This window comes from Adiantum capillus-veneris, chromosome 17, assembly GCF_014529385.1.
Source record: "Adiantum capillus-veneris isolate H3 chromosome 17, ASM1452938v2, whole genome shotgun sequence".
Classification (NCBI taxonomy): Eukaryota; Viridiplantae; Streptophyta; class Polypodiopsida; order Polypodiales; family Pteridaceae; genus Adiantum; species Adiantum capillus-veneris.
In genome coordinates, this window is record NC_140947.1 from 90,766,667 (window position 1) to 90,838,755 (window position 72,089).

General features: G+C 42.5%; 2 protein-coding genes across 2 annotated transcripts; one reads left to right on the forward strand and one right to left on the reverse strand.

Moving 5' to 3' along the window:
* Window positions 1-24,514: 24,514 nt before the first annotated feature.
* Window positions 24,515-45,406, reverse strand: LOC147437690 (uncharacterized). The gene is made up of 3 exons (XM_086485983.1): window positions 45,165-45,406; window positions 44,344-44,466; window positions 24,515-24,943 (listed from the first exon to the last, which is right to left on the reverse strand). The coding sequence occupies exons 1-3, from the start codon at window positions 45,316-45,318 to the stop codon at window positions 24,714-24,716; spliced, it is 507 nt and encodes a 168-aa protein (XP_086342109.1). The 5' UTR covers window positions 45,319-45,406; the 3' UTR covers window positions 24,515-24,713.
* A 966-nt stretch (window positions 45,407-46,372) lies between these two features.
* LOC147437691 (uncharacterized) lies at window positions 46,373-53,741 on the forward strand. Its single transcript, XM_086485984.1, has 3 exons — window positions 46,373-46,463; window positions 53,522-53,555; window positions 53,627-53,741. The coding sequence occupies exons 1-3, from the start codon at window positions 46,373-46,375 to the stop codon at window positions 53,739-53,741; spliced, it is 240 nt and encodes a 79-aa protein (XP_086342110.1).
* Window positions 53,742-72,089: the final 18,348 nt, after the last annotated feature.

The following is a 72,089-nucleotide window of genomic DNA, read 5'->3' on the forward strand; positions in this document are numbered from 1 at the left end:
AACATTTGAACTGGTTGACACTTATATACCACTAGTACGTACCAAGGGCATGTGTTCATCTTTTTAACACTTATTTATCACTGGTATACATCATGGTTAAGTGCTCACTTGTACTGGTTAGGTAAATAACATACCGGTTATAAATGAAAAGACTGGTTTACATCAGCAGTAAGAACATTTGCACTGGTTGACACTTATATACCACTGGTACGTACCAAGGACATGTGTTCATATACACTGGTTTACCTAACCAATTAAGTGAAAAAACATAGTAGTTTGAAATAAAAATACTGGTTTATAGCAATGTAACAGTTTTCCTCATAACCTGCAGTTTTCTTCAATGTTCTTTAACCATATATGTCTTTCATTGTAGGTGGAGCTCTTTCTCAACTTCAAAGAACAATACCCTGAAATTGTAATAAGGCAGCGGGCATTTGAGTACATGAAGCCATATTTTGTGTGGAAATTGAGAGACCAATATACTTGCTGCTGCATTTCACATGTTCAAATGTCCTTCCTAAAGGATGCCATAAATCACATGCGAAGTTCTGTATTCGGTCTGCATGGAAAAGCTTGCCATTGTCAATGCAACATATGCAAAGACAATGGTGGATGCAAGGCACCAAAAAACCCTATCAAGAGTGTAACAGCCTTATTGGACTCTATACTGTGTCCTAAATCAGATACGTCCACCTTCCATGCCCTTGCCTGCTTGAGTGGTCAATGTAAAAGGTGTGGCCCGGATAAGTTAGACTTTTGTGCTACAGAGGCTGCATTTATTGCTAAAAAGATTGTGGTGAAGATTTTTGAGGACCTAGAAGTAGGAACTACGCGTGACGGTGTGAAGAAGAAAAGGAAAGTCTTGTCGCATAAGGAAATATCATGCCAGGATCTCTCAGTCATGTTCAAAGACCATCTTAAGAAATACATAATGCATAATTTTGTGTATAGATGGCAAGCAGAACGATATAAGAAATGTATACAAAGCTTTCCAGAAGATGTTGTTGTGTCAGTTGTTGACTTTGCTGAAAATTATAGTTTCAAAGAACAAAATGAGATTCAGTCCATGCATTGGTATTCAAATCAAGTAACTATTTTTGTGCACATAACATATTTCCGAATTGCACGTAACGACATCACCCTAGATCAGTATTATTTCTTTTGTATTAAGCCTTCAATAATTTTTGATTTTTATATTATGCAGGGGACATCCACAAGACAATTCACTTCTTCATTTCAGATGACAAGCAACATGACACCATTTTGTTCAACACTGTTTTCTGAAACATGCGGAATGGCTAAAGCAATTTGGTCTAAATATAAAACGTCATTGGGTATGGTCTGATGGAGCAGCTTCACAATTCAAAGCAAGAAGACCATTCTATTTCCTTGCCAGGTATACCATGTTCTAACAAACATTATCTGAAGGTGGTTTTAATATAGAGACCTATCATAGTGGCATTAAAGTTGTAATAAAATGCGTGTCTAACATCAGTAATATTATAATATGTGTTTTTTTTGGTAATTTTATCGTGCCAAGAGTATATTAATCTTCTTCTATCCATTGAATAAATTGCAGATACAGTGTTTTTATGGGATGGAAAATGTCTTGGAACTTTTTTGGATCCGGACATGGTAAGGGAGAACACGACGGTGCGGGAGCAGTGATAAAAAGGTCTTTAACTCAATACCAATTGCAGCCAAACTGCGCAAAGATAGACTGTGCTACAGATGTTGTGGCATTATTGAGACGGACCTTGTCAGATGGTGCTACAGCCACCTATGCATCCCAGGCTTGTTATGTAAGCAGGATTTTTTGGGTGATTGAATTGGGAGATGTCGAAAGGGGAAAAGATTGGGATGTGAAGGCTGTAAAAAATACCCGCTCAATGCACTCTGTTTCTGCATATTCAGAGCATGATACAACTGCTTTGAGAACACGTTCACTGTCTTGTTTCTGTAGTGTATGTAAACAGGAAAAGTGGAGGAGATGTGTGAGCAAGTCACACGTTCCTTTTTGGACATACCTTATTTTGGAGCCTACAGAAGAAGGGGAAGACGATGACGACGAAATAAATGAGGATGCAGCATATGAAGGACACTGACACCCTCAGCCAAGCTCTTATTGTTGGTGATAATTTTGATGATCCCGCACCAAATGACAATGAAGAAAAAGTGGATTTCTATATAGTGAAATGCACTGCAGCTATTCAAGAGTTTCATTCAGACGCTGAAGATGACTGGGGCAATATCATTGGGCGAGGATCCTATGCTATCAAAGGGTTTTACTATCGTATGATAAATGAGCAGACCTACGAGCTTTTGGACAAAAAGCCAGAGGTGTTCATATATTCACATCTTGTTCGGGCAATCAAAATCCCCATGATACCCCATCCCAGCAACTCAAAACTATATACAATATCACTTGATGTCAGTGAGTCTATCTACAATAGTATGCCTTTTGAGCTGTAACCATCTTAAGAAATGCATAATGCATAATTTTGTGTATATCTGCTTATTACTGTAAGCTGAACTTTCTCCCTCTCCCTCTCTCCCTCCCTCCCTCTCTCTCTCTCTCTCTCTCTCTCTCTCTCTCTCTCTCTCTCTCTCTCTCTCTCTCTCTCTCTCTCTCTCTCTCTCTCTCTCTCTCTCTCTTTGTCACTTCTCAGTATCATTTCTGTATCATACCAATCATTTCTCAGTATCATATCGGTATCATACCAATCAATTCCCAGTATCATACCGGTATGATACAGTATCATACCAGTCATTTCCCAGTATCATACCCATATCATACATTCCCTCTCTCTCTCTCTCTCTCTCTCTCTCTCTCTCTCTCTCTCTCTCTCTCTCTCTCTCTCTCTCTCTCTCTCTCTCATTTCTAAACATCATACCAGTCATTTCTCAGTATCATACCGGTATGATACTGAGGAGTGACTGGTATGATACCGGTATTATACAAGTTCCTCTCTCTCTCTCTCTCTCTCTCTCTCTCTCTCTCTCTCTCTCTCTCTGTGTGTGTGTGTGTGTGTGTGTGTGTGTGTAACGTCTCAGTATCATACCGGTCACTCCACAGTATCATACCGGTATCATACCAGTCCCTCTCCCTCTCTATGTCACTGCTAAGTATCATATTGGTCACTCCTCAGTATCATACCTGTATCATAGTAGTCACTTCACAGTATCATACCAGTCACTTCTCAGTATAAGGCTCTCTCTCCCTCTCTCTCTCTCTCTCTCTCTCTCTCTCTCTCTCTCTCTCTCTCTCTCTCTCTCTCTCTCTCTCTCTCTCTCTCTCTCTCTCGTGTCACTTCTCAATATCATACCGGTCACTTCTCAGTATCATACCTGTATCATACCAGTCACTTGAAAGAATCATACCGGTATCATACATGTCACTTCTTTGTATCCGAGTCTCTCTCTCTCTCTCTCTCTCTCTCTCTCTCTCTCTCTCTCTCTCTCTCTCTGAGTATCATACCAGTCATGCCCAATATAATACCATTATCAAACACACTCTCTCACTGTCTCCTTTTATTTTCAATATACTTCAAATATAGAATAAAACGTATTTCCGTGCAACTTGTTTGTAAATGTATTATACATGAATTCTGTTACATTGATTGAGCCTTTTGGCTGAGTAATTCTCCATTTACATCCATTGACAAAAAAATACATCGACAAAAGTCGCCCACTTCACAGACTTTATGAAGCTTTCTTTTTATATAAAAAATCTGTTCCTTTCTTCTTGAAAAAGTCAATCCGCCATTTCCAATAAAAACGACGCACATAGGTGTCTTCAAGTTGTCCGTCTGCACAAATTACAGTCCTCTTTGTATACTCAATTCTGTCCTTAGAGTACAACCAGTGTGCCAGCCAGTTTATGACAGTGGTTGATAGAAAACAGGCGCGCACTTCTTTAGACTGCTTTTCTAGCTTGGGAAAAACAAGAAATGACCCCAATGGATTAAACATTAGCTTATATCCAGAATCATCAAAGATAAGTGTGTCAGGTGGTAGGTCAGGAAAATTTTCGAGATTCTTGTGGAACACCGGTTTATTTGTCGCGCCCAATTTAAAAGGGGCCCTTGTGCACTGCGCCTGACTTACCACTCTATTGAATCTTTTGTGGTGGTCAGGGAACACCGTCGCTAGCATGCGTTTGAGCTTCTCAAACTCGCAGCAGCTCCATATCCACACTTCGAACCATCTGAAACAAAAATTCAGAAACACTTCTGCATCGGGCCTTACCCAAAACTGTGTATCCCCTTCAACAACATACCGCATTTCTGGCCAGTGGGGCAATTCTTCACCATATTTTTCATCAAATTTCTTGAGCAGTAATCCATTAAGGTCCAAAATGAGAACCCTACGCTAGATGCTCAACAGAGGTGGTGGCCTTGGCCATATCAGTGGGATTCTTTTAATTAGTCTATACCATAGAGGAAACACGAGCACCGCACGAGACAACACGCAATTCCATATTGCACGAATGTCAGCCCTGCCATTCTGCTTGTCAACCCTGAACCTATCTGCAAGGCGCCATTCTTCAACTGAAAACATATCTGCAGATGCAAAATTACACAAGACTCAAATTTAAATATGCAATTAGGACATATCTATAGATTGAAATCATACAATAAAAACATACAATGTTCAAAAATTAGGCACGAGATGAAAGAGACGTCGAATGGGAAAGAAAGTTATATTAATTTCAGAAGTGGTTACATAAAAAGAAACATGGGGGGGCAAACTATAATCTTTTGCAGGCTCTGGGTTTAGGGTCAGAACTTGTGCCGGTATTCTGCATCTCCTTAGTGTCTTCTATGTCCATCTCCTCTTCTGGCTACCCCTAGGTCTCTTCCTCTTCCTTGCTTTTTTGCTCCATTTCAGGATTCTCATCTCCAGTCTTCTCGATTTTTTTTCTTTTTGACTTTCTTATATGCTGAGCAAGGGTCTCCTCGAGACTTCCCTCCAGCCTGACATCTACACGACCATCAGCTTTAGAAAGCTGTGCAGCAAGAGATCACTTATTAGAGCCATAATCAATGAAAAAACTTACTCTTGCCACGTTGGCCTCGTTTTCTCGGGGTCTTTGATCTTATCACCCGCACACTGTCTAGCAACACATCATCTTCCTCATTCAGGGTTTTCTCTTGAGCACCAGTCGTACTCTGCTCCTTTACCTCAAAGTTTTGTTCTTCTTCTGTTGTTTCCGAAACAGGTTTCTTAGCATTACCAGGGACATTTTCATCAAGCAATACCTCCACAGGTGTCTTGTATGCAGGCGTCACTGCATCGTTCCCTATGTCTTTACCGGCAGTAGTTCTAAAGCAGCTTGACTCTGAAAAAACATCAGAGAAGACAAAAATCAACCACCTGAAAAAACATCAAAGAAGACAAAAATCAACCACCTGATTACCCATTGAAACAATTTTCTCACCTGTTTTTGGGCATGGTTCAACTGGCTTCTTCTTTAGAAGGGATTGGTCTTCTGCAGAAATAACTCCGAGGCAATCCTTAAGCATGCACTTTCCTTTCTCAGCCAAGTGAGCATAGCAGAATGTATGGTATGCATGTGAACAAGGCAATAGAACAACATGGCTTGAGCGATTGTGATCATGAATTCTTACACCACAAGCATTGCACACATCAATGAGAACAACACTATGTCCAGGAGCTGTTACTCGTGCAGGCAAGACTATGGTTTCAGGTAGCATTGGTTGACTAATCATGCCTGTCACAAACGTGACATAGAGACCAAAGGTTTCCTCATGGTCCAAGCATTTGGATAACTCTTCCTGTAGGCAAGAGACCTCTGTTATCAGACAATGTCAAACAGGTATAAAATCGGTATGAATGCTTGAAAATCGGTATAATGATGTTATCATACCGGTATGATTACATCCTGCCGGTATGATGTTATCCCACCGGTATAATGTTATTATACTGGATAGTATAACATCATACTGGTAGGATAACATCCGGTAACATCATACCGGTAGGATAACAGTATACTGGAAGCATAACATCAAACCGGTGTGCCCTGTGTGTATGTATTCATCATGAAACACCTACATATATACTCACAATGAAATGACTTTGTGATGGTTTTCTTAACAAATATTTGTTGAAACCTTCTTGCAGGTATGGATTTTAATCAAGGTGATAGAGTATGCATGTTTCTAGCCACACAAAAGGTTGCCCTTGGGAGTGTATGTGAGACAAACCCAAACGCATATTGCTCAGGCATGCTTATTGGGGAAGGAAATGTATCGGTGTCAATTGATTTGTGTTTTCAAAAGAAAGCACTTATTCCATTTCCAACAATGGACGCATTGACAGTGGGAGTGCTTTTCACAGTATTGTGAAATGGAGTATTGGGTTGCTACAACATATGAATGAGATATAGTACGAAGGGGTTTCTATGTCTGAGACTCACAAAGGAATGGGAGCATTCGAGGCACAATCTAATGGAATGAGCTATAGGGAGGTTTGGAAGGATAAGAGAGTTCAACTTTGGGATGAAAGAAAAACACATGTAGTAGCCGAAGGGGTTGTCATGTATGTGTGTCCATTTGATTCCGTGAACTTTGGTGAGCTAGGTGAAGATAACATCGGTATTGGTATTGAAACATCCTATGCTTGTGAGGCTACTATTTCTGCACAATTTGATGTATACAACATCAATGTGGTTTGTTGGCCTATCAAGAGAGTGACAACTATGGATGGAAAAGCGTTGTTACAATATGAGGATTTACATGCTAGCGACACATTACAAGATACATGCATTGAATCAGCTCGTTTGGTAAAGCCTATTTCAAAAAAAAACAAAAATATTGCTTTATAAATAGGAAGCCAAAAATGTTCGTGAAACCTTCTAAGAGATCCAATCAAGCATCCCTATCATCTGTCCAGCTTGTTTCAGCCATAGATTGTTGTTCTAAGAGGTGTTGTCAATATGCCAATAGAGATAAGGTCATGGCTATGCGCAATGAAATTTGGGGACAAAGTTTGCAAAATAGAACCAACTATGTGTATGATACAATGTTGACTGCTTGGCGTGAGAATAAAACAACTGCAAAGACTTCCTATGTATTTTCTTTTAATGGCAATGAGGTCTGTAGTAGAGCTTGGTACGAAATTCATGGCATTCCAAAAACTTCATTTTATCATTACTGTGAACAATTTGAAAATGGGGTTTGACGCTCAGTGCATGGTAATGATGGTGTCATAAGAAAAGAAAGAGACCATACAGAAATGGGAAGGGCATTGATGTGCTCTTTTGTAGATGAAAACTCAGAGAAAATGCCACATAAGAGTAGAACTATGGAAGATGGTACCAGAGAAACCTTGCTTGCAATACCAAACACGTACAAGCAAATAGACATCTTATATGATGTCAATAAAAAGTATGAGTCTCAAGCCAATGTCTAGCACTACATTCAATAGGGTTTGGAATACAGAGTTTGCTAATGTGACCTTGTAAAAAACAAGCGAGTTCTCCAAATGTGTTGTGTGTAGTTGGATAAAGTCTCAACTAGAGTCAACAAAGGATGATGAGTTGATTTCACGTTTGAAGGATGAACGTAAGATTCACATGATGCAACAACAAAGCTGTACAAATGTGTACTACACCTGGCGTAAGTTCTCGCAAATGCAAAAGGATAAGTACTTATGCATTATACATGATAAAATGGACCACAAAAAGACAACAATACCTAGATTGCGAGTGAACTCAAAAGACTATGCGAATGCATATCAGTTGCAAGTATCATTAACAGGCATGATAACACATGGGCATGGGCATGGGATGTATGGTCATTTCTCGTTGAATGGTCTATGGCCTTCAGATCCAAATGCTACAATTGGTTCCCTTGCATTATGCTTACAAAATTTGGAAAGAGCAGAAAACCATGGGCTAGGAGATTTATGCCATGATGGTATGCCACGCAGCAATGTAACATTGTTCAATGCATTGAATTCAAGGACAGCTCTAGACCACCAAAACAGAATGATGAAAGAGCGTGAGAGAATTGTATCAGTAGTAGTAACACTACTGTTGGCTATTGAAGGATGTAATGAAGAGATTTCGAACTTGAAATCAGCCTCCTCTCAATGTGTTGTGGATACCATGTCCACTCCCATGTTTCAAAAATTACCTGAGAATCTTCTGCTACAGCTAGATAATTGTGCAGGAGAGAATAAGAATCGATTTTTATTTGCATACTTATCCTTGCTAGTAGCAAAAGGTGTTTTCAAAACCGTGCATTTGGGATTCTTAATGGTGGGTCATACACATGAGGACATAGATGCAATGTTTAGCAGGTTCTCAGAGAGATTACGAACAGGAATGACCTACACTTTTCCACATTTGATGGAAAATTTTCAAAAATGTGAAAGTTCAGCTCCAGCACCCTTTCTGATGATGCAAGTTCCTGACTTCAAATCCTTTGTTAAAGGGTATATATGTGATGGACAAGATGCTCTTGTTGGACACTCTAAGCCACTTCAATTTCGTTTCTTTATGCAAGGTGAAATCCCAGTAATGCAGTACAAAATTCATCCCAAATCACCTGATTGGATGCCAAGGGAGTCAGGAATTGAGTTGTGGAAAAAAGATGATTAAGGGAAACCAAAATTTCCAGTAGGCTGTCCACATGTGGTTCCTATAGCAGACTATGTAAGGGATAGTCCGCTTGTTATTCAAGGGATTAAGACAAATCTTGAATTCTGGAAAAGATGGACTCTACTAAAGGGAAAGGAGCATGATTCTACATAATACATGGAGCCAGTTATTATTTATTGGCAAAAAATAATTAGTGAGCTTGAAAAACAAACCAATAAACAAATTGGTGAATATACATCAATTTGGCCAAAGACTACAGGGAGTCATCGAATGCAACATATAGAGGAAGACACAGATGAGTTTCAAGGATATGAAGAATTGAATGATCACTATGTTGGTCCTCAGAGTGCAAGGCCACAGGAAGCTTTTAGACCTCAAATTGATGTAAGGAAAGGGGATTTTGGTCTTGTGAGACCCACAGATCTAGAATATCTGATATGGCTAGGAGTTGCAGAGTCAAATGTTGATGTAGACAACTCATCTCCTAACTACAAGAAAGTTTTCATTCAATATTGGGCACCAATACGTTGGAAAAAAAATTCACAATCCAAGAATTATATGAGGATTGTTGGAAAAAGAAAATTGGTGCTGCAATCTTGCTGACCCAAAGCGTTGGGAGTGTGTTGATGCAGTTGTGTGGTCATGGACTCCAAGGGGTGGAAGACTTGCAGAAGCAATTAAAATCCCATCCAATGTTGTAGAGAAAGCAAAAGCTAGCTTAATAGGAGAAACTGAATAGAATTTCATTTTCATATATTGTTTTTCTTGCTATGTGTGTCTATGTATGTTTTATAAAGTATCAATTAACAGGGAAAAAAAGGTGTTTCTCAACACCACCATTTTGGAGGAGACAAAAAAAGGTGTTTCTCAACACCACCATTTTCTTGAGAATCTATCTCTTTATCTAATGTAACATAAGTCCTCAAGACAAGTCCCAAAATAAATGAAATTTTCCCAAATCAAATGGGAAATAGGAATCCATAGGCATTGAAATCAATCCCAAAGTTGTGGAATTTTTCCATTTCATCTAAAAGAGTGTTCAAGTGTAAATGTGGTGTCTATAACAACGCACAATGATCTATCTTTTATGATAGATGAGTATGCTACTAACCAAAACTTTAAGTATGTAATTACAGCCTTTGCATTAGGGAAGAAAAAAGAACCATTCACCTTGAAGGATGGTTATCTTCCAAACGGCAATAGGCTATGTGTTACTCACCCATACAATAAGAAAGTCATGTATAAATCCCATACTTCTCCTTATGCGGGCCAAAGAGGGAATCCATAGTCTACTCTTCAAGGAGTAGAAATGTATTTCTATTGGTCTATAGTGAAAAGTAAACATACAAGAGTATGTTTTAAAATGCGTGGTATATTAAAAGTTGAAATTTGATCGAGGGAAGCAACTTGGATTGTTTCAATCAACAGGCTTAACAAGAAAACACACTCTATGCCTGTCACAAAGACTATTAAGGCACATCAAATGGCAACCCTCTTCAGATCTCAAACTTTCAAGCATCATGGCTTCCAACATCCATAGTGTCGGACAAAGATCCTAGAATGACCAATAATTTCTAGAAGGGTCTCTTTGAGAATCTAGGAAGTAGTTTAAATTTCTCTTCCAGCCTATCATCCACAAATGGATGACCAAAATGAAATAACTAATCTAATGATTCTTGATCTACTAAAAGCCTATGTCATGGAAGTAGATCAACGTTCTCAATGAGAGAAAAACCTACCTCTTATAGAGTATGCGTACAATGACATTGTACATACTTCTATGGGAAAAGCACCTTTTGAAGTTAAAGAGGGAAGATACAAAAGTCCCTTATGACTTAAATACATGGGAAGATCTTCGCTACTAATGAATATAGCGAGACTCACAAGAATCTTTTCCAAAGATTTAAGAAGTTATACCCATCTCAAAGCAAAGGCAAAAAAGGATGTTGCTAATAAGCACATAAGAGCTTTAACCTTTAAATAGAATGACTGAGTCTTGCTAAAGTTTCTCAAGGCTCATATAGGGCATACTACGGGGAAGAATCCTATGAGCCACTAAGAGTATTATGCTAAACTAGCAAAAAGATACTATGGTCCTTTTTAAATTCTTAAGCCAATCAATGAGATGGCTTATCAATTAAAGTTGCCTAACCATTGGCTCATGCACCATGGTTTCCATGAGAGCCTACGTAAGCCTTACAAAGGAGCACCATCGAAAGAAGCAATAGTTGCAAACCCTCCAAAAATCAAAGATCAAGAAGAAGTACTTCAATCTGAGTCCATCCTATGGCATGAAGACAAGGTATTAAGAAATGGTAAGATTATCTGACGATATCTTATTAAGTTAAAGAATTATCCTTTTAAAGATGCTAAATGGATGAAAGGAACCTAGCTTAAGGATAATATGAACCTTGTCAATGCTTACAATGCTGCACTAGAGTAAGCATATGAAAATGCATTTTAAATTATTAATGTTTTTGTCTTATAAGACTAATTCTCTCTTTATTGTGCACAAATTTAAGTAGTATGCATACTAAGAATCATGTTTGTGATGATGACGTCTCTCAAATACCATGTAGAATTTGTCACTCTACTTGGGAGGATGAAATGGACTAAAGAGCACACATGCTTGCGGCAGCTATGTTTTCCAAGCTCCAAATGGATTATTCATCCATCTTAAAATGATGTCGTAGGGTAAAAATGGATCCTCTACCTGCTAAGACAAACTAACTAATGACTATGGCTTTATCTCTTTTACCTCATAGTCGAGGACGACTATGATTTCAAGAGAGAAGTAATGTCATAAAATCTAATATCTAACCAACCCAAATTATTTTCTCATATTAAAATGATCATTTAATGTGGAATAATAAACGGGAACAAGGGTTAGAATATAGACATGTGCTTATGGATCTATCTCAACACGGGGCCAATGGTAAAGGGGTCCAAATGAGAGATGGTCTGTCAAAGAGCAAGGTTAACTAATGGAGCTCAAAAGACCTTAGGGTTAGCTTCATGAAAGAACTCCAATGGTTAGTGTTAAAATTCCTTTGACCCTAGGGAACCCGACCTAAGATTGAGGTGCTTGTCGTGCTTGATGACTAAGGTGCTTAAGGTGCTTGACATGCTTGATGACTAAGGTACTTGAGGTGCTTGTCATACTTAACGAGGAAGGTGCTTGAGACGCTTCCCATGCATAGGGGGTAAGGTGCTCGAGTAAAAAAGAGACCCTACAAACTTAATGAGGAAGGTGCTTGAGAAGCTTCCCATGCATGGGATGTAAGGTGATTGAGTCAAAAAGAGACCCTACAAAGGAGGGGGAAAGTCCCAAAGCTAGGGGAATCTTTGACTTAACCTCCCACTCACCCAAAGGGCACCCCTTTTCTCAAGGGGCACATGGGACACATGTCAGACTCTCCCTATGCTTAGCCACATGGTGTGCTTGAATGCTAAAGAGGTGTCCAATGAGCTTCTAGTTCCATCCAGCAAATATCTAGATATTTTCAAGATCTCTCTCTCTCTCTAAGGGGTAAGGAGGACACTTGTCCAGAGACTACCCATGTACTTGAATGCATGTTGCATGTGATTGGCTAGGGGGAGAGGGGTCCAATGAGCTTGAAGCATGTGGAAAGGCTAGAACTCGACCAAAGCGAGCAAGGGGGGTGCTGGGGGGGTATACACCAAACACACGCACACACTCATTTTGTGGATCATTCTCACTTGGTGAAAGTTGAGGAACTCCACCTCCTTCTCCAAGCTTGTGAGAAGTGGAGCCTACACCAACACTCTTGGCTATGAAATGCAAATCCAACCAAGAGCCATGCTTCAATGCTTAAGCTTGGCATCTTCTCCATCTTCATTACTATGATATAATGTATGCTAGCAAGAAGAGTGATGATAAGTGAAGAATAATTTCTTTCTCCTATGTAATGTTTCTTTTTCCTCTTCCCTACCCTCATTCCCCACTAGCTCTCTCCACCTTCGAAGGTGTTTGAGGCCTTGGGACTGAGGCTTGGGATAGTTAATGCTTTCTACAAAGTTTGTGTTATTCTTCTGATGCATGAAGCTTTCCATATTCATTTCATCACCTAGGTCACAAGGAACACAAAGATTGTATTGTACCAAGTCTCTCTTGATGGGAGAAACTATAATACAAATGCCTATTGGAGGGGGGACCGGCTCCGTATGAATCCGGTCCTCAACTGTTGTCATGTTCTCTAAACTCCCTCTCTTGCAAAAGTATTGTTCATGCCAAGTTAACTAAGTACCATGTTTATGTTGTGACCATCAATTAAGTTCACATGCTATGTGCTCACAAAGTAATCTCACAAAAGTGCTTTATCTAATTTTCTAATTCCGCTACTCTCAAAGTTCATAGGCCATTTCCATTACAATATAGAGTTCATCATTGTGTAGAAGAGAGTCATCAACTATGCAAAGGGGTAGTTGAAGCACACACATAGTCAAAGGTTGAAATGAGCGCATTAGAAACCAAGAGAAGACTCTGTGCAAAGAGGAGCGCATACTCCCTTTGGAGGTAGTGATTGTGGTGCCAATTTCAAGAGGATCATATGGAGGTAGGAGGATCACACATATTCAAGTTCCCACCTATGTTTAGCACCTCACACAAGAGGCAAGAAGGTAGTAGGAGGAGAAATACCCAATAGGAAAGCAATTTTATGAGGCTTTTTTTAAAGGAGAGGAACTCTATAGGGAATAACTCAAACACAAGGATAGGTTTTTTTCATATTTAGTAATTTAGGTTTATTTTGTTTTTAAAGAGGCCATTTAAAGGTTAGAATAAATAAGAAGCTTCAAAGTGGGTTAAAGTTCCATGGAGAGAGACCTCCTCCATGGATGACACTAATAGTAACACGTGTGTGTGTGTGTGTGTGTGTGTGTGTGTGTGTGTGTGTGTGTGTGTGTGTGTGTGTGTGTGTGTGTGTGTGTGTGTGTGTGTGTGTGTGTGTGTGTGTGTGTGTGTGTGTGTGTGTGTGTGTATTAAGATGCATAATCTATTAGATAAGCCTTATTTGCTTGGAACTTAACAAAGCCCCAAAAAAACCATTTTCATCTTTCGCTATTTACCAGCAGTAATAAGTAGCTTTCCATTCCCAGTATAGCAAAATTACTACAGATATCAAACCCACACATTCTAGACAGACACATGTTTACTCGCCATCACCACACCTTGTGAGTTTTTCAAGTTTATATACTTGTTGAGACATTGCAAAAGCATGTTCTATCACAGCCAGCTTGTCTTTGCCTTTTTCCATAGCCGCAAATCAATACGCATAGCACACACAAAGTGATAGGAAAACCAGTAACAAGCTAAGCGAGTCTTCTTCAAGAGGACTCACATGTTAAAAAAGGTTTCAGAGGCCATCTATATTTGGCATTACCTCTTGATGCTGGTGTACCCATCTCCAAGCCAGATTTGGTGACTCCCTCTGCTTAGTATCGGCAGGGAATTAAGATCCATCCACCTCTTTGAACCTTGCAATAGAAGAAGTTATCACACCGCAGCTGGGATGCAGTAACGCACTGCCATGATTATGGATCTTTGACCCCCCCTCTCTTAAATGCTCGCATGTGTTGTCTTCAACGCAGTCAATTGCGCAGGTTTGATGCAGACCCAAGATATTTATAGGTATCTTGGACTATACCAGTTGTTATCCATGTCCATCTTACAAACTTCTTTTTAAACCTTTTCAAGCTTAGTCCATAGATTTTAGGAAAAACTATTATCATTTTCCTTTCTTATAAAACACTAGAGTTTAAAGAAAAAAGAATATCATTTTGATTAGGGGCCATCACCCCTTCTAATCCAAGTGTCTGAATCCACCCCTCTTCTGAAATCATTTTTACCAGTTCCTAAAACACAATCAAATGAAGTATAAATGAGAAGTTTTCCTCAAAAAAATTCCTTTTTAAAGTTCTCAAACTTTAGTCAAAATTCCAAGTCAAAAGTACATTATGGTAGAATGGACTCTTGAAATATCCACTATCCATATTTCTCTTTCAAGGAACCCAAAAAAACTTGGTTTATGAGCCGAACCATGAAGCTTTTTTTGAAAAAAAAAATTCATGCTTTACCGTGTTAGATTCACCTCAGTACTCAAAGTTTATGAAAGGAGTACCATCCGTCCAAGTAAATACATCCTAAATGAATAGAGTATAGTCCAAGTGCAACCATGGTATGCAATAGGGTCCAACATCATTTAAAATTATAGCGCGGCTGGACAGAGAACAACACAGCCAGCCAACTGTATATGTGTTACTAGGCAATGCAATGTATAGCTTATCCTAGTCCATAAGGTAGTAGGTACAGCAAGATGGTGCAACAAGGCTCAAACCATTCCAAGAACCAGAGCATAGTAGGATAGAAAACACCATCCCCTCAAGTAAATACATATACCCAGCAGGGTTACAAAGTCTATGTACTAAAAGGTCATCAGTAGGCCCTGCAATGTGTCAGATTACCATCGAAAATATTTGCCAAGCAAGGTAACGCAACAGCAATCCCCAAAGAAACAAACCATTGATAATGTAGAGTAGTCACCCAATCAAACCAGTGTTTACAGAAATTTATCAAGTGGTTAGCAGTTGGTAAACCATACTTGGATCATCGAAAAACTGCTTAAGACCAGTAACTTAGGCTACCAAGGTAGGCTTGGTTACTCTCCACAAAGTAAAGTCAGGTTCAGTAGAGTGGCAGAAAAGAACCCGCTTTCAAAAAGCCAGTGTAAACCTCATGCTGTTAGAAAACAGTGAATAGGAATGACACCTTTATCTCTTATAGTAACCACAAATTACCGTAGTCACCATGTCATAGCACGATTTATCATAAATACTCCCAACCATGGAGGATCATAACTAGGTCCAGAGCAAAACACCATGCTCAATATCAAACACAATCTACAGCAGTTTCATCAAAGTAAAAAATGCTCCCCCGTTTTCAAAAAAACGTGCAAATAAATATGCATGGGTAGAGTGGCCGACCTGCGTGACAGTTGTAGCGAGCTCCATGCTTCAGTGTAAAACACAACGCAAATCTTTCTAAGTAGAACAACAAACAAAGCTAAGTGAGGGGCAGAGAAGTGCCTTCACCTCTTTATATAGAGAAGGGAGGTGGGCCGCCAAATTGCAGGAATGAGCAAAATCGGCATGAGTGGAACGACTCCCTTCTGAGACAGCGAGGCCACCTATGCTTGCAGAGAGAAAACCCTAGTGCCTTTCACGGAAGGTTTTGGCTATAGGGTAGTAAACTACTTAGAAAAGAATCCGTATTTGCCAGTATTAGAGATGGGCTGAGTCCCATGGTGTGGACTTTTATGAAATAAATAAACTAGGAGCTCTTAAGTACCACTGTGTGTGTGTGTGTGTGTGTGTGTGTGTGTGTGTGTGTGTGTGTGTGTGTGTGTGTGTGTGTGTGTGTGTGTGTGTGTTGGTGTTGGTGTATTATGATATTACTTATACACAAAAGAACATTTTGTTCATAAAACAACTAGTTTTAGACATTAAGAAGGTGGTTTGCACAAAAACAATTCTGCATTCGATCCATTTTTGTACAATATGATCAAAATGAAATAACATTCTAGTTACCCTATACACCAAGACTAGACCAATATATGAGGATGAAATATGCCTTCATCTCTAAGGTCGGACTACAAAAACACTAAATCTTTTTAATCAAAGATAGAATATTCACGTGCATCCATATAGACAAGACAACATATTTTTCTAGACTTGACTACATATGGTAGCTATCAAATAAACTATCAGTTGTTATACATGTCCTACTTAAAAATTATTAGCCTAGATACTGTCCTAAAAGTGGATAAGTAATTTTTAATGCAAGTGAATTAAGGGCTTTTACCAGCTTTCCCTCTTTTAAAATACCCAAATAATTATTCGAAGAATTTCTTTTTACTTTGAAAGTACTATTTTTTATTTTGAATCCTTCTCCACTAGCCCACTTCAATGAAGATCCAATGGGTTCCATCTCTGACAAGACAAAAGTTTTTTTAGCTAAGAACAAGTAGGGACTAGCCATCTCAAGAATTTTGCACTTCACCATAGAATCCAAGAGTTTATATATAACATACACCCTTTCCTATTGTTTTAAATCCAAATCAACAACCAGCTAACTCCTTTATGCAAATCATTAGTAGTCCAAGTGCTATCAAAGATTCCCCATTAGTGATGTAGCTCCAAATCGTCACAACTCAAGATCAAGTTTAAAGAGTCCAAAAAAGTGTAGATAAGAGAACTTCTCTTATGCTATCAAAAGTCGCAAGATAAACCCCAGGTAGTGTAATCCATTCAGCAAATTAGTTACTAACCTTGTAAAACAATTAAGGGACTACCCATAAGAATCCATAAGACTCCAAAGGTGACCAAATTAGTTAGGGCATAACAACCCTGGTTAATTGTACAAAGGCTATGCCCACACAAAGCCAACCATTTCCAAGTACATGCTTGAGCAAACATGAAAAATAAAGTGAAAAATACATGTGAAGGGAAAACGACCTCAATCATTTTAAATTGTCAAAGGGAAAGTACAGTCCACAAGCTCTAGAGACAATAGCTAGGGAGTTCTAGGGAATGATAGGGAGTGCTCTCGAAGTAAAATCTAAGTATCAATCATATTATTTAGATCCCAATCAAATGCAACTCTAGACAAGTTTAGAGATTAGACCTAATTGGTGAGGTTAGGGTCAAGCAACCTAGCAAATGTAGAAAGCTTGAAATGCCCAGCAAGAGCAAATGAGTAGATCAATAGAAAAATACAGTACAGGAGTCAGACTTCATGAGTCTATGGAATAAGAAGAGGGTTCAAATGATTAATAGAAGTAAGCCAGATTACGCACCCGTTTCAAGCAGGTACAAACCATCCTCAACATCATACTCTCAATCATATTAGAGAGCCACGACTATTCTTTTTAAGTGAGGCATTCCATTTTTAGTGAATAAAGCCATATAATAGAGGCAATACCCGCCATAATCTTCAAGTGGAAAAGGGAGAAAAATCCACAGTATCCAAAGAAGGTAGACCAAGAGGGCCAAGAACTAGGGAATCAAAGTAATGAAGTAAAACTAGAGCACTAAAATAGAATAGCCATGAAGCCTATCAGCTACTACCATTAACTAGATACCTATTCCAATATAACATGAAAGCTAGGCAAGCTCAATAACAAAAAAAACATTCCACATTGTGTGTTTTTTTAAAAGAAAATCCATACATCAAAGTAGAGATCACTGCAAAAAATTTAGTATATACCATAACCACCTGAGAGGATGATCCATGTTAGTAGGTCACACAACCAAACATATCAAAGCCAAACTCAAACCCAGATCAGTAGCTCCATAGACCAAATGTGTGCTTCAAGTCAATGTCCAAGCAATATACAATCAGAGATTCCAGTAGCATGCTTAACCATATTTAGTAGGATCTTCAAAAATCAGAAGAAGCAACCATGCCAAAGTTAGGAACCAAAACATAACTATATCACACGCCTGCATTAGGTTTTAGCCAACAACTTGTGAAGAATAGGCATCCTCGACAAAATCCATGTTGAATATAGAGTGGAAGAGTTTAATGTCTTCAAACCTCACAATATAGAATTACCATATTTGAAAAAACCTCAAACTCTTTCTTTCTCTCTTTAAAGCAAGACAATCAAACAAAGTAACCCAAAATTGTATATCATTACATCACGAAGGACAGTGCAAAAGCATGCAAAGAGGAGGTAATTTCAACTAGTTTTATAGTAGACAAATGCCCATAGCCACCGACTTTAGTAAGAGGTAGAAGTATGTAGATCAATGTACCCTTACACACTCTCTTTCTCTCTTGACATACAAAACATACCCAAGTATGAGGAAAGAAGGTTCCCTCACCTGTTTATATATAGGTGGAATGTAGGAGGGTACATGAGGCACACCCACCCAGCAATTGTATGCCAATACCATTGTATTGTTAAAGTTTAGGCATCTCAAGTGAACTGCCCAATGTGATCCATTATTTAGTTTGGCTTTTAGGTATTTATTTTACTTATTTTTCAAAGTCTTGGGTAGGGCAATTTATTGGGATTGCTATATAAGCAACCACTTGCCTCCATTGTATACACATTCAGCTATTCATTGCCAAGGTTGATTGATTCAAGAGACTCTCTCTCTCTCTCTCTCTCTCTCTCTCTCTCTCTCTCTCTCTCTCTCTCTCTCTCTCTCTCTCTCTCTCTCGTGCTCACTCCCCTTGGTCTCTACACTTCCGCATCGTCGAATTTGACATGGTATCAGAGCTTGTTGTAGCTCGTGCTCGAAGGCCTTGGCATGAAGGAGTTGTCCCGTGAAGAGAGGAGAAGAACTTCGTCGCTGGTGTCCAATCCCTCCCACATGCTATCGTGAGCATTTTAAAACTCTAGGCAACCCCCTATTCTCTCTTCTGTTGCTGGTTGTGAAGCGTTGGAGGGAGCGTTCTAAAACGCTATCCGTTTGTAAGTGCCCCCGCCACAGTGTGAAAGTTCGCCCTACTCTCGCGGAAGCATTTTAAAACGTTGTCCCCAGCGTGACTTATCGGAAGAAGACCCGCCCCCTTGAGCTTGCATTTTGAGATGCACCCTGTCAACTACGCCCCTGCCCCTCCCATCTGCGTTGTGAAACGTTGTATTGACATCAGCTAGGCAACGGAGCCCTGCCTCCCTCCCATTTGCGTTTTGAAACGCTGATTGGCGGCCCAACCTCCCCTCCCTCCACTCATTGACCACCCCCCTTCTCCTTGATGTGGCAACGTTTCAAAACGCTCTCCCCTAGGAGTCTCTCAGGGCTTTTGAATAGTAGAGACAGTTGAGATGATTTCTCTCATGGACGACTGAAGCGAGGAGATTCGAGCCTAGAGAGGGGTCGTGCCGAGCCTTAGGAGCAGCTTGGAAGAGGCTTGGAGATCGAATTGGACGGGGAGTGCTAAGCTTTGAGTGGCCAATTGGTGGGAGTTTCGAGCGGTTTCGAGTTCCAGAGAGGGATAGAAGAGGGTGTGGAGCAGTTTGGCATAAGCCATGGAGCAAATTGACATCGGCCTGGATGGAACTCTTAGCCCTTGCTATGCATAGTTATTGTGGAGCTTTGGATTTGTCCAAGGCCTACCACAGGGCAAACGTGCGAAGCGACTATTGATGACAGCGTTTCGGATTTCAAAGATGGATAGCAGATTGCACGGAGCCCATTGCGTGTGGAGTTCCCTTTGCGGTGGAGTTGAAGTGGCTTGGATCTTTTTCGGCTTGGTTGGTACGACTATTTTCTGGAGTGCGAGAAGGTACCCAATTACTAGATCTTGCAACTTCAAGATGACCTCCCCTTGCTCGAGCACCTGCGACGACATCAACCAAGAGCAACAAGTGGCTATGGATAATGGATCGCCAAACATCCATTTAGCGGCCTATACACCAATACAATTCTCAAGGAACCCGACAAATTGTTTGGCTGGCGTTTGTGAAGTCAAAAGCAAATGGAGGAGTTCACTAGAGGATAGTGACAAAGGTCAGTTGGACAATGATGGCAATACCAGTACTCAGTTAACTGCCTTGGTAGAGGTACGACCACAGTCATGATTATGATTTGATGCTTTTTTTGGCTCAAGAGTTTGAAGCCAAAGGCAAAAGCAGGAATTCACTTGAAGACAAAGACAAAGGCAAGCTGGACAGAGATTACGGTAATAAAGATTTGATAGAGGAGATCAGCATGGCACTTGTGGCGGTGGCCATAGTGGCCTCGACATCATATTTTTAGTCAAATGCCAGGTGTCACCACTAGCTTCAGCTAGAGAGAGGCTTGTGAGTGGCAGAGAGGGGCAACCACATGCTCCCTATAATTAATATGGACCCTTGTGTTGGAGTTCAAGTTATTGGTGTTTGGACCCGTAGGTCGGAGTTCAATGTGCATGCATTTGGCAGCGAACCAATCAGACGTCTAAAACAATATGAATGAGTGCACCAATCCATTGTTGTTGGTCAGATTTTGGACAAGATGTGTTTCAATAGTTCATTATCTTGGAGTTTTATATCTTGGACGTGATGTGTTCACAGTTCACAAATGGGGATTATTGGACGTGGTATGGTCTACATTTCAAAGTTTCTACAAAGGAAACCAATGCTCAAGATGGCATTACTTTCAGGTACAAAGTTGAGGAGAGAAACACCGAGATGTATCCAATATCCCGGCCGGTGCAGGGGTGTCCATGGTAGCTTCTTCATCGACTTGGTCTCCTATTGATGTCCACTATGAGCTACAAAGAGGGTGTTAAAGTTTAGGCATCTCAAGTGAACTGGCCAATGTGATCCCAGTATTTAGTTTGGCTTTTAGGTATTTATTTTACTTATTTGTCAAAATCTTGGGTAGGGCAATTTATTGGGGTTTCTATATAAGCAACCCCTTGCCTCCATTGTATACACATTCAGTTATTCATTGCCAAGGTTGATTGGTTCAAGAGACTCTCTCTCTCTCTCTCTCTCTCTCTCTCTCTCTCTCTCTCTCTCTCTCTCCTTGGTCTCTACGCTTCCACATCGTCGACTTTGACATGTATACCAGTGTCAATGCCAAGCCTTCACTATGTGTTGGGAAGAGTCATCAAACCACGAGGACAGATGCAGAGGGGAGGCCAGTAGGTGCATCAGAAGGGGCTATCCAATTGGCACAACGGGGGGAAAGGGCGATCGTCAGTTAGAAATAAAGACTTTCAGTAGGCCTTACAATAGAGGGTTGAGCCAGTCAACAGATCAAGAGAGAAGGGAGACGTCACGAAGTCGAATTAGAAACTGAAGGGGACGAGAGAGAGAGAGAGAGAGAGAGAGAGAGAGAGAGAGAGAGAGAGAGAGAGAGAGAGAGAACGATCGTGGCACATCTCAGGGCTAGAAAGGGAAGGAACCGCTATTGGCAGAGAGATAAAAACACCCAAGGCTTATCCAAGCCACCACTCACCCCCATCCAAGGGGGAGGGTCCCATAGGGGTTAATCACCCACTAAACAATATAACCATCAGCTCCATCACACCCATAGCGGGGAGAAGAGGAAAGGCCCGTACTCACTCATTGAGGACAACGCATGGAAAAGACTCATGGTAAGCATAGGCCAGATTCATCATTGAGGGAAGTGCAAGGTAAAGACTCGTGTTAATCACCCATAAGACAATGTACCCATTAGCTCATAATGCATAAGCTAGATCCTTGAGGGAAGTGCAAGGTAATTATTCATGGTAGGGAGAAGAGGAGAAGTCCAAATTCACCCATATCAAGGAAAAGAGGAAAAGCTCAGATTCACCCATTGAGGAAGGTGCAAGTTAAAGAATCATGGTAGTCACCCACAAGACAATATATATAACCATCAACTCCATTATGCATAGCATAAGACAGATTCACCCATTGAGGGAAGAGCAAGGTAAAGCTCATGGTAATCACCCACAAGACAATATAACCATCAACTCAATCAAGCCCACAAGTCAAAACCCACTCAAAACTCATTATTGTTCTACTTACTCTCCTCGTGATGCAGCTCAAAATAGATACAATCTACTTTGGGTAAAATATGAACTAACCATAGACTTTATGTACAACAAAAATAGAACTCTATAATAATAATTGGTCCATGCTATCTGCATCGATACTTCAAGCAGTTACTAAACATCCATCACCTAGCTACTAACTAATGTGCTAAACCAACCCTACCACAGCATGTGATCATATCAATCCCATTGCATCATCAATACAATATACCAAAAAACAATAGACAATATCCATTTCCATTACTAATAGTAGGTAGATTCTCAAAAATGGTATGTGGTTGCTGATTTTTTGCAAGGTTTTACTTGAGCTTGTGCACATCTTCATGTTCTCTCTTTGCTCTTGCATTTCTGTACTCGTTTGCATCTCTAAGATACTTGTGCACCTAAACGTGCGGATAAGTCCAGTGCGAAATGTAGGACCAAGATGTGAGGTTCAGTGTGAAATGTTGAATCAGTATTAATGCATGCTCAATGGTGTGTGCGTCATTTGTCTTACAGGGTATAGATGGTATAAAGCATGTGTAGTCCATACATGGAGCTTTCATAACAAAAAGAGCAAAGAAATGCAAGCTAAGCTTCTCTAAAGCCTACTTGATTAATGGTCAGTGATGAGGGCTTGTTAACAGGCCAAGTTTAATTATTAATATATGCCAGATGTAGCTTAAAAGGGCCAACAGATGCCTTAATGATACCAAAAATGATTATGCTTGATGTGAGAACAAATAGAAGATTATGATCTAAAACTACATTGTTTGAAGTGCTCTACCGGCCTGTCTTTACGACTCGTCAATTGAAACTACGGTGAAGAAGTTATGGCAGTTTGAAGTTTGAGTTAATGCAGATCCGTACCAGATTGGGCAACTACAACTAAGCTGATAGAATTGAAATGAATGAGCGGGCCTGAAGATTAAAATCTTTATTGGGGCAGTTATTCTCGATACAACATTTGAGTTGCTTATAGCAATTAGAGTGGCCTATGCACAATTCGCAACTCAAATTCTGAGAGCCCGAGCTGAGAGCAATTGTACTATTTTGCAAAAACATCAATTTAGCAAGAAAGGGGCACCATAGTGGCCATCATATCCTAGTGAAAAACCGTGCCTCTTGTAAACGAGCCCTTGAAGTCAATGTAAGAGTGTTTTTAGAGTCCTTTTCAAAGCTCTCTACCATCTGTGTTTGAAGTGCAAGCCAGTTTCAGTACAATTTCGATAATTGATGGAAGCTCTCCCAATAAAAAGGAACTATTACTAGCAATAAATTAAATTGGAGTTCCTTACAGAGTGGTAATTGTTGACAAGAAAACATCAACATCTTTATACCATGAAAATAACACCATACAGCAAACCCTTGCAAGTACAGAATAGGTTTGCTTTAAGATGGCCCATTTCTAGTTGAATTGGTGCACCGCATAATGAACCCTGTTATGCTTCTAAGGACTATTTGTTTAAATTTATAAGTAAAATAAAAAACCAGATAACAACACCTGTTCTGCGTCCATTAATTAAGCTACTTGTTTAAATTTTTAACAAGTAAAATAGAAAACCAGAAAATAGTAATGGGGACAAAGCTAGCCGATAGGCCCTAGTGCCAGATATCCTAAGAAGGCCAGGAGGAACCTGAAGTGAGGATTGTAAAGGCACGATCGCCTGCCAGTTCCAAGGTTTCTGCATTCAGTCAAAATCTAGAGTGAATCAGTCCCAAAGAGCAACTCAGTTTGAAGGGCAATATCTGCATTAATCATTCTAATATCAGTTAAATAGCACCTTCATTAATGTGCAATGAAAATCAATCACCAAACCGGGTCACGCCCAGACAAGTGTTCCTAAAAACATGCCATGGGAAAATCTCTACAAGGAGACCCAAATCAATCACGATGCTTCTTTCTTGTGACACATCGAGGCCATTTGTCTCATTCCAGCCCTAGACCTGATAGGAAAAGTCCAAGGAGCCTTAAATTTCCAAACAGACTTGACTTCCATCGCACTGTCACCGAAAGAGCAATGTGTAATCTCTAGGTGCACCAAAATATCCAGATAAATCAAGCAAATGAGTTTGCTGCAAATTACATGACATCTGAAGAGCATCAAACATGCTAATAACAAATTCTCCTTCAGTATCACTGCGAGAATTGAATGTTCCGACACTTCGAAAATCAAACCACAAAACAAATGCCATAGTAAGCACCACAATGCCTACAATAATTAAATTTTCTGATACACCATTCAGAAATCAAAGCATCAAACAAAGGCTACACAGGCACCCACCCAAATGCCTTCTTATACAAAATTGTCACAGAGAGGGGGACTGACAGAGAAAATGCCAAAGTAACCCCATTCACGGAAGTTTTTTCAAGTTCGCATAATTACTATTCTGTCAACTGGCGTTAGTTCATCTCAATCGACAAAGCCACAGTCAGCATACAAAAAATGCTTACATCCAACAACTGTTAGCGGTGTTAAACGTCCCGTATTTCTATAAAGAATACTACTCTTCACCGATTTGAAAGAATGTGTGATGAGACCTTACATGATTTCAGGCAACACCTCTTCCCTTGCTGCTAGAAGGTAAATTCTTTACAAGTAAATAACAATCTGGGGGCTCAATATCAGTGTAGTAATTTTCTATTTTTTCTCTCACTTCAAATCCAAATTTCTGATAAAAAGCAAGGGCTTCCTGATTATTAGTTTGAACATGCAAATAAATCTCTGAAACAGTCACATCCTGCCTGCAAAGATCCAGTATGTGTTTCATCAGTTTTGACCCTGCAACAATCAATAACCTCGTAAGTGGGTGCTAGTATAGACTTATATTACAATAACATCTCCATCCCTAAACCAGCTAGCAAATCTAATCTGCTCCAAATCAGCAGAGAGCCTGAGAAAACATTTAACAATAAACTCAACTCTTCTTCTTGAGCCCATTTAAAAATCCACTGAGGAATAAACAATGACAACATCAAGCCATGAACAAGATTCAGTGCCAATCCAAAAAGGCAGGGTAACTTTATACCGTGAAGGTACTGTTACCACACTTCAAATCAATTATGGAGCATTCGAAACACTGACATTCATTACTTCCATATAAGGAATGCACAACTTCTAAGGCCAACGGTCTTGCTGCTATTCCTTCTTAAGGGACCCACCGTGGTGGGTATTCATAAAGCGCAGCGTAGTCTGGGGTTGGCAACGTCCTTGTAGAAGGGGCGGTTCCTAGGGATTGCTCAGCTGGCCGCTCCTTACCCTTTTGATGATCCCGTTTTCTCCTAAACTGCCCTTTAATTATATAGATCACGCGCATGAAGCAGAGACGGCCACCCCCGGTACGCCTCGCACAGGGCTGTCGTACCATAGGTATACCAGAAAAAAAGGACAAGGAGGACGAGCAATAAGAAGGCCCCTATCTGCAACAGAGCCTGCTGATATCGCCTGCGCAGACGAGTGCCCAAGTGCTTTGAGTTCTAGGGCGCGCCGGCTGGGGCGCACTTCTGTTCCACCATCGTTCAAACGATCCGGGGGCCTGCGCGAGAGCCGACAATGGCCATATTTGGCGCAATGCAATAATAAAACGCTTCAGAGGGACAGGGTTAGAGTCACCCCCAGCCTGTCTATAAACGAAGGAGTCGTCGTCAAGGCCAATAACAGTGACAGAAATAGGGTCTACATCAAGAGGATCCTTTTGCACACTCCATGCCCGACGGGATGGGGATAAAGGCCTCGTTAGAGGCTCCCGGTGGTGAACCTCAGCACTTCGAAAATCGGCGAAGGAAGACGGCGGCTGGTGCGACACCCTTGGAGCGTGAGTGGCCGTGCTACCACCTGGTGTCATAAACCGCAAAAAGGCCCGAGCCACATGAGCTATTAGTTTCAGAGCTCTGCAAACCCAAACCAAAGCCAATATTTAAAGGGATCTGAGAGGAATTATCCTCCCTGGAACTTTGAGCCATGCGCTTGTGAAGATCCTTTGCGAGGTTTTCACGCATTTTTTCGTCGTTCATTCAACCTTCTCCTGGCTAGTTGACCAGCATATCGTATTCAAGAGAGAGCAACCACCCGCTTGTAAGATATGGGTAGCTCAGTTTAGATGGGCATAGCCGCCGCCCGGTGGTGGGATACAGGCAGCTATCGTGAGTTAGACGACACCCGCTGGCCACCCTCCTCCGGGGAGGGAGTTGCATCTGCCCAACTACGCAGGGTGAGGTTTAGATAGCTGTCCGCTTCCTAGAAACGATGGGCCATTCTGTGGTGGGTTGGCATGTTAGAGCCCTATTGAAGGCCTGGATAGGAACCTTGGGCGGAGGCCATTTCAACAAAATGGTTACGCACCGAGGAGTGCATGGCTATATACCTCAAGGATTGTCTCCTCAGAGCATCCTCGTTGGGCACTTTAGGTACCCATTTGAGAGTTATTCTTTCATTCATAATTGACCTTTTGTCTTTTACCCCTCCTTTATATGGTTACAATTCTAAAGGGGGGGAGGGACACAAGAGACCCTAAGGAGGAAGGCGCCGAGGCCTTCACCAGGACGACACTTGGAAAAGGGGCTGGTAGAGGCCCACACTCCCCTTTTCCCTAAACTGTACCCTCCCCAACTGGAGTAGGGTTATATGTATGGTAATAGATCATATGTATGGTAATAGATCATAAGTGTACACAGCTAGTATATATTAAATAGTAGCATGAGTCAAGAGGAGGCTATTAATCACGGTGCGGGCCCCACTGATTTATCGAAGGGTTTATAAGACAAAAGAAGGATGAGAAAGCTGACCGACTGGAAGACCGAAACACCTACGAGAAACTGAGCAACAATTAATATCAAGGGGTTATAAGGTATGGAAAAGCTCAGTTTACCCCCACCAAACATAATTCGTTTCACGATAAGCCTCAAGTGGTCAGGCGCGTCGGAATAATAGTCGTCGTCACTAGCAATCTGAACAAACTCGACCTCCCGGACGAAGAGATGCGCGGATATGATAGCAAGGCATGCGGGAAGAAGGGAACTCCCCATATCTTGAACGGCGAGTCGGCAGGTCCTTTCCCGAGCGACAAACTCTTGGGCCTTCCCTTTACCCAAGACCTTATTATAGGTCGACACAAACGGAATGGAAAGAAATTTACCGAGGGTAATAAGGCTCGTCAATTGCATAAGCTGAAAGGTTGCAGCTTTGAGCTCAATTGAGACAGAGCATTCTCATACTTAAAGGTTGGTGACCTAACACCTTGCCCATTGGTCATTTACTTGCCCTCTTCATTTACCTTCTCTCTCATTCATACCAAGAGAAGAAATAGGCTACTCCCATTTCATACAGAGAAGCTTGTGTACATGCACATGAACTTGAGGCTCATATCCAAAATCAAAGAGCGAGGCTATGAGAGAATGGAGGTCACATTGGAAATGCTCAAGAAGGAAATGAGGATGGCTTGCTTGCCTTGCAAGAGATTTAGGAATCCATTGCAGAGAGTACTACAAGTGCGATAGAGCCTATTTCCAGTGTTGGTATCAATCGTATTGGGACATCATGCTCAGTTTGGTGATGAGAATGAGGATGAGGACGAGGACAAGGATGATGGTGATGGTGATGACGGTGCCGCTTATGACGATGAGGATGTGAGCTATGGTGAGAGTTAAAGCTCACTGCGCCTGGCCACCTGCTTATGGTGTTGAACCTCTACTTATGGTGTTGACTCTACAGTTTAGATTCTAGCCTCTAGTCTCTACTTATGTTTTGGATTTACGAGACTACTATACGACTCCTTTTTGTTTGGAGGTTACTACATTACTTTGAGGCTTCATCTCTCCACTTTTTGTTCTTCGTCTACATGCCTGATTGACTGATGGTCATTGATTGATTGGTGTAAGAAGTGCACATTGAGCAACAAGCTAGTCTCTAAATTCAAATTTCTAAAGTTTCTTATGGTTTTGTGTTTGTGTATAAAGTTTTAAACATGGTGGTGTAGTATGTAGGCTTTTAAGCATCCTATGTGGTAGACTATCTGACGTGTGGAATTTCCGAGTAGTTTGATCCGTACTTCAACACCCGTGTGCGTCCGACATGTGGTTGACGTATGGAAAAACTATGTACCTCTCTAGCGATAGAGAGGGGGGCCCTTGGAGGTGTCAAAGTTGACGATGCGGAAGCGTATAGACCACGGAGAGAGAGAGAGAGAGAGAGAGAGAGAGAGAGAGACTCCTGAACCAACCAACCTTGGCAATGAGATAACAAATGAATACAATGGGGGCTAAGGGTTTCTTATATAGAGACCTCAATAAATTGCCCTACCAAGATTTTGACAAATAAGTGAAATAAATCCCCAAAAGCCAATATAAATATTGGGATCACTTTGGGCAGTTCACTTGAGATGCCTACACCCTCTCTGCAGCTCGTAGTGGACATCAATAGTGAGACCAAGTCGATGTAGAAGCTACCATGGACACCCGAGCATCGGACGGGATACTGAATACACCTTGGTTTTGCTACCCTCGACTTTGTACCTTAGAAAATGCCATCTTGTGCATCGGTTGCCTTGTAGAAAATTGAACTGTAGACCACACTATGTCCAAAAATCCCCATTCGTGAACTTCACGTCCAAAAATAATACTCCAAGATAATGAACTAATGGAACACATCTTGTCCATGATCCAACCAACAACAATGGATTGGTGCACGCAGACATAGTGTTTTAGACGTTTGATTGGTTCCTTGCCAGATGCAAGTGCCTTGAACTTCGACCTACGGGTTCAAACACCGATAACTTGAACTCCAACACAAGGGTCCAAATTATTTATACGGAGAACTTCTAGCCCCCCCTACCACTCACAAGCCTCTCTGGCTGAAGCAGAGGCGGCAACTGTCCTTTGACTAGAAATCTAGTGTCGTGGCCACTGCGGTCACCACCACGTGTGCCATGCCGATCTTTGTCAAATCTTTATTGCCGTAATCTCTGTCCAACTTGCCTTGAACTTTGTCATCATGTGAGTTCCTGCTTTTGCCTTTCGTTTCAAACTCCGGAGCCAAACAAAGCGTCATGTCACATTCATAACAATTGTTGTCGAACCTCGTGGGTACCGAGGTAGCTAACTAAGTACTGATACTTGCCATCCTTGTCAAGCTTGCCTTTGCCTCTGTCCCCTAGCGAACTTGTCCATTTGCTTTTGACTTCACAATCTCGAGCCAAACAATTTGCCAGTTTCCTTGAGAGTTGTGGTTGAGCATTGGCCGCTAACTAGATGGTGGTCAATTTGCTATCCATGGCTCTTTGTTGATTTTGGTCAATGTTGTTGGCGTCTGAGCAAGGGTGGGCTTTGTTGAAGTTGCAAAATCTGGATTTTTATACTACTACTCGCACTCCAAGGGCCGCATACAACTCCACAAAGCTGCACCAAAATCTGCATGCGAGAGAGCTAAAAGCGCGAAGCAGAAGGGACCGGTAGGTGCACGTCGCGATGTAGTGCAGGATTGGGGCAAGAAGCAAGAGGCGGAGTGCAGCAGAGAGGAAGCGCTAGGGATCGAAACAGAGAGAGAGAGAGAGAGAGAGAGAGCTCACGTTTTTTGGGAAAACTTAAAAAGTGAGTTTTGGGTTTTCCCACTTTTATTCTAAGTGACTTTAAAAAATGTGTCCAGGTTCACATTGAACCTAGAAAAAGTATAAAAATGTACAAAACGGGGTTATTTAGGCCTTTGACCCAACAACCTCCCACTTAAAGGCATAAATGACGCCTTTAAGTTAACCGACTCCCACCAACTGTATGCAATGCTCATGTTGAGCCTTAGCAAAACTCTTGGTGAGAACATCTGTAGGGTTATCCTGTGTATGGATCTTAGTCAAGGTGACTAGACAATCCTCCAATACCTGACGTATGAAGTGGTACCACATATCTATGTGTTTGGTACGTGCATGAAACATGGCATTTTTTGCTAAATAGACAGCACTCTGGCTATCACAACCCAACACGGGTGTACGAGCAGGCATGCCAAGTTCTTTTGCAAGTCTGCCCAACCAAATGGCCTCCTTTGAAGCCTCTGTGGCTGAAATATATTCAACCTCAGTAGTACTCAATGCCACAATTTTTTGCAACCTAGAACACCAAGAGACTGCACCACCAACAATGGCAAATACATATCAACTGGTAGATTTCCTGGTATCCATGTCACCTGCCATATCTGCATCACAATATCCCTGCAACTTTAAGTCACTTTTCCCATAACAAATACGCTTTGATTGTGTACCTTTCAAATATCTTAAAATCCATTTGACAGCTTCCCAATGCGCTTTGCCAGGATTCGACATGTATCGACTAACAACTCTCATTGCATAAGCAATGTCGGGACGAGTGGCAACCATAGCATACATAAGAGAACCACAAGTTGATGCATAAGGGATTCCCTTCATTGCTTTCAATGCCACCTCATCCTTTGGGCAATCTGCTTTGCTAAGCTTAGTGTATGGAGGTAAAGGTACCCCAAGAGACTTAGCATCAGCCATATTAAATCTATCAAGTACTTTTGCAATGTACCTTTCTTGAGATAAAAACAGCAATTTCAGCTTTCTATCTCTTCTAATATGCTTGCCCAAAATATGCTCTGCATCACCCAAATCCTTCATAGCAAATGCTGAATTTAGCTTACGTCTCAGAGCATCGAGACTAATCTTATGTTTCCCGGCAAGCAACATGTCATCAACATAGAGAACAAGTATGATGGGACTACCATCTTCATCCCTTTTCGTATACAAACAATGATCTGCATGGCTGCGTTTAAAGCCTTGAGACAGCATAAAAGTGTCAAACTTCTTATACCACTGTCGTGATGATTGTCTCAAACCATACAGAGCCCTCTTCAGTTTGCATACAAGTTCCTCGCGTATAGGAACTACAAAACCTTCACGTTGTTTCATGTATATGTCCTCTTCAATGTCACCATGCAAAAAGCTGTCCTTACATCCATTTGATTCAATTCCAAATCAAGCACCGCAACGAGAGCATAAGGATACGTAAAGTTGTAAGCTTTACAACAGGAGAAAAGATTTCTTGAAAATCAATTCCTTCTTTCTGTGCATATCCTTTTGCAACCAATCTTGCCTTGTACTAGGGTTTTTCATCCACAATCTTAACCTTGTATACCCATTTGGTAGGAAGAGCCTTTCTCCCTTTAGGCAATGGTACAAGATCCCAAGTATCATTTGCATGCAAGGATTTCATTTCCTCTTGCATCGCAAGCTCCCACTTACTGCTTGACTCACATGATTTGGCCTCTTTATATGTAAGAGGTCCACCCTCATCAGTCAACATTACATGATCCAAAGAGGGGTTAAATCTTTGTGGTTGCCTTCTCAAACGAGCTGACCTGCGTACCCAATGACCTACATTCTCAGGCAACGGTTCTACATCATAAGGCAACTCATTTTCAACTCTATCATGCTGCTGAGAATCATTTTCAGCCAATTCAGGTGGCTGTCCATCCTCATTAGGAGCATCAAAATCATGTCCTACCTCTTCTGGCTCAAGGTTAACCGGCTGATTATCAATTTCAGCTTGCGGTAATGCATCATGAGGCTCTTTTTCAACATCAATGGGTGGCACGGAAGACTGAAATCTGACTATTTTCTTGTCAGCATCAGATTTTGTAGCATTCTTAAGCAATTTTGCCTCATTGAACATTACATCTCGACTGCGTATTACCTTTCTAAATTGTGGAAACCACACTCTATAGCCCATTTCACTTTCTTCCCCATAACCTAAGAAGACTCCTTTAATGAACTTCATATCAAGCTTTGTTCTCAAGTCATTGCGTACATGAACAAAAGCTTCGCAACCAAATACTCTCAAATGATCATAAGAGGCAGGTTTGCCAAACCAAACCTCCTCTGGAATGTCATTTTTCAGCGTACTATTAGGAGAGCGATTGCAAATATGAACTGCAGTTTTCAACGCCTCCCCCAAAAACTCTTGGAAAAGATTAGCGGTGGAAAACATGCAGCGCACTCTCTCGCATAAAGTACGATTATCTCTCAGCCACACCATTAGAAGACGGATTATAAGGGGCTGTCAACTCCCTTTTAATTCCATTTTCATCACAAAAACGCTGAAATTCGACAGATACATACTCTCCTCCATTATCAGATCTGAGACATTGAAGCTTAGTACTCTTTTGCGTAATGACAAAAGCATGAAACTTCTTAAAAGCATTAAAAGTCTCACTCTTACTTTTCAACAAACACACCCATCCTTTCCTAGTACAGTCATCAATGAATGTAACAAAATACAACGCACCACCAAAAGACTTAACATGCATAATGCATACATCGGAGTGAATAAGATCAAGAGGATTAGCTTTGCAAGAGACACCAGAGTAATAAGAAGATTTCTTTGCTTTCCATAAAGACAATAGTTATAAAAATCCAAGTTTTTGCCTTTTACATCACCTCTTTAGAGAGGGTTTTTGCCTTTTACATCAACCCTCTTTAGAGAGGAAAGCACATCAATACCCTTTTGGCTCATATGGCCAAGTCTCTTATGCCACAATTCCGTGTGTGAAGCAACGTCAACAATAGCAAGAAACTTGCCAGGCAAAGCTTTGCATCGAAGACAAGGTTGCATCCGTACGGTACGGTACGGTTCTGTACGTACGGATAGATAGTGTACGTTTTTTTTTTCCCCCCCTTTCACAAATTTTTTTTTTGTTATTTTGTTTTTTTAGGGACATCTTGCCATTGAGCAATGGACTAATGTATCCAAATTTGTATGAGGATTGATAATCAGTCCTCAATCTTGACTCTTGATGTTTTATGTATTTTGATTCCGGTATCATGGTATGTTGAAGTTTTAAGTTTTAACTTTTCGCAATCGTGACTCATGTTTAGTGCTATTGAAATTTGACTAAGTGATGTAATCTAAGAGTTAAGTACGGATAACATTTGAAGCAAAATATCTAATGGACATTGAAGCAGTATCTAATGGATGTTTGAAGTAGTATCTATGTCTAGACTCTATGTAGTTCCTAGTATGTATAGACTGAAAAAGGCTAAAGTCACTATTCTTTTTATTGTTATAAATGTTACGTACTGGTCTCGTACCTTAAGGCCGATCCGTACAGAAGTACGTACCTTACGTACTGATTCATAGTTACCAGGAACGGGAATGCGGAACGGGAACGCGAAACAAAATTCCATTCCCTGTTATGAGTACTCACGTTTGAAACACGGAACGGGGATTCGTAACAGGAACTTGGAATGGGAACGGGGAACGGAGACCTGAAAATGGCCATTCCCTGTTACTATGTACTGATTACGTACCGTACACTCCGTACCTTTCCACCTTGATCGAAGATAGTACAAAGTACCTCTTTTAGACCCTTGTGCAACAAGCATAGAGCCCTTAAGCAACTTCCATGAACCCCCAGCAAAGATGGTAGTATAACCATGTGCATCTAACTGGCCAACAGATAGCAAACTTTTCTTAATGCCTGGTACAAACCTGACATCATTCAACACAAGCTCTTGACCATTGTTGAGAGCCAAACGCATAGTATCCATTCCCTCAATATTGCAAGCAAAATTATCACCAAAGTACACTTGCCATAATTGCATGCAGTATATGTAGCAAAACGCTCCAAAGATGGAGTCACATGGAATGAAGCACCAGAATCCACTATCCATGACTGGGATAGGCCATCATTAGCACTGAGCAATGCATCAATGACATCTTTCTTCGAGATAATCATGTCTTTTGCATTAGCTATCACCAAATCTGAGGGACGTGAAGCCGCAACCAAGATTTCCTAAATGTCTGACAACTCCACAATGACCACACTAGAGTATACATTTGCATTCTCAGCATCCCAGGAGGAATCACCTGCTAATTTTTCCCCTTTCTTCTCATCTTTCTTCTTCTTATGTTGCGTTTCCTTCTTCCTTTCCTACTCTTTCTTGAAATACCTGCAATCGGGTTTCTTGTGACCCTTTCTGCCACATTGATAACAAGTGACATACTTATCATTTGTCTTGCTCTTACTTCTATTTTGAGTCCTGTTGCCCACATCACACTTTTGATTTCTACCTCTTGCATTGTAGGCAGAACTGAAACCGGCCCATGGTGGGGCAGTAGGCGTTGGCTTTCACCCGAAATTCTTTACTTTAGACACGCACACAGAGCACTTTGCAAAGAGAACCTGCGACGGGAATTAACACTTGAATACACACGGCTCGGAAGCTAGAATGCCCCGAGCAGACGCCGACAACCTGTAGGCCCCAAAATTGGCGTCCCTTTCGGTATTTCTTTATACTTTGAGAGGGTAAATTCACAAAGTAGAGTCTTGGGAATCCTTTGTCTATATCCAACTAGATACCACTTGATTTGGCCAAATTAACAGCCCCAAAACTTGCGTGAAACCAATTCCCTTGCTGGAACTCGCTTCCACTGGCATAAACCCTCTGATTCTTGCCCAAAAACAGTAAATTCAGCACGCTGTATTTACTGGTTTTTGCTCTGTTTTCAGCCCCAAACAGTCCCCTAACTGTCCTCTACCAATGGGGCACTATTCCCAATGGTTTTGGCGTCCGTATGGCTGAAAAACAATCAATTTACAGCGCGACACAGCACTGAGAACGCACCTGTACGGTGAGGTTATGACCCTCACCGGTGCCTGCTTTGGAGCTACCCTGTTCCTGCTCAAGGAGGCTCTTGCCTCAGCACAAAAGCATGAACCCACACAATTGTACATCAATCAAATGAAGAGCCCTCTTGTGGGGCATCACATAACTGCACGTAGGGGAGAGAGAGAGAGCAGTGTGTAGCGTGCAGGGCATCACTCCTAGCACCACACTGTACATGGGAGGGAAAGAAAGCACTCCATAGATCTTAACCTGTGACAGATTCTCAATGAAGCATCCCCCCAGCATAAATCGAGCGCCCCTCTGCTGCCCTTGACCTGTAATGCATTTGTGAACAAATAGATGTAAAAAGAGGAAGATTTCCATGGCTGCCAAAACTTGCGTATCGCTGAAAACACAGCAAAACAGCCCTGTAAACACGTATATGTGCCTTCTAATGCTGAAAATGAGCTCCTTGGACCTAGGTCAAGTCATGGGAAGCTCAAAAAAGGAGAGAAATGGCTGAAAATCACAGTTATCAGCCTCCAAAACTGCCCCAAAAAGTCAGTTACGAGTTCTCTTCTCCCAGACTTGGTAAATTGACCAAAAAGTGCCACTTGGCACTCATACATACAATTTTCCCGCATTGGGCTTCTTGCTTAAAATCTCTCAACTGGTGCATCAGTTGACTTTGCAGCAGAGTAATAAAATGTTCCCCTGGTCATACCGAAGGTAATGACACGAACACATTTCACGGCCCAAAATAGCAGTTCCCTGATTTTTAGGAGATGCTTCCGTTGGGCTCCCACTGATCATTTGACCATCTATCCTCATTGGGACCGCATCCAAAAGTGAAATGTGGCCCAACTGTCGGATACTTTCTGTTGGTGATCCCACCTTGACTTTATGTCTTTATTGAGTTCACTTCCTAGTATCCACCAACTTGCTAAGTGCGACGAGGGGACCTACCTGATCTTGAACTGAGCCTAAACATCCTTTTACTTTACGAGTTCCAGTGCCGATCAACTTTCTGTCTGCGGGTGAAACTATCATTCACATTGGCCATACAATGTCCGACCATTTGCAACTTCAAAAAGAGGGTCTCAAAAATTAAACAAAAATCATTGGAAAGAAACCAACAACTAAAGTTAGCAGTTGCCACGTCCTCGTGACATACCCCCCTCTTGAAATCGCAAACGTCCTCGATTGCATACCATAAATACATGCCACTGATGATCTTGTGTTGTTAGCACTCTTTTATCATCGCATATATCTGCAAGAAAGACTGTCAAAACATGTGTACAAATTACTTAATGAGACCTTCATACTTTTGTCAAATTGTACACTGCTATTGCACTGAATCCATGAGTACATTTGATGCGCTAGCTCTATCATTACCCCTCCTTTGCAAACACTGGGTTGGGACATACATAGGTTGCAACCCAAAGACCTCAAGGTAAAGCTACAATACATTTGGTGACTCTGACACTTCATGCTCTTCCATCCACTTTCCATCCATAGATGGATAGTTCTTGAACTTCACCACATAGCATCTTGCAACCTGTCCCTTAACTTTTTACCTGTGCAAGAGGCTCTTGCCTTTGCAAACGAGCATAATTTCACAACATTGTAGCGTCACTACCCACGACCAAGTAAGCTCAAATTTCAAGATGATTTACCGATGCGCAAAGAATCCAAGCAATCGCCTCAGAGAATCGGTAAGCAGCGTGTCGCCTAGCAAACCCACATCACTCCCGCAGGAGATCTAATGGCCAATCTAGCATTGTGAGACCTCTCCCTATCTCATCTTGGTTCATATTTGCAAACCCTAAAACGCAGTAAAAAATCAACCCTAATTTGACCACTTTTTGGCAGGGCGAACATGCAGAACTTCCTGTCTGTCCTGTGAAGAGGAACCCTCTTCCATAATGCCCTTCCCTTTGTCGGCCATAGTGTAATCCCGCGTTCTTGTACTCTGTGTCTTTACCCAAAACAACCGAGGCTCACTCTTTGAGGAAAAAGTGATTGATGTCCCGGCAACGGAACCTTGAAACCGGCCCGTGGTGGGGCGGTAGGCGTTGGCTTTCACCCGAAATTCTTTACTTTAGACACACACACAAAGCACTTTACAAAGAGAACCTGCGACGGGAATTAACACTTGAATACACACACGGCTCGGAAGCTAGAATGCCCCGAGCAGACGCTGACAACCTGTAGGCCCCAAAATTGGCGCCCCTTTCGGTATTTCTTTATACTTTGAGAGGGTAAATTTACAAAGTAGAGTCCTGGGAATCCTTTGTCTATATCCAACTAGATACCACTTGATTTGGCCAAATTAACAACCCCAAAACTTGCGCGAAACCAATTCCCCTGCTAGAACTCGCTTCCACTGGCATAAACCCTCTGATTCTTGCCCAAAAACAATAAATTCAGCACGCTGTATTTACTGGTTTTTGCCCTGTTTTCACCCCCAAACAGTCCCCTAACTATCCTCTGCCAGTGGGGCACTATTCCCAATGGTTCTAGTGTCCGTATGGCTGAAAAACAATCAATTTACAGCGCATACACAGCGCTGAAAACGCACCTGTACGGTGAGGTTATGACCCTCACCGGTGTCTGCTTTGGAGTAGCAGTTAGCTACCCTGTTCCTGCTCAAGGAGGCTCTTGCCTCAGCACAAAAGCATGAACCCGAGGACGTGGCAAGAACTGCCACCTTCCCCACTGGACTAGCTACCCTGTTCCTGCTCAAGGAGGCTCTTGCCTCAGCACAAAAGCATGAACCCGAGGACGTGGCAAGAACTGCCACCTTCCCCACTGGACTTGCGTCTAATCTCTTCATTAAAAATAGACCCTCTCACACCGTCATACATGAGGGTGGGACTGTTGCTCAAAGAGACAACCAAGGTTTCCCAAGTATCTAGCAATGTCATAAGCAAGAAAATAGCTTTCAGCTTATCATCGAATTGCTGAAGCCCACTGTCCTGCAACTGACTCAGCACACTTGTAAAAGCACTCAAATGCTCAGAAGCTGACTTCGAGTCATCAAGCTGCATATTCACGAACTTTCGCATCAAATGCAACTGGTTCACAGGCATGGTGTTTTCATAATTCGACTTTAGCTTTTGCCATATTGCATAAGCAGAGTCCAAACGCTTGATGTCCGTCAAAATGTCATCGTTGATAGTCATTTTGATATAGGCCATAGCCTTCTTATTCAACCTGGCCCACTCTTCGTCAGACAAACCTGGCGGCTTATTCTCTTCCAATGCATCTTCACAATCCTTTAAGAAAAGGATACCTTGCATGCGTTCTTGCCAAAGGTCGAAACCTTGACCATCGAAACGTTTGACTTCCATCAAACTTTTAGTATCAGACACGGATGGAAGAAGCCATTTTAATTCAACCACAAGTGTGTATACAAGAGAGATGCAATAGGCTGAAAATTCAGCAAATAGGAGCAACCACAAGACTTTGCATACAATAGACCACAATGAAACTGTCCAAATCTGAAGTTTCAACTGAAAAGTGCAAATTCAAGCACCTGTACTCAGCTTTTCACTCAATTTGTCGCCACAAACATCAATACATGTGACCCCACAACTTTCATACACCTGCGTATTGCTGTTTTGACCTGTTATAACCTGTAAATCACCTGTTTTGACCTAAAAACAGCCTGTTTTGGGCTGTTTTGGCAGTTTTGGTGACCTTTGCGACCCCGGAAGCAAGGGGCTTCGCGATGGAAGCGAAATTGATCGCGGGAGAGCAATTTAACTCGCTGTCCAGCAGACTGCGTACGGCTGTTTTGAAACCCTAGGGCTCTAATACCAGTTGAAAGCGCGAAGCAGAAGGTACCGGTAGGTGCGCGTCGCGATGTAGTGTAAGATTGGGGCAAGAAGCAGGAGGCGGAGTGCAGCAGAGAGGAAGCGCTAGGGATCGAAGCACAGAGAGAGAGAGAGAGAGAGAGAGAGAGAGAGAGAGAGAGAGAGAGAGCTCACGTTTTTGAGTTTTTGGTTTTCCCACTTTTATTATAAGTGACTTTAAAAAATGTGTCCAGGTTCACAAAGTATAAAAATATACAAAAACGGGGTTATTTAGGCCTTTACAGCTATGTTGAAGGTACGAGGTCTAGACTCGCATAGTTACAAGGAATGGCCATTTTCAAGTCTCCCTTCTCCACTCCCCCTCCAACTTCCTGTTTCGAATCCCTGTTCCATGTTTAAAACGTGAGTATCCATAACAGGGAATGGCGTTTCATGCTCATTGTCGTTCCCCATTCCGAAAATCCGTTCCGGGTAACTGTGGTCTGGAGAATAATATATGCCTTCTCGTACTCCAAAGGGTTGGCCACACACAACTCCCAAGCCGCTTTGCCCTAAGCTGATTCACTTTCACACCTCTCCTTCCAAACCGGTTACAACACATCTTCGGGGCATTCTCGTGCAAGTGATCTTAATGGCTTATGCCCTGTAAGACATGAGCGGTGAAGACGGGAGCGCGCCCAATGCGCGATGAAGTAAGGGTAGGAGTGGCTAATAAGTCCGGGTCGAAGGACGAAGGTACCTCGAATAAATTCCAGAAGTCTCTCGTTTGCTCTGTCTACTCTTTTGTGGGACCGGTATGCTTTCAGAAAAGCACACGCCTGATGCTCTGATACTACCGTCACAAGACAGGCACCACGTGCCAATAGAAAAGAACAGACTAAACAGACTTTTAGCACTTCATTAACAATTGAACTGAGAGAGAGAGAGAGAGAGAGAGACGACACACGACACGGAGTGGTAGAATTCCACCCCAGAGAGTATTGGCCCCAAACCTTGGCGCCCCTTTTGGTATTTCTTTATATTGCATCAACTCAGTACAAGCCAATACTCCAGACTCTGCACCCTCTTCGGGAAGCATGCCAGAGAATGAGCCCTAACCTCATATTTAATCAAAACTCAAAAGCATCTGGTCCAAAAGCAATGCTCAAAAGCTGCCAACGTAAAATCCGAAATTCCGTACAACTGCCACGTTACCAATAAGCACAAAAGACAGAAATCCGTATAGCATGCCACGTCATCTGTCAGTGTGATTTTTGAAATTTTGCCACGTCAACTGCCAGCTTTGCAATTTCTTGTGTGTGTGTGTGTGTGTGTGTCCTACTTTATTTTAATTCTTTATGTCACTTGGGGCCCCATCGGACGGGGTCTCCATAAGTTGGTAGGAATTCTTCTTCTGTTACTTGTTCTTCTTAGTGTTTAGGCCCCTCGGCCGGCATCTGTAAGTTGACTCCATTCTTCAGGGTTTTGACACGTTAGCACTGTGTTACACAAAGCTTTCTTACAATTGCGCACTTTCCTTTCTTGACAAAACTGCGAGGCTACGATACATAAACTTCTTCAAATATATCACCATTCAAGAAAGCAGTAACAATGTCTGATTGATGTACATCCCATTTGTAACAGGCTTGGACACTCCAAGCAAGAAATCAATAGCAACACACGAACAGAAACTTCAAAAGCACTGAACTTTGATATATATATATATATATATATATATATATATATAGAGAGAGAGAGAGAGAGAGAGAGAGAGTCGACACGGCACGGCGGACCTTTCAATGTTTCTTTATCATTAATCATTGCAAAATACAACTCTCGAGGGACCTCTGCTCTCAGACTCTACATCAAAAATTCTCTGCAAAGTGAGGCCCCAAGGGCTCTTATAAACAATACATGGGATGCCCAAAAGCAAAGCCCCAAAAGCAATTAATTCAGAAGCACTTTCACCCAAAAGCTCTAGTCGCCAAAAGCTAACACTGAACATTCCCAAAACCAGCCAGCGTAATTTGCGAAAATCCGTACAGCCTCTCACGTGGCACCTGCAGCACAAATCACGGAAATTCCGTACGTCCCTGCCACGTCAACATCGTACATTCTGTCACATCAACATGTCAACGCATTTTATGGAAATCCCTTTCAAGGTTCAAGCGTCTGTCATTTAGGGTTTCGGGCCCCACGGCCGGTGCTTCATACGTTCTTCAAGTTAGTCTGTTCAGTTTCCCTTGTCCACTTGTCCATTTCTCTAACAGATGGTCATGACACGTCATCACTTTGTGACATACCCCCCTCTTGAAAGAATTGTAATCGCCCTCAATTACGCCTGTAAGAGAGAGAGAAAAGTCAACACAAAGCGGTAGAATTCCGCTTCCAAATGCATTAGCCCCAATCCTTGATTGATGATCATAAAGTACAACAGCTAGGAGGAGTGCTCTACAATCGCTTCTAAGCTCCTCTGTCAGCACCACCTCCACAGAAGACTTATAAATGTTACAAGGGGGCCCTAACTTTGCTTTTCAGTTGCTAAACACAAGGCCTCCAAAAGTTCACGCCAAAACCTCAAGCAAAAGCTGCCAAGCGATTGCACGCACAGCGCATTTTATAAAAATGGTTGCCACGTCATCTTTTTGCCAATTTTGGGTTATGCTTCAAATTTGTCCAGCCGTAATGTCTAGTTCACTTCATTAGTGCCAATATGGTACATCATTTGTGACATTCCAAGTGGTTCAAGATCTCTCGAGCATTAGTCATACTCCAAAAATGTCCGAGTGTCTGTCGAGTACGATTGACGAAGATGAAAGACCAAATCCTTGCATTGAGCCGATCCCAAGCATGCTAAAGCTTAGCAAGCTTCTCCAACTCCTTGGAAAAAAGAGACTTGTCCATAGGAGCCTTTGGCCGCTCAATCTTGTCTTGCATCATCAAGATAAGGTTATAGGCCTCCAATACCACCTCCATAGCACCTCTTGGTAGTTGATGGCATCCAACTTTTGATGCTGTGGAAACATTGGAACCTTCCTCTCATGGAACTCGTGCAACTCCTCACTGTGAATAGACTTTCGCAAACACTACAAAGCTACATAGACTTCTTCTTTTGTGTCCCCATCATGAGAACTCTCCGCAACAATCTTCTTCTTCATTGTACACTCCAAGGTTGCAAAGAAATCCTTCATAGCCAAACACAAGTCGGGCTTCAATAATGCAAGCAACCTCTCGTCAAAAGAAATCTCCAAACTCCTCAGCAAGGGCGACTACAACCTGCCCAAATCAATCCAAAATCAACCCCCTCTGCCACACAAAAGTCTCCAACCGGCTTGTCACGTGCGCATTGCACTTGGGCCACGAGCATCAGTCTTAGTTAGCTTAGGATCTAGCCTGGCACCTTGTGAGCCTCTGGAAGGACATCCATGATCAAGCAAGTCATAGTTGCATACCCTCACTTGCACACTACAATCACTTAAACATATAGGCATATGAACAATCACTTAGGTCATTTATTAATGAGCGACTTTGACATGACATTTATAAAAAGTAGGTAGGACAAATGGCTAAAAAACCTATAAGAGAGTCACTTGGCCTTCAGTTTTAGGACATAAAGCATCAACACTCAGTATTCAGCATTTAGTGTCATAAATTGCTGATGTGTCAAGCCACTGAAGAACGGAGTAAGCCTGCACAGCCCTGCCAAGGGGCCTAAACCCTAGAAGCAACAAAAGAAGCCAAAGCAATAGAAGTTTTACCAACTTGCAAAGTCTTGTCGAGTGGCCGTTTTTTAAAGAAGAGTTCCCGCCAACTTAGGGGACCCCGTGTGATGGGACCCAAGTGACTAAACACAGTAAAATAATGCGGGAGCACACATTAAATCTCTTGCGAAATTGGTGATGATGTGGCAATTGTATGGATGCCCCGCAAAATGCGCTGGCATGCTGAGGTGGCACTGTACGGACTGCCGTAATTTGCAATGGCTACTGACATGCAGATTGTACGGATTTTCAAACTTTTCGTTGGCAGCTTTTGGACCTGTTTCTTTTGAGTTTGAAGATTTTCATGTAACTGCTTTTCAAGGCAAAAGGCCTTTAAATATGTGCCGAGGGCTCATTCTCTGGCATGCTTCTGGGGAAGTGCAGAGCGCAAGTACCGGCATTGTACAGAGTTCAAGCAATATAAAAAAATACCGAAAGGGGCACCAAGGTTTGGGGTCAGTGCTCTCTCGGGTTGGAACTCCATCACTCCCCGTCTCGTGTGTCGTCTATCTCCTTTAGTTCAGTTGAAGTGCTTAAAGTTGTTCAGTCTGTTCTTTTCCGTTGGCACGTGGTGCTCGTCCCCGTGACATTTAGCCATTGTATTACCATTTGTGCAAGTAATCTAAAGCAAGTACTTGCTCTTGCAATAGAGCAAAAGGGATCTTGAGGGTGGTTAGGACCCTGACATGCAGTGTCATCTCTCTTATCTCTCTCTTTCATTGTGTTCACTTCAGTTTCTCTCAAATGAAGTAACCTTGCGAAGTACTAGATCTAAATTCAAATCTGTAAACCCTTCTGCTGCATCTGACACGGCTGGCTGAGTATTTGCAAAGGTCTTGATCACGAATCCTTGCACTTGAATCACCTTCTGATCTTCAAAATGCAGCTCAGATCTCGTCCAACTCACGCTGAAAATCAGCAACACTCCTCAGTCGTCTATTGGCTGAAAAACGATTGTACACCACGGTTCTTTGCAACAAATTCGTAGCAAACACCGTTCAGCCCCCTCTCGGAGCAAAAACGGTAAGCTTTCTACGATGAAAAACACCACCACATCGCCCTCATGCTGGCTAAAAATCGCAGCCTCAAACAACCCTCCTCATGCTCCGGATCCACGAGACATCGCCAAGCCTAGCTTTGAAGAGAGAGAGAGAGAGAGAGAGAGAGAGAGGGGGGTCAAGTCTAGAGGGGCACAACTCTGCAAAATAAGAGAGTACAAGGCTCTAGCACAATGGAATGCCAAAAAAATGGGGTCACCCCACCCACCCTACATAGGGGGTCGACAAAACTACCGACCCAGATCCTAAAATCCCTAAACCCATAAATGGGGGAAAAATAAGGAAAAACAGGGTCCCCAACAAAAAGGCCTACAAATGGCCAGGCAGACAAAAAGTGGAAAACCCCCCCACATGCCTAGAATCTAGAAAAGCCTCACAAGGGCGGGCACAACCACAAAGAAGCCCTCACTCTCAAGATCCAAACAGAAAACCCAATTGATGACTTCTGAAACTCTAACACTCAGATGAACTGACACCCCTCCAACTTAAGATGAGGGCCACAAAGCTGGCTGAGGTCCAAGAAGCAACGAAACAAGGAAAGTCAACGGTTATAAAGGAGGAAAAGCTATGATCAAAGATTTCAAGAGTACACCACCAGTCTCAAAGACATGGACTAAGGTCTTTTCCACAAGTAGACACATTTATGCACATGGTGATTTTCTACCATTGTAATGTTAAGCTCTCATGATTCATCAGAGCCTTAAGGATATTTCCACTGCACCTTTTTTTCCTTTTTATTATGATGCCCAAATCAATGATGTATTTGTCAGTCTTATAGGTCGATTTCAGTCTCCAAAGGATGTGAATCTCTCTCTCTCTCTCTCTCTCTCTCTCTCTCTCTCTCTCTCTCTCTCTCTCTCTCTCTCTCAAAGTACAAAGAAGCAAAGAGCAAAAGCATATGAAGCTTTCACAAACTAATTTGCTTCACAATAGCTCAAAAAGACACTATGCAACGTACCAATACCAAGTCGTCGATAAGAAGCCAGAATACCAAAAGTCATGATGTATAGCCGCATCACATTGGCATTAACCCGGTCAAGGCGACAAGCGATAGAGCCCACACAGATGTCTCCATAGTAGGCTGTCATTCAATCATACAAGTAATGCTTGAACTCTCTGCATTTAAATCTTCAAAAAATTATGCTTAAAACTTTGAAACCAGCCAAGAGTTATGTAGCAATGTGTTTTCCTTGCTATGACTACTTTCCTTTTCAAGTGGAAAGGAAAAACCTCCTACCATACAATTTTGCAGCTTATAGGAAGAGGAAGACATTATTCATTCAAGAAGCAGCTGCAAAACAAACCCTGGTAGTGTTTATAACCATGTTTTAGCTTTGAATGGACTAAACAAAATGCCTTCGTACCCTTTCAATTTTGCTAGTCGAGATGAGCTCCTAATCAACAGGACTTCCATCTACATTAAAGACTAGATAGACTTCACCAACTGGCTGATACAATGGTAAAATCGCATGGGGCTAGTGGCAAGAATATGAAGTGAATATGCAGCTTGAGACAATGGCGGGATGCAATAAACATTGCCAGCAGTCTTGCTGTTGTTTACTCTGGCATCAATCTATGCTTACAAAAGTGGAATGAATATGGGCAAAGTTCAAAGTCAGTGTGAGCTCGTATTCATTCATACATAAGTATCAAATGTTGTGTGTGTGTGAGTGTGTGTACAAAAGGGAAAAAAAAGTGGGTGTGTGTGTGTGTGTGTGTGTGTTTTTTGTTGTGTGTTGGGAGGGGGGGGGGGGGGGGGGGGGGGGGGGGGGGCTGTACCTAATTTGGTGAAGTCACCGGAAGAGATGGCATCGGTGTAGTAGCGGCCATCGTACTTGACAGGGAAAATAGCGATATTGAGCTTGGTGAGCAGCATCAGATTCTTGTCGCGGACATTGTCGAATGAGACAGGCACATCATGTGCCCGCCCCATCCCCCTCCTCGTCGAACCCCTGTCTCTATTTTACGAAAGCAGACAGACGCCCCGCAAAAGGAAGTGTCAAAACTCCAACGTGTCGTGCCATTAACTCCTACAATCACAACTCTTCGTGGTTTACAACATAAGGTCATGGTAAAGAGTTGAACTCTCGGGAGCACCTGTGGACCGTTGGATGAAGCTTGTCGATTAGTGCCACGTGAGGCCACTCATGAAAAACTTTTTCCTCTCTCTCTCTCTCTCTCTCTCTCTCTCTCTCTCTCTCTCGGAGTCTTGTCTCGCCCGGATTTGCAGGGCACACAGGTCGGATCATCGTGCTGCTTCCACATGTTGGGGGGGGGGGGGGGGGGGGGGGGGGGCGGAATCCCTCCCCCTTTTATAATAGTATAGATATGTAAGATTTTACTTTTTTACATTATCACCATGATGCGGAGCTCGTTCCAATCTAGCGGTAGACAATGAAATTTACCATGATCACAACAAGAGGTTTCTTACTTTTTCTTTGAAAAGATGCATTAACCAAGTATCATCTTATGAAGACCTAAGATGTGCCCAACATTATAAATATGTCTTCTTTTTGTTAATTAAATAAGAATTTGCATCCCATACGATCAATTGAGGTTTATTAATTGAGTAACCCAGTATGTCCCAACAATCTTCCAAGCAGGTCGAGTGGGGCGAATCTGACGAGATGCCTTCGGAGATAAAGAGAAAACGAGAGTGAGAGAAAAAGATCTCGCAACGTGGCAACGCAGTGGGAATTGGCAGAGGTGCGGACACCTGCCATGGTGGGACCTGGTAGTGGCTTTTACGTTTTGACTCTCTGCTGGGCATTTTTTACATAGTCGTTGGGTGGTTTTTTTTATCTGCGGTGGTCCCGAGCAAACTGGAGACGCGCTTCCTGTAAGTCCAGATACTGTTTGGCTTTTGTTGTTGTTATTTGTGCGTGCTTTCTAGATGTTCCCTGTGTCGTGGCAGGATAAAGAGTGCCAAGATAAAGACAGCATAAACTGTTTGTTCTGTTGGGAGTGCTTGTTTCTATCTGTGCATAATGGTCCGGCTAAAGTCCGAAGCTCGTGCTATAGCAAACAATCAGTCATCTAATGTTCCAAAGAAATGCAAGTCTGTTGATGTGGACCGTGGTAAGGGCACACTGTCAAAGGCAAGTAGCAAAGTAATGGAGGCTAGCGTTACTATTTCGATAGGGGGCGGCGATATAGATGTAGGTTTGCTGCACGAGATGCAACAGTTTCTTGAAAATGAAAGTTTGGCAGGGCTATGTGCGGAGGGCTACACTACAAGAGGTTGTGTGCTCTTGTGACGCTGTTAGCGACGGAAATACACTGGGTTTTTATAACCCCCGGCGTCGCTAATAGCGTTGCTACGAGAGCATCGCTATATGCGTCGCTATATAGAGACGCTCATAGCGATGGTTATAGCGACGTTTACACAGAAGTCTATAGCGACGCTCCAGAGCCATAAATAGCGACGGTTATAGCGACGCCCGAGAGAATTTTTTTTTGGTGACAGGGCATTGAATGCCCTGCCACCCATCAACCATATTGTACTTGATTCACTTTTTAAAAAAAGTGCAAGGGTAGATAATAGACCCAAAATAGTCACCCACAAGACGCATTGTTTGCAAAATTGACAAGCGTAAAATTGACAATTGTACACATCATAGGCAAAATGAATTGATTGGCAAATGTAATAATGACAATTGTACAACATCATAGGCATAAAGAATTGATTGGCAAAATGAACTGCGGTGACAAATGTAATAATATACATGGTTCAAAAAGACGTATAAAATCCGTCTCATGATACATAAGCTATGAGAAACCCTAAACTAATGCTATCTAGCTACGGCTAAACTGACGTCGTCTAGTCAGACGTCTCATCGCGTCCAAGCGGCGTATCTGTCGGATTCTGCAAAAAAAGACAATAAGACAACTTTCAGTAAGTATAAACATATAACGACATTTATAAAACAATACAAAAAATAGAAAAGAGTAAACCCTAATACTAACCATGCCGCCACGAGAACTGAGAATGTCCATCAGGGCGTTTAAGCCCTTCCTGCCTGCGTACTCGCGCTCGTACGATGTGGGATCACGTCCTGTCATCGACCACTGTCAAAACATACAAAGATTTCATTATGTTAGAATTAAAAAACTAAACCCTAAACTATCGAACATAAAGAGCAATGCGAAAACACTTACAAAATCGGGCTCAAATAATGCCCATCCACCGCTCCCCAAGTGGTGCGAGCTCCCTGCCTCTACTCGCGCTCTGGCTGCATCCTTTTGTTGCTTCAAGTTGTCGGGATTCTCACGCGCTGCTTTCTTCGCATTCTTCCAATCTTCTTTGGCCAGCCAATTTGGCCTGTTCCACCCATGCTTGATTGCTTTTTGCACTTCGGAACGCTTGTGTTTGCAGTATTCGCGCATTCGAATCTTCATCAGGTCTTCATTGGAGCGTTGATCCCGTGTTGGAACGGGAAACTCATCATGAATTATGCTGATGACTCTGGCTTTTAAATCACTTGGTACTTCACTCCATTTGTTTAGTATGTAGTGTCTAAACAGCTGAGAGCAAAGAGCACGCATGCGCGAGATCACCTTCTTGCCGTCATCATCCATGATGATGCCGCTGCTGAAGTCGACGGAGTAAGGCAAGCCCTCTGGCCGGTGATGCGTGAACCTGGGTGTCCCGACAGGGATCTCTAGCGGCGTGTCGATGGGGGTACGGACGTCAGGTGTCTCCACCGGCGTCTGGGCCCCGAAGCGAGGAGTGTCGAGTGGGGTGGCTCCTGGCGGAGTAGGTAGAGGTGTGTAGCTGCTAGGAACAGTCAGCCGCGCAAAACCTGGCGTAGATGGCGATGTTGTGGCTGGTGTGGGGGCGGGCAAAGAAGGGGAGGGTAAAGAGCCTCGTCGAACACGAGGCGGTGTGGAGGCATCGGCGGCGAAATCCCCACAACAACCGCCACCGCCACCACTAGAGCACCGGTGTCTAGATGAGTGTGAAGATCGTCTCGTGGACACCGAAGCTTCGGAGCGCGCCGAATGCTCCGAAAGAGAGGGAGATGCGGATGGAGTAGGAACGCGCGATGATGTGCCAGAGCGATGACGCTCCACGTACCACTGTCTCTGCTGCGGTGACAAAGAAGAAAGAAACTCCTCATCATCCATACCTGCATTAAACACACGAATATTTAAACTTAATATTGAATGAATAGAGTAGACAATGACGCAAAGACCATTAAATACAATGATGTAATGACGCATATAAATACAATGACGCAATGAATTGAGTGATAGAAGAGGCAAGTCGAAAACTCAGAATTTTCAATCAAAAGATGTGAGCGCGAGTAGAAAAGAGCGTTATACACCATGGAAGGTACTTAGAGAGCCAGAGCTTTTACAACACGGAGCAAAATTGTTCAAATACAATATTTGTGGCTTTAAGAGATCTCTCTCTCATCCTCGCATAACTCAACATAACTTCCTATATCTATATAGAGCTCTCCGTTTAAACACATATCCTCTGTTTCATTTTGTAGCTCCTCTGCATGCACCCCATATAGAGTAGTAGCATCTTGATGCTCGTCTGGCACCACCGCAGCGGCTTCTGATTGAGCATCTTCTCTGATCTCCTCCATTGATGCCGCTAGAGAACTGTGCCAGCTATTTCCACCTCATCAACTATGTGAACAAGAAGATGCACCTAAATGGTTAGCATGGTAGTAGGAAAATGTTTCTCAAACATGCACACAAGCTCCGCAGCATTTAGTTTGGCGAATGGTATGGAGTCTACGTTGATCTCCTTTTGTGAGATCCACTGCACCAACTTTGCAAGTTTGTAGATTGTGTTACAGATGTCGAGAGACAAACATCCTTCAATGGCAACCGGTAAAATAAACAATAAAGTATGTGCAGCAATGATATTAAAGTCCATATTTTATGCAATGATATTAAAGTCCACGATGAACGTACCTGACACATTTTATGCCAATCGTGTGACTTCAAACCGGTAAGCTTTCCTTCTTTAGTAAAACACGTTCGGAGCGAGTGCATTACGCCAATGGGGGTCCGCAAAGATCGAATGGTCTCTTTTACTTTGCGTTCTTGGGCTCCTGTGAAAATCCATGGTGCTTTAGGGAGTTTTATCGATCCATTAGACGCTGTTTGCGGCCAATATTGTTCCATACGATCCACATTTCTAAGGTCAACTCTGGCTCCCAAAGTATCTTTCTTGCCGGTCAGATGGTCCCATAGTAGATTACCCACATTCTTGAATATGTGCATTGGATCGAGCAAGTGATTGATCATGAGTCGGGGCCAGTATGGTAACTCGTACCATAGAGATAGTCTCTTCATCCCTGGAGGCAATCCGTCATCGCACATCTCCTTCTGCTCTAACCATGCTTGTGCAGACATCCTTGGTGGCTCTCTTCCCAAAAAGCCGCCGCGTAACACATGATTATCTGGAAGATACGCTTGATGACCTTCGTAGATTTGCTTCTTCAGTGAGGGCGCCCTACGTGCATTCAGTCTAGGTCCACATGTGACACATGCTCTGTATCCGCTGGTTTGAAGCCCTGCATGTATACACATGATAATAGATCAGCTATGGGAAAAAACAAGATTTACAGTGTCTGAGTGAGGAGTGTCAATAGATCACCTTAGCATTCTGTTAGCCCGGGATAGTCATGCATGGTCCACATTAGAATGCCTCTGATCAAAGCATTCCGTCGTCCTGTGTGTCGGCTCATATCCACCACCTCTATGCCAATCCACAATTGTTGTAGCTCTTCCAATAGTGGACGAAGATACACATCCATATTCTCCACTTTATATCGCCTTGGCACAATCAAGCTTAGCCATAGGTGCCCCTTCTTCGTAGTCAACCACGGGGGAATGTTGTAGTTGACGATGACAACGGGCCATTTAGAGTGCTATTAAAGTAAACTAATTGTAATAGATCACCTGAAAAGCGCTGTGACGCTAATGTCACTCCATCCAAACTTTGCTTGCATGTTGAGAAGAACCAGGAGTGCTTTCAATCTAGACATACGTGCTCCATTATACAATGGCGTATCGGCTTCACTTTTCATATCATCATAAATAAGCCTTTCTGAATCCATGATCGTCTCGATCATTTCATCAATCTCGGGCTCAAACATTGCCTCGTTGGGAATGTGCTCTGCATGATCATCCCTCGAGCTGTCAGAGGCTACATCTTGTGGCCTCACATATGCTGATTGACCAAAGCGCCTGTGAACACGTCTATTGGGTTGCAAGATTGCTGCTTGTTGGCCAGCGTCAGAGTCCGACGAGTTATAATTGGCAACAACTCGATCTATAATAGATGGATCGAACTCGCCAAATTCATGAACGTGCTGCAAAGAAACACGTCTTGTCCGTCGCACAGCATGCTTGCATTGATTACAAGGACATAAGACCCTCGTTGAGAGATAGGTGTTTCGGTTGGACGGTCCCACATCCTCGTCGCTACTCATAATGAGGATAAAAATCTTATAACCTGGACAACAAATTTAATATTCTATTGGCATTCTTCGTCTTATCTCTCTCTCTCTCTCTCTCTCTCTCTCTCTCTCACACACATTCTCTAGTCATGTCCAATCCCCGCACACCTCGGTCTAGAGGTGCACGGAGATCAGAACCACCGGGTTATAATCTCGTCTTTATTGGTCAATACCTATATTTGTGGGTACAAGAAATCTACAAATCCACGTCTACATGATACTGCATGTAGTGGACAAAACGCCTTTGCCTCTTCTCTAGCTGTAGCACTTCACAGCATCTTAACATCTTTTCACTGTAGATCTTTTCACTGTTCGTCTAACTTTAAACCCTAAACCGTAAGTAATTCTTGCGTGGACTCGATCTAACGTAAATAAGCGTAAATCTAAATAAACGTAAATCTAACTAAAAATAAACCTAAATCTAATTTAACGTAAGTCTACATCTAACCTAATCTTTAACGTCTTTTGGGATAGTTTCCTACGACGTTAAAACTCTCTTCTTCTTGTGTGTGTGTGTGTGTGTGGGTAAACCTAAATAAACCTAAGTCTAATCTAATATAACATAAATTTAATCTAACGTAAATTATGTTATATTAAAAACAAAGAACTAAACTAACAGGGATTATAAGAACCTTAAAACTGATTTAACACATAATTTTTCTCATAACAATGCAAGAGTTGGCATTCTCATCACTAAAGATGTGAGAGTTAACTTCCGGCGATGACGCTGCCTCATCTCCATCCACATCTGACGACAACAATTGGCCCTTTGGACCGTTCTTGCTCTTGTTACTAACTTTGAAGTTGTTGTTGAATGACTAGAGGTTGTCTAGATGGTCATTGTCGAGGATGTAGTGACTCTTGCCGCCCTGAAGATCCACCTTCTTCCCTATCTTCTGAAGAAATTTCACCAGTACTTTTTGATCGACGGAGCCCACCATGAGTGAAGGCAGCAATACCCTATATTCCATTGAGGGCTTTCTTCACTCGCTTCATGCAGGCATCGCAGTCTATGGAGACCTAAATCTAATCTAATATAACGTAAATCTAAATCTAGCATAAATAAACGTAAATCTAACTAAAAATAAACCTAAATCTAATCTAATTTAACTTAAATAAACCTAAATCTAATTTAACGTAAGTCTACATCTAACCTAATCTTTAACGTCTTTTAGGATAGTTTCCTACGACGTTATAACTCTCTTCTTCTTGTGTGTGTGCGCGTGTGTAGATGTGTGTGCCAATAAAAAGAGATAAATGGTATAACCTTTCTATCACCCATGCCAAGTATGATAGATTGGTTATGCCATTTCCCTCTTGAATAATAGGTCTTGAGTTCAACTCCTCGTCGGCTAGATCTTTAGGTCTTTTAATTTTAATTAGTTTCCTACGACGTTAAATTAGTTTCTATCTCTTTCTCTCTCAATGTGTGTGCGTTTTTTTGTTTATGCATGTTTTCTCTCTCTTTTCCTCTCTCAATGTGTGCGTTTTTTGTTTATGCATGTTCTCTCTCTCTTTTCCTCTCTCAATGTGTGCGTTTTTTGTTTATGCATGCTCTCTCTCTCTCTTTTCCTCTCTCAATGTGTGTGTGCATTCTTTGTTTATATATGTGTGTGTGCGTTTTTGTTTATGTTTGTACTCTCTCTCTCTCTCTCTCTCTCTCAAAAACACTATGTGTGTGTGTGTGTGTGAGAGAGAGAGAGAGAGAGAGGGAGAGAGAAACAGGGGAAGGGAACATGAGAGTGAGGAGAGGGAAGGAGCATACCTGGCTCTCCTTCCTCTCCTCGTGTGTGTGTGTGTGTGTGTGGAGAAGAAAGAGAGAGAGAGAGAGAGAGGGAGAGCGTTACCTGCTCCTTGCTTGAGGGCGCCGAAAAACTCAGATCTGAGATCTGAGTTTTTGGGCGCTCTCTGTTATTTTTTTTAGCCTAGCCGGCGTCACTATGAGCGTCGCATATTTACTTGTAACTTTGCGATGCTCATAGCGACGCCAGGATTTTTTTTTTTTTGAGCGTCGCTAATATGAATAGCCTCTTGTAGTGCTATGTGTGGTTGAGAGGGGAGGAGCACTTTTCCACTTGCACTTGCAAATGGTCGTCAGGCTATGGGCAACATCGCTTATTGCTGTCGATAGAAAAGTCAAAGCATATTTGGGATGGGATAAGTGTTTGCCTGCTGGTGGGATGGTGTTGTGTCGTGGATTGAAACAACGAAAGATGCACACCTTTGAAGGCATGATAGGGTACTGCCTGAAGGAAAGCAATGAGCCACATTTCCAAAAAGCCATGCATAATGTTAGTGTTGACGATGTGAACAGAGGCATAGAGTTATATAGTCTATATGGTGCTGATGAGGTGAAGAACAAAGTTTGCCTAACACCAGGGAACATTTTCCATAGGGCAATGATGTTTTGGAAGTATAGGTTGCGGCACCCTGCAGGTCATGATTTTTTGTCGACGCTACATCAGATAATCAAGAGTGGCAAATATTACCCATCTTCATCATGGATAACTCCACACCAAGGTCGAGGCATGGAGCTGGGTAAAATGAAGGCACTTTGGAGATGCATGATTCATCCGACGACTACTTCTTACCAAGACATCGTTAACATGTTTGTCAACTATGAAACATATAGTACAACACATCCTCGGTCAGACTGGTTTTTGTCTCGCTGGAAAGATAGGGAAAGGTAAGACGATGACATTCTTGACATAATACTGAGGAACCAAAACTTTTTTTGATCGCAAGTATGTCTAGCAGCCCGACTGTTCATGTTGTTGATGACACTGAGATGGATGTATACGTCAAAGATTCACAAGTAGGCGACGAATACATTCCACTTGTTCATGAAATTGGCGTCACAACGGTTGCTTAGTCCAATGATTCTGGTTGTTTATGTTCTCTTGTCTATCTGTTTTTTGTTGTAAGAAGCAATGGAATGCTAATATCTTGATGTTTGCAGAGACACAATGGATGACCAAGAGCATGATCAGTTGCTGGCATCAGAGGACACACAACCAGATGACTCATTTACACAAGTTGAAGATGCACGGGTCGATAGGATTGAGGATGTTTTGGTGCACATTTTGAAGGAGTTCCTCGGTGACCAAACAACAACTCAGCTGTCACTGCGTTCGCAACTCCTTGAAGCGATCCATGGCATTAATAACACAGTCGAGAATTATAATGTAAATGTTGCTGACATACAAGTTACGAAACTGGAAGAACAAATTTTGTCGCTAAGGAGGGAGGTCACAGTATTGAAAGGACAATTGAATCGTTTGAATGCCATAGCATGCAAGCTTTCGAATATACTGACCATGATTAGTATGTAACAAATACGTCAATATTTTGGTGCCTGTATTTAGAACCATGTATATACTACACTTTTCATTTTGTACTGTTGTAAGTAATTAATCAATCAGGTCTGTTTTGAGATATGGCTTGGTCATTCTCTTGCTTTGCACTGTCCTGTAATCACAGGCAAGTCTTTCAATGACTTTTTTGGACTCCAGTAACACGATCATCAATGCTCTGTATTCCATGAGCACTGTGTACTTTGCTGTATCAGATTTTTGTGATCTGTGTATCTGCCTTCGATCTGCTTTTCAGAATGTTACATCTTCGCAGTGTCTGTTTTCGTCAAGCTGATTGGTCGTCTGTGTGCACCTCACCTGCCTTGCAGCCATGCGCGACTGAGACAGCCAAAACTTGCGCCCACCTGCTGCAATTTTGCAGTGCTGAAAATTAGCGCCTGCGGCATCGCGACAGAGCGTGGGAACATTAGGCGCCTGGCTTTTTGTTTAGTCAAAATTTACGCACTGGAATCTTTCGTGTTAATTAATTAATCAGACCAAATGACCCAGTATGCAGGCAGATTTCTTTCAATTGAGTAACCCAAAGGATACATATTCCAAATCTGGAGCAAAATTCAAAAGGGTGAATTGTTTTCCAAATCGACAATTTTTCTCTTCTTCTCTCTCATAACAAAGAAGGCATATTTCTTTCCACACACTTCAAAGTTCGAATCTCTCTCTCTCTCTCTCGCACACACACACACACACCAAGTGGCATCTTGAATCTATTGTGCAAAAGGTTAGGATCTTTTTGAGTATGAGTCTATCAACTAGACACAAGGAACCGCACACTAAGTTTGTATTCATAGGGAAGATGATGTGAGAGTCTATTTCATCGTTGGGAAGGAGGAATCAAAGGTTTACAATTGTGTTGTGTAGCTATAGACACAAAATGACGAGTGATGCCCTCAATTGGTTCTTCATTCGCAAGGTGTGGTAGAAGAGGGAGACGAGAGGTGAGCAAGTATGGGGAGAGGGGAGGGGAAGAATGGCCTTGTTTGATGCTTAGTAGCAACGGTGTGGTAGGAAAGGAAGGGGGGTAAGAGGTGAGCAAGTATGGGGAGTGATGATAAGAAGTAGGGTGGGTGAGAGACCTAGAGTTCCTTGTGTTAGTATAACCTTTAATTTGTGAAAAGCCATGTCAATGGCTTTTCAAAAATTAAAGCTACAACTTATTTGCTGTGAATATCACCATTATGACAAGGCAATTGACACTTGGTCTTTGTCCACTTTGTGGAAAAAAATGTTGTGTCAAAATTTTATATTAAAGACTGATCAGGCGCACTAGGTGACAAATGATGAGAAGATTTGTTTTTGGGAACCAATGTGATTAGTTTGTATACTGAGCAAGGGCATAATATTTTTTACAACCCAACTCGTAGTGTGTTCCTTTTTTCCCACACGAGGGGGGGGGGGGGGGGTGTTATATATGGTACACTTGTATACATTATTGTATGATTGTTTGATAGGTGAAAGGCAAGTTCGATCATTGTGATTGTCTCTCTATGGATGATGCTAGATGCACACAAATAAGGTTGTGTTATTAATAACACAAACACCTCTATTTACAATCACTCTCTTTCTATTTGTGGAACTCTTCTCGTTCTAAAAATAGTCTCACTCATTAAGGGATCCACCTCTCCTCCCTGCTCTCTTGTGTACATGCATATCGCACTTCACTCTAGGAGATGTGCATGTTGGCCTCCTCTCTCTCTCTCTCTCTCTCTCTCTCTCTCTCTCTCTCTCTATTTGTTTTAGAAGTTGAGTGGTGATCATCGTTGAAGGTATGCATACTTGACGTTTCTCTCTTGAATATGGTAGTTTGCTTGTGTTTGCAAACTCACTTTTTGTCCGCTACTTTTTTTGTTCTCAAGTTTAGTAGTGTATTCTTGTTATCTATTTTGTTCTTTGTTCAATACTTTACGATGGTTTTTGTGACTCTATTTCAAGTATAATTACTTGTGCACACTGCATTGAGGAATCTCAATTGATGGCAATTGTTTTTTGCAGATCAAGACGGGCAAACACTAATTCGGTGGAGAGTTGTGCTTCATGAAAGCATGGATTTCCTCATAAATCCATTAGAAATTGCTCCTTTCTTCATCGATTCATGCAAGAGAATGAAAATAGAAGCAAAGTGCACAACAAAACGTATATAATAAGAAACAAGAACAAGGAAGCTATGAACTTCATGTACATATTTCAACTTGGGCCACTCTTGAATGGCCTTCACCTTGGATACTTGCGAACACCATTTGGTGATATGATATGTCCAAGGTAGTGGATTTGTTGCACAAAGAATTCATTCTTGTTGTTGGCAGAGATAACCAGTTTCAAGAGTCTAAAATTCTTCAAAAACCAAGGCAACATGACGTTGCTAGTGTGAAAACACTAACAAACTATCATATCGAGAAAGAAACACCAAGCATGCATACATTTAATGGTGATCACTACACACCTCCCAAGGAAAGTCATGTGAGAGAGACTAATTGTGAGAGAGGAAATGGTCATGCGCACCTCTTAGAATGGAGTGCTACGCATACACTTGAGGGAGTAGAGAGGAGAGGCAAATCTTATGAACTTGAAACAATTTCTATTATGCTTTAAATTGTCCACACATTGCATATTCAAGTGTTCCATGCCACTAGAATAAGCTCTACATGTCATATCATGATGCATCAAGATAACATTGGTCTCAATTATTATCCAACAATCAAGATCCATCAATATCGTAACAATGTCATCTTGATATTATCATAAATCCATCAACCAAATCCAAAACTATTAGTGTGTTGCCGGTCATAACCCAACAATCTCGCATTTAAAGACCAATGTGCCTTTAAGCAAGCTACGAAGAGGAATGCAAAGTCTAAACCTGTATCCACCAATGCCCACAAGCACTTGTCAATGTGCAAACTTATCGAAGGGTAGACCTTTGGTTAGTAAATTCATCTATGTGAATCTTGACAAGCTCTACACGCTTGTCCTCAAGCACCTCACGAATGAAGTGCTACCTCACAACAATGTACTTTGACTTTGCTGTTGGAATTAGGGTTGCAGGGAAACGCACACAACTTGGACAAGATGAAGGAAGCTCAAGACACACAATAGAGAGTGTATTACTTAGTGTGCAATGGAAAAGATAGATAGCCCTAGAGTGATGGGCGTATATACAATGCACGGGGAAAAAAACCTCCTAAAGTGGGAAAAAATGCCACGATGGTCCTAGTGTGTTCACACACATCACTACGACATGTATATGGTAACAAATCCCCCCCTGGAGTGATGCGGTGAACGAGGGCTGGCACGAAGAGTAAAGGGAAGTGCCATGCCCTGAGGACAAGATCATTCCACAAAGGGGACCAAGCCCAAAGCTTTGCAAAAAGCTTCTCACTTCTCACGAGACAATGCCTTTGTGAAAAGATCTGCAAGGTTGTCTTGCGTTGGCACATAAGCCAAGCTGATCTCTCCTGTTGAGAGCCTCTCCTTGACATAGTGGTAATGCACCTCAATGTTAAGTATGGAGCCTGATTTACCCTTGTAATTTTCTGTGGTAAAAGCGCACATTTGTAAGGCCCCCATTATGAGGAGAAGCCATCGTGCGTGAAGGAAAGTCACTCACCGGAAACCAAAATTTTCATGGACAAGAATCAGGGGCAACTTTAAAGGAATATTCCTTTTTCGTCGGAATATTATGGCCGGACGGCGGCAGGAAAGTGGTCGGAAAACAACCGGTCGGTTGGCCGGTGGCCGGACCTAGTCAATGGCCGATGGCCGGTGGTCGGAAGTCAATGGCCGGTGGCCGGTGGTAGGAAGTCAATGGCCGGTGGCCGATGGCCGAATTCAATGGCCGGTGGCCGAATTCAAAAGCGGCCTTGTCTTCTCAAGGGCGGCCACACATGGGCGGATTGGAGGGTCCGATTTGGACTTATTCGCACAAGGGCGGCTACACATGGCTGTCTCTCATAAGAGAGGGCAGCCCTTTTGGCCTATAAAAGGAGGCCATTTCTACACACATTCCATAGTGTGAAGTTGATGCAACAAGGTGAGTGTGAGGTGGTGAGAGTGAAGCAAGGCGGGAGCTCCATTAAGGGTATAATCCCTTTGTAAACTACTTCTTGTTTTGAAGTACTAAAGCCATTGAGTAGCTGCTTTCCCGTGGACGTAGCCCACATTGGGTGAACCACGTATATCGTGTGTACTCTCTCTCTCTCTCTCTCTCTCTCTACTCTATAATCTCGTGTATATAAATCTGTCTCTCTCCATTAAGTAATCTACTCAATTATCTATTTAGCTACGTCTTATTTCCTAACACTCAATGTGCTTTGTGAGAGCATGCAAAACGGGGTTCCTCGCAACTGCCAATGCGCTATGACTATCATTGTAGATGATGTTGGCAATGTCTTGTCCAACACACAAATCAGCCATAAGGCGTCTGAGCCATACACACTCAATCATAGCTATGAAGACCGCCCTGTACTCAGCCTCACAACTGGAAGTGGCCACAATAGGTTGCTTCTTGCTCAACCATGAAATACATGAACTGCCAAGCATGAAACAGAAACCACTCGTGGACATTTGCGTGTCATAACAACTAGCCCAGTCTGAGTCCGAAAAAGCATGTAAATCTTGTGGCAATGATCCCCCCTTGGGATAAAAAAATCCAAGATGCAAAGTGCCACTTAAGTAGCAAAAACTCCTCTTGATTGCCTGCCAATGCTTAGACCCTAGGCTATGCATAAATTTGCTGACCTATGAGACTGCAAACTGAATATCCTGCCTTGTGTTGCATGCATAAATGAGGTAGCCAACAATAGTTTGGAAAAGAGTGACATCAATAGGATCACTAGCATCATGTAGACTAAACTTCAAACCTATTTCCATGGGAGTGGCAATAGGTTTGCAATCCTCAAGTTCAAACTTACATAGCAATGTCTCTATGTAACTTTTTTGACACATGGCAATACCACCATCACATTGCTTAGAATGTATGCCCAAGTAATGATGCAACAACCCCAAATCCTTCATCTTGAAAGTAGCATTCAAATCAGCCTTAAATTCAGCAATATGTGCCTCATTGGGACCAGTGATCAGCAAATCATTCAAATAAAGAACAACAATGAGAAGTACATCGCCCTCATGCTTGAATTACAATGTGCTTTTTGTTGGGCCTCGTTTGACCAAATGAGTGTGAGCTTTCTCATACCAAAAGCACGAGGAGATTGCTTCAACCCATACAAAGTCTTCTTACATCTACACACTTTGTCCTCTTGTACTTCCTTGACAAAACCGCGAGGTTGCGTTACATAGACTTCCTCAAATATGTCACCATTCAAGAAAGCAGTAACAATGTCTGACATATGTACATCCCAATCAAAATGAGATGCTAATGCACATAGAAAACGAACAGTGGTCATACGACAAGTGGGAGCAAAAGTTTCTTCATAATCTATGCCTTTTCGTTGTGCATAACCTTTTGCAACAAGTCGAGCCTTATGGCAATCAACCTCACCATCTGACTTGTGTTTCAACTTGCCTTTTTGTTGCGCATAGCCTTTTGCAACAAGTCGAGCCTTATGGCGATCAACCTCACCATCTGACTTGCGTTTTAACTTGTAAAGCCACGTTGTACCAATGGCCTTTTTGCCAAGAGGCAAATCACATAAAGTCCATGTGTCATTTTCTATAAGTGCATCATATTCTGATTGCATGGCAGCCATCCAATTTTTTGAATTTTGTGCTTCATCAAAAGATAGAGGTTCCTCTATATCACATAAGCTAGACACAGCCAAAGCATAACAATCTGATGCATAAGAGGCATGGTGAGAACTTGAACGAGTACGACTAGACAAAGGTGCATCCAATTTACTGTCACGCAAAGTGTGCACCAACCATTTTGGTATACCTCTAGCGTGCTCATTTTCAGCCTTTTGCTCATCAAGTACATCATGTACATTTGCATCATTAATAGGCTGATTCGTAAAATTTTTAGAAACTCTCTCTCTCTCTCTCTCTCTCTCTCTCTCTGCTTCATAGTGCAACACCCTTGAGCGGTCCTCCCTTTCCTTTTGTCAGCTCGACACTAAAATGGTGGAGGAAATGAAAGCAGTAAGGTGTGGATGCACCTGCTACAACTACATTGATGGCATATGTAGTGGCAATGATGAAGTGATGTGCCCATTGAATGCATGATGAACTCAAGCATACCCAACTGCCTCATTCTTGAGGTATGATTTTCTACTGATTTTTACCAGACTTGACTAAAAATTAATCCATGTTGAGATTTGCTAGGAACACAAGGGAAGGGCCCATTCTATGAGGCTCATGTATTGTTGTCTCCTTTATTGAAACAGATTTACAAACAAAGACATTCTTTAAGGGAAGCTTGCAAGTGCAAATTGGGGCTTGTCTGTATAGACAAGACCATGAAATAGGAGAAATCAACCAAGGAAGCATAGTAGGTTGTCAGCTCTTTTCAAAATGGCCGCATCACATTGAGAGTGTTCCTTTGGAAGTTAATACTTGTGAAGGAAACTTGATATCTATGCTTGAGAGAGAAATTGATACAATCATAGTTATAGTGGAAAGCTCAATCGATCGTCACGTGTGAACCCACTGTAGAGATATGGTTTCATTGCGCTCTTTGTGTAGACCTCTCTATTCAAAGTCCTCTCTTTGACTACCTCTCTATTTAATGCTTCTCTCCCATCTCGCTTTGCTTGTCTTCCTATCACCTAGCTCACAAGGTCTTCTCTAATAGCTCTCGACTCGTAAGAGACCCTACTTGGCCCATCTCAACTCTTCCGTTGTAGCTCAGTCCCAATAAACTCGGTCCCTCTCAGCTTAGCCCCTCCCAAACTAGAATCAACTTACATGCCTATTCATGATATGTGGAAGGCCCAGGCTAATGAATGTCCTTCTGATTGGCGTTGAAGAGTTGCACCTAGCAACTGTTGGGGTATAAAGCCCAATGTGGTCGCCCAGGTAAGTGGGCGGGCCGCCAAGTATGTACACATATTCTTTTGTTAAAACCTAATAAGAACTCACTATGATCTACACATTACAGTAGAGCGAGTTCACCATATCATCGTGCTCTTCTTCTCACACTCTCTCTTGCGTCGCACTTCCGCTCGTACTCCTTCAACTGGTATCAGAGCTCAGATCGAGGCTCGGGGCAGCATTTGCAGGTAGCCAGGGTCACCTGCTCAGATTGGAGTGAGATTCGACAGGCGAAGACACAGCCCCAATTCTTGTGGGAAAGCCGAAGGGCTTGGTGTTCTCAGAATTTTATTCTGAGGTCATCTCGGCCACCGTTCGACTTCGACAAAGATCTGCGCAGGCCATTTTCGACTACGTGGTCTTCGCGGTGTGAGCGGGATGAAAACACACACAACGCCTCTATAACGACCCGACACACACTCTTGGAATGATACACACACACACACTATGGGGCACCACTCGGCTTACACAACACACCTGGCCGAGACAGGGAACACACCTCTGGAGTGAGAGGAGAGAGACTATCCACTTACCCACTCCACACAGACACACACACACACACACACACACCCAAAAAAATCAGCTCAAAAGAGGATAAATTCTAATGTTTAGATACAATTGAGCTTGGGCCAACACCAATGGGGCAAATAGCTCACACAATATGGGTAAAAGATACCAAATACAATCACAAATTGGAGTAGAAGCTTCGCTCATAGGAGAAACTTACACAGCCAAAACAGCAGAAAAAGAGTGAGGAATTTGGCAAAATGGACAGCGCCATCGTGTTCGGAACGGCCCAAAACCCCAGTCTACAATGTCAAAGTGCTCAAATCCGACCTCGGATGAGCAGTTTACGGCCAAAACAGGCTCCAAAAACCCCAAAAACACACTTGCGGCTGTTCCTCCTCTCTTCTCCATGTTTTTTCTGGTCTTCTCTCCGTTTTTTCAGTTCCCACACTTAGCTTTATGTGTTGGGCACCCGTGGCCTTTTAGATGACCTCAAACGGATCCCGAACAGGCCAAAAACTGACCTCGCAGTGCATAGTTGTCACCTTTTTGCATCATCCGCACACCTGGCACTCAATTTTTCCAAATAATGCATCTCACAACCACGTGAAGTGGCCCCAAAAAGTGGTCCTCATGATGACCTTTCTGCATAAGTATCACAAGAAAACACCCACGCCGTGTCCATACTTCTCCGCGTGCAAGTATTGACCCCGTTCGACCTCCTGACGCCACTCAATGCCATCTGACGCACCTGCTTACCTCATGTCGTCGGCCCGCGGATAGCTTCCTCGAGAAGTTTTACGCGCTACCAACTCCTCCTTATTGTAGAAAAAAACACAGTGGTACTGGTAATAGTGAAAATCGATGCACTATGTACACCCTGTCCTACCTGTACACATGTGGGCCCCACGTAACCACCTGGCTCTGAAAAATGGGCAATTCTTTATTTGATGCACCATGTATGTATACGTACATATGCGCAATTCCTTGCTCCAAGAAACTCCTGACATAATTTGCCCATCCCCTAGCCTGCTAGATCATTCATGATCAGCAGCAGCAAAGAGAGTTATGAGACTCTCCGCATTACAGGTCTCCTCATCCCTCACCAACACTGCTTGATCCACAGACAACTCATCTTGCTCCACCATCATCAATCTAGCATGATACAATTTAAGACGCAATCCATTTACCCTTGACTTATGTAGAACACCATCCAGGTTAGCCAGCTGATATGTGCCATTTGGAAAACACTCCACTACCTTGAAAGGGCCTTCCCACTTAATTTGAAACTTCTTTTGGGAGGTGTTGTCCAGCTTACTGTTGTAGCGCAAAACCAAGTAATGTTTCTTGATACCCTTACTTTTGACCTTTTCATTTATCTTTGCCAAAGCCTTATCCTGCATCTGCCCATAATGCTCCAATGTGCTCATCCTATCCAACTGGACCTCTTGTAACTGCGAGAGCCTCTCTTTGAATGCATCACTAGGCGGCCCAAGCAACTTCTCTAACATCTTGACCGCAGGCAACTCTACCCCCACAGGCAATAGTGCTTTCTTTCCATACACCAAATGAAATGGAGTAAACCCTGTACCTGTCTTCACCGAAGTACGGTAAGCCCATAATGCACTAGGCAATTCCAAATCCCAATTCTTTCCTTGGTGCTCTGTCACTTTAGAAAGAATTTGTACCAACTCACCATTGAATCTTTCATTTAAGCCATTACACTGTGGGTAATAAGGAGTGGTATGCTGGTGCCTAATCTTCATCTTTGCACATAAAAAATCAGGCAGTTTAGCTCTAAAGCCAGGCCCCTTATCTGAAAGTAGCTCCAGTGGCACCCCAAACTTGCAACATATTTCATCATACACAAATTTTGCCACATCCTTTGCAGTGATATGTTTTACTGCTATAGGCTTTGCCCATCTAGAGAGATAGTCCACCACAGTCAAAATATAGCTTTTGCCCCTGCTTGTGATAGGTAACGAGCCTATTGCATCAATCCCCCACTTTTCAAACACATCAAACGCCATAATGGTTTTTCGTAGCTCTGGCTTCAACACTCTCTTCCCAAATGCTTGACACCTATTTCAAGACCTACACCAATGGTGAACATCCTTGTGCAAACTAGGCCAAACATACCCCTCTTGCAAAATCTTATGCAAGGTGATCTTTAGAGCAAAATGGCCACCACATGCGCCTTCATGATTCTCTTCCAACACTTTGTAAAGCTCCTCCCGCCAAGGTACACGTCTCAACACGAGATTAGCCCCTTTCATGTACAAGACATCACCAATCAATTTGTACCTGTATGCTCTACGCACAAAACCATACTTCTTAGACTTCTCAATGTCTTTTGGAATGATTCCTGTGAGCAAAAACTCTTTTTCTTGAGCCAAACTTTCCCGACCATGGTAAAGAGGTAAGTTGATCCTCAACACAAATAGCTCCCCAATCATGCCTTGAGCCGCTTCATGTGCCTCCCCATTTAGAGCACGTTCAATGTGTCTGATGCTCCATGCCTCAAACTTTTTTAACAGGCCTTTAATTCTGAAGCACATTTACTTCAATGAGGTGTTCTTGCTCTTCCACACACCCAGCACTTGCTTCACAACTAGCAAGGCATCACCTTTTATGCTCAACCTTCTAACCCCATGCTTCAAACAAATGTGTAATCCAGCTTCCAATGTAGCATATTCAGCCTCATTGTTACTATGAGCATCCAATTTGAACCCTCTCTTGCATACTAGCTTCCCCTCTGGATCATAAAGTGCTATACCCCCTGAAGCTGCATCATGGCTCTTTCTGTATGAACCATCAAAGAACAACACATGTGCATTGCTGATCTGTGGCACTTCTTCAACTACCTTTCTCACCACCTCTTCCTTAACAAGAAGGGGATTCTCCTTGTAGGTCAACAAATCAGCTAGGATAGCCCTTGTACTATCTTCCACTAGAAAAGAACTCAAACTCTTGCAGCTCAATTACCCATTTTTTCACCACATTTGACATGTTAGTACCATTAATTAAATGTGGCAAAAAGGCATAACTCGTCAAGAAAACAAAAGGTCGTGGTAGCAAGTAATGACGAAATCGTCGACAAGCAAATATTACACTGGCCATCACTAGCTCTACTTTCGAGAACTTTCTCTCCGCTACCAACTTCACTCGGCTTGCACAATACACTGGCCTCATATAATGGCTGCCCTTCCCCTTTTGCAATAGCATGGCTCCAATGGCATCATCCCCTACTGATGGATTTACATAAAAAACCTTCTCCCAATAAGGAGCCTGCATGGCTGACAGCCCCCCTAACACCTCTTTCACCTCTTGAAACACTTCTTCACACTTGTCATCCCATTGCAATGGATCATGCTTTGCCACTTGTTGTAATGGATAAAGAAGCTGCGAAGACAATGGAATAAACCATGCCATGTACTTCACTTTGTGTATGAAGGTTGCCAATTGCTTTGTACTCGTAGGTGATGGAAGAAGAATAATAGACTTAACCTTGTCTGGATCAGCCTCAATGCCATTTTTTGACACCATGTGGCCCAATAACTTCACCCTTGGCTGTGCTAGATGACATTTCTTTGGATTTAGTTGTCCTCCACATTCATCATATCGAGCTAATACCATCTGCAACTTCTCATTGTGTTCAGCCCTACTGCTATAGACACAAAAGTCATCCATAAAAGCTTTAACACAACTACCAATGAATGGTTTCAATACCCAATTTGCTCTCTCTTGATAGAAAGATGGTCCATTTGTCAACCCAAATGGCAATACCGTGTAGCAATAACAGCCCCATGGCGTAATAAAAGTTGTCTTTGTGCGGTCTTTAAGAGCAATCTTCAATTGAAAATAGCCTGAAAAACCATCACACACACTGTACCTCTCATAACCTGCCACTGAATCCAAGATCTAATCAATGAATGGAAGAGGATATGGGTTCTTCTTAGTGGTTGCGTTTAAGGGTTTAAAATCTACACAAATCCTCCACTTTCCATCCTTCTTTGGACTGACCACTACTGGACTCACCCATTCTGTGGTCTCCACAGGGACTATGAACCCTGCCTTCAATAACTTGTCCACCTCTTCTCGCAAGGCTTCCATTTGCTCTTGAACCATCCTTCTAAGCCTTTGCCGCACTGGTTTAGCACCTTCTTTCAGCTCTATATGCATCTCTTCACCCTTGAACCCTCTGATCTCTTCATATGAAGTAATGAACAAACCAGGAAAACTAGACAGCATGTGCAAATATATCTCCTTCTCCATAGCTGAGAGGTCTCCGCTGATCATTTGTGTCATCAATTCCTGCTTCTTTGACAACTCAACTTCGGTTTGCTTCAGCCCTTCAATCACTTCATAAGGCCCTTCACTCTCATCTTCAACTTCATTCGCAAATGCAACTAAACCAGACTCCTGGATTCCTTTGTCCATCAAAAGAAATGCAACATCAGCATCCTCATCACTGTCCTCATCTGTCACCGTGGAATAGTCTTCATCACTAGACACATCCTCATCTTCATAAAGCTCCTCTAATCGTTTCCTTGTGTCCATATTGTATAGCTTCTTGGTACCTGTCTTTCCATAGAGGCTAATCGTACCATGTCACCAATCTTGAACAGCTCCCACTGCACGTAACCATGGTCTGCCCAGTATAATAGGATATGCTCCCAACCCTGCTAGCATCACATGAAAATCAACCACTGCCTTTGCATCATATGCCTCCACTTCTAAGCTCTTTACAACACCCAAGCACCTTTACAACACCCAAGCATCTTACTTTTTGATGGTTTGCCAATCTGATCCGAAAACCTGACACCCCAGACACTGTTAGACCCATCTTCTCAACGCATGAGTGTGTTATGACGCATATTTGGGCTCCGCCATCCACATAACCTTGTCCCAAATTTTTCCTTTTATGCCACACATCTACTATTGGACAAATGTCTGGTAGCTCATCCATTGCCAACACCTTTACTGAACCTCTCTCTGGCTCTTTCTCCATTGGGTTAACCATCCTCTTTCACTGTCGCTTTAGCTTAGGCACCATCTCTATAAGCTGCCCAAAAGTAACATGTGCCTTCCTGCTCGTCAGATCCTCCTTCAAGTCATAGCTTAATTGCCCATCCCCTAGTGGAAAATCTGAAACATGAAACTTTCAACGAGCTCTCCTTTTCCTCTTGGCCTTGACATCCTCGCCTTCATGGCTCTTTCCTTTCTTCTTACTAGGACCTGGGGCACTTCTTCCTTCCTTATCCTCTGTGGTCCTCTTCCCAATAGGCATCACTAATGTATCCTCTAGCTTTGATGCCTTCTCCAAGGTGACTACACTTAGCACTTTTGTCTTTCCCTTTTCCTCCTGGGTCAGTCCACTGGTTCCTTCGTCTCCCTTAATTTCGATGCCATAATCATTTGACCTAGTTAGCACCTGTCTTGGCAATGGATACATGTCTCCCCCTATCCTTGGTGGCTTATCACATTGCGGGCTGATGTGACCCAACTCTCCACAATTATAACATGTGGGCATTTGCCTCCAAAACCTACCATTGCTTTGTCCAACACCATTCCTAGGCCTTTCTTCACCTCTTGGCTGATTTGCAAACCTCCCTTGACCTCGATTATTTCCCACTTGACCTAGCATGTTTAGGCTGAGATTCTTCATCGAATCTACCACTTGCCTCATGTCTTGCCTTAGCCCATCATCTTGCACCGATGTAGTGACCACTGCTGGCATAACCTGAGTAGTAACAGGAACCACTGGTTCATGATGAACCCCTGACATGCGACCTTGTACAGACTCTATAGGCTGAAATTCAGACCTCATGGGCAAAGACTCCACCCCTAACTGGCTCATTTTTCTCAACTTCCACTCTTTGTTCCTTGCTACCTCCAATGCATCTTCATATGTCCTAGGCTTTTTTAGCTCCACTCTCCAACGTATATTCTCCCAAAGACCAGCCAAGAACGTGTCCTTCTTCATCATGTCAAGCGGGGGTACCTGTGGTGCTAAGGCCTTGCACATCCTCTCCCATGCCAATGAGAACTTACGTATGTACGCATCTACTGGATCACCTTCCTTTTGCACTAAAGCCTGTACTTCTTGCCACACTTTGTCAGGATCTTCTATCTTCACAAACTCCACTTCCAACCCATACCGTAGATTGTCCCAACTCAATCTTACAGGTGGATCAGCCACATGCAACTCCTCTTCAAATGCTTTAGACCAAACTCGTGCATCACTCTTCAAACAAATTTGGAGAAGACGTAACATTTGCGCAGGGTCATGAATCTGGTTGCTAATGCAGGCAACCTCCATCTTTTCCAAAAAGTCTTCCACATCTTCATCACTTCTTCCATGAAACTCCGGATAAGAGAAAGCCATGGCTACCCAAATTATGATGCTTTGAGAACCCCTTTGAACACACTTGCAAGAACCCAAAACTTTTCACTACCCAATCCCCAGAAAATTCAATGGAGCTCAGCTTTAGATAAGGACAAACACATGCACATCAAATGAGTTTTCATAGTTGATCATTGGAATTACAACAGGCAAAGGACATTCCAGTATCTCCCTTAATCTTCTTGGCCCGAACATAAAGACTATGCGCTGCTGGAAAAAAATCTTCCTGGACACATGAACATTTATCTGGATTCTTTGAGTTAAATGAAATGGAGTGAATTGAGGGCCATTTTGATCATCCATTAAAGCCAACCATGCAGCTCCCAAGAAGGCACACCTGACTTATCCTCTGATTTTGCCAAAATTTCAGCAGCATCACAGCATAAATGGCTCAAAAGACCACAAAACCAGCCATCACAACTCGGAAAAATTTTGGCAGAGTTCCCCAGAAGTAGAGCAGTAGGAACCCAAAATATAGATTGTATATGTATGCATAAACTGTCAACAATAGAACCCGAGCATCAAATAGGACTCATTAGTACATAGCCTATGGCGAGGTCAGGAAAAGGGTGCTCTAGCTACCTGTATCACCGAAAGGATCTCCACATTTGAGAATCCCCCAGCTCAATAAAAACCTCACGCTATCGACCCTCACACGAAGGCTAATGCAAATCGCGTATAGTCAAGTCTCAGAAATGACTATCTTCCAGACCAAGTCTCAGAAATTGCTGGGACTGCCAAATACAACCAAGTATGGATCCACAAATGCGTACAATGGCAGTTTCCACAAGTAACGTACAATCCATCAGACAATGCGCTCAAATAGGCGCCAAGTGATGCATACCCACAACAACTGCAAGTGACACCCACTTGCCAATGTATCACTGAACTCCAGCTACCTGTACTCGTGTGAATCACCTATACCTGTACCTGTCCCTATAACCTGTAACCTGTAACCTGTAATCTGCAATCTGCACCCTGCACCCTGCACCCTGCAACCTGCAACCTGCAACCTGTAATCCCGAATCTCGAAGCTTGAAGCTTGAAGCTTGAAGCTTGAAGCAGAAGGTACTCGAAGAAGATCCTCCGGGGGGGCACCAAAAGAATGTGAGCGGGATGAAAACACACACATCGCCTCTATAACGACCCGACACACACTCTTGGAATGATACACACATACACACTATGGGGCACCACTCGGCTTACACAACACACCTGGCTGAGACAGGGAACACACCTCTGGAGTGAGAGGAGAGAGACTATCCACTTGCCCACTCCACACAGACACAGACACACACACACACACACACACACACACACACACACCCAAAAAACTCAGCTCAAAAGAGGAGAAATTCTGATGTTTAGATACAATTGAGCTTGGGCCAACACCAATGGGGCAAATAGCTCACACAATATGGGTAAAAGATACCAGATACAATCACAAATTGGAGTAGAAGCTTCGCTCATAGGAGAAACTTACACAGCCAAAACAACAGAAAAAGAGTGAGGAATTTGGCAAAATGGACAGCGCCATCGTGTCCGGAACGGCCCAAAACCCCAGTCTACAATGTCAAAGTGCTCAAATCCGACCTCGGATGAGCAGTTTACAGCCAAAACAGGCTCCAAAAACCCCAAAAACACACCTGCGGCTGTTCCTCCTCTCTTCTCCATGTTTTTTTTGATCTAGTGCGGCAAGGAGGTGACGAAGAAGAAGATGGAGATGGAGATGGAGCAAGAGCACAAATGAGAGAATGAGTGAATTTTAGGTTTAGTTGGCTTTTATATGAGCTCACCCCATTCACACTTGGGCGCCCATGCTTAGCCAACTAATACCTTGAATGTCCCAGTTAGAGTGCGCCTCTCATCGGCGATCACTCTTACCCTTTTCCTATTGGTCCGACAAGCCCGGTACCTCACTCTACCAAATACATAATACACGTCCGTCGTAGGTGATGGGGTGTCCGTGAGCCGTGAGGGTTAACAGATCTTCTCTACGTTTTTTCAGTTCCCACACTTAGCTTTATGTGTTGGGCACCCATGGCCTTTTAGATGACCTCAAACGAACCTCGAACATGCCAAAAACTGACTTCGCAGTGCATAGTTGTCACCTTTTTGCATCATCCGCACACCTGGCACTCAGTTTTTCCAAATAATGCATCCTGCAACCACATGAAGTGGCCCCAAAAAGTGGTCCTCATGATGACCTTTCTGCATAAGTATCACAAGAAAACACCCACGCCGTGTCCATACTTCTCCGCGTGCAAGTATTGACCCCATTCGACCTCCTGACGCCACTCGATGCCATCTGACGCACCTGCTTACCTCATGTCGTCGGCCCGCGGATAGCTTCCTCGAGAAGTTTTACGCGCTACCAACTCCTCCTTATTGTAGAAAAAAACACAGTGGTACTGGTAATAGTGAAAATCGATGCACTATGTACACCCTGTCCTACCTGTACACATGTGGGTCCCACGTAACCACCTGGCTCTGAAAAATGGGCAATTCTTTATTTGATGCACCATGCATGTATATGTACATATGCGCAATTCCTTGCTCCTAAAAACTCCTGATAGCGAGTGCAGATCCGACTCTGCAAATTTGGGGTTTCGGCCTACGACTGCAAGTGCTAAGGATATCTGCACTTCCAGAGTGCTAATTTGTGGCTATCTACACAACGAAGGACGGCTTATAGCTCTTGGAGGCGTGTCACATACAACACGGGCGCACTTACACACAGATTTTAGGTGACATCCCCTAGTTCATCAGGTAGCTTGTGTTTGCTGCTTGATATACCAGATTTCATCCTGACATTGCAGGTACTTCCACATGGGATGTATTGTCAGAGATGATGTATGTCTGTTGAGGGTTTGCTGGCTGTGAGTCACGCAGCAAACAACCGCCGCAACGGTTACAACATACAGTGGGAAATTTGTGGATGTATGACTTTGTGGGAAGTCTATGTACTGTCAGATTTACTGCAGCCTTTGTTGAGGGTCGAGTGAGGTTTTATTGAGCTGGGGGATTCTCGAATGTTGAGATCCTTTCGGTGATATAGGTCTTGGAGCGATCCCTCGAGCACCCTTAGATAGGCAACTAGGATATATTGACTGTGAGTTAGACAGTTGGGATTGCATCTTTGCTTTACTGCCATTGAGGCATTGTCGCAGTCTATGCTTACAGGACAGTGACAAGACAGTGAGAGACGGTACAGGTGCATGACAAGTTTACCCACAGCTTACAGTGTTAGAGAGATAGTGGCTTTTTGAGCTATTTTTGGTCTGTTTTGAGTACACCATAGCCATTTTACAAACGAGACTCTGCCGAAATTTTTGCAGAATCTGAAGCTTTCTTGGTTCATTTGACAGCTTGATATTGGTTCAGAGGATAGTTTACAGGGGAAACTTTGTCGAATTTTTCCCAGGAAAGTAAACTATTGTGAAGCGTAGTTATGGCTGGATCAAAAGACACTGCTCTTTACAATATCAAGAAGCTGGATGGAACCAATTTCCCATTGTGGAAGAAGCAGATTTGGCACGTGTTGGTACAAAAGAAGCAGATAAAACCTATAAAGCTCAAGGGGATAAAACCAGAAGATATGGACGAAGATGAATGGAGCGAAATGGATGAATTGGCACTTTCTACCATTATGCTGACTTTGGCAGAAAGCGTTTACTTCAATGTAGCAGATGAGATGTCGGCTTATCAAGCATGGACAAAGCTGAGTGATCTTTATGAGAAGCAGAGTGCAGCTTCACAAGTATACTGGCTTAAGAAGCTTGTTGACTTGAAGATGAAAGAAGGGACCCCTATGTCCAATCATCTGAATGAATTCAAGACCATCTACAGTTAGTTGTCAGCTCAAGGTGTCAAGTTTGATGAACCTGTTAGAGCTATGTTCCTGTTGATCACATTGCCGGAAAGTTGGGACACTTTTCGCACAACTTTGAGTAAT

Excerpts from the sequence above, each read along its gene's own strand:
- LOC147437690 (XM_086485983.1), bottom strand. The coding sequence starts at position 45,318 with ATGGGGCGGGCACATGATGTGCCTGTCTCATTCGACAATGTCCGCGAC. Across the intron at positions 44,467-45,164 it reads CGGTGACTTCACCAAATTAG|CCTACTATGGAGACATCTGT; the intron begins GTACAGCCCCCC and ends ATTGAATGACAG. Across the intron at positions 24,944-44,343 it reads TTATCGACGACTTGGTATTG|GGTCAAAACTGATGAAACAC; the intron begins GTACGTTGCATA and ends TGATTGTTGCAG.
- LOC147437691 (XM_086485984.1), top strand. The coding sequence starts at position 46,373 with ATGGTCCGGCTAAAGTCCGAAGCTCGTGCTATAGCAAACAATCAGTCA. Across the intron at positions 46,464-53,521 it reads GTCTGTTGATGTGGACCGTG|ACTGGTTTTTGTCTCGCTGG; the intron begins GTAAGGGCACAC and ends ATCCTCGGTCAG. Across the intron at positions 53,556-53,626 it reads CGCTGGAAAGATAGGGAAAG|CCCGACTGTTCATGTTGTTG; the intron begins GTAAGACGATGA and ends TATGTCTAGCAG.